Source organism: Daucus carota, chromosome 8 (genome assembly GCF_001625215.2).
Source record: "Daucus carota subsp. sativus chromosome 8, DH1 v3.0, whole genome shotgun sequence".
NCBI lineage: Eukaryota > Viridiplantae > Streptophyta > Magnoliopsida > Apiales > Apiaceae > Daucus > Daucus carota.
Window position 1 is genome coordinate 21,696,452 of NC_030388.2, and position 71,348 is coordinate 21,767,799.

The window sequence follows — 71,348 nt, forward strand, 5'->3', positions numbered from 1 at the left end:
TGAAATAAGTGAATCTCAAATATTTAATAAATAATAAAATATAATGATAGTGAACAATTTTAACAAATGTGAAGCATAAACAAATGAAAATTTAATATTTTAAATTTTAAAAATCACACAAAAAAATTCATCTGACCACGTTTAACATACTTAATTTAACCCGATAATTTTCACTAGGTAAACATCACACTTCATTTTACGGGAAGTCGCCCTTGTCTCTTTAAAATACTCTTTCTAATATGGGTATCTTTAAGCTTTTGGAGCCTTGTAATTTTAGAACTTCTTGAATACGATTTTGCAACGTACAAAAAATCATATATAATGTTCTCGGAGGGTATGCATGAAATGGCCATTCAACAACACTAATAAGCTCATCAATAGTTTTTGGACACTCCAGATAACGAAGTGATCGAATAGCATTGAAAAAACACAAAGTCTAATATAACTAGATGAGGAGGGTTTGATGGATGACATATTGAACAATATCAAATCAATATATTGATTTATCATCCTTTTCAAAAATTTCATAACTATGTCCCAAATTTGTAGTTGATCTTATCATTTTGATAGTAAACAAGAACATATGAATATTCACTGTAAGGTGACTTTTATTTACCACAAACAATCAAAGATTCACTAACTATAACTTGCAAGACCTTTTAATCCTTAAAGTTTGGAGGGTGTACCGATCAACCTTTCAACTCTTAAAATATTTTTTACGTGCTAGGTAACCCTCAAGATAAATAGATGTGAATTGTCCAAGTTTACACTTTCGTTATGTAACATTTTTAGACTCCATCCCGGTATGAGAGTTAATCTGAACATAACGGATATTTAAAGGATTGAATCGGTCGAATTAAAACATTTTGACTGCATCGATACACTATCAAATATTGAGAGTTAAAACTACATTAAGGCTATTATTATTATACACATGACCATTGAAATTGGAGAAGCTCAGTATTGATGGCATATCGCTTCTGTATTTTGTTGTCATTTTATACTGCTTTAATTTTTGTCAAATCAACTAAAAGATACGACACATTAAAATCAGAATAAGTAGATTTGTGACCACCTCATGCACGAGTGATATCGCCATTTCACAAAGAGGGTACAATTTATTAAAAAAATTGTATAAATAAAATTTAATCAGTTATTAAATTACTCCATTCCTTTCGGATATTATACACAGGAACAACTCATTCACGTGAAAGTGTCTTATGACAAAAATGAAAAAAAAATTAATCAATTGTTAAATTACACTATTAATTTTCTCTTGTAAATTTTCATCGACCGAAGAACAAAATTCAACGAGTTAATAACTCGTTGAAACATTTTATCAAACACATATATATTCATGATGATACGAATAATATGTCATAATACATGATTCATAAACAAATAATATTGAAAGAAGTGAGCAGGTAGAGCTAGCGAGAAGTAACAAACATTATTTAGCGAAGAGGAGAAGATTGGGATGAATGTGTCAGGAGGAATATTGGGATGACGTGGTACATAGTAATTCATATTTTTTTTAATTAATGGGGTGACAATTTCCACCCTCTAGGCTGCTGGAATCGCCTCTGCCCTCCTGCATCAGCTTAATATGAGCCTATCCAACACGCACACGTTCAACAACACTCTGAGCATGTGTTCACATAGACGAAATGAAATGAGAAAAAAATGGAATGAAAAATTATATATAAGTTTTATGGAAAAAAAGAAAGTATAAGATAATAATGATTACAAATGAATGCCTTTAAATTTTTTGTGATAAAGATTGTAAGCAAACATGATGTAGAAATAGAATTAGCATTACTTCCAAAACACATAGGTTATAATTCCAGTTAAAGTAGTACGATATTCCACCTCCATTCCATCTAAATGATTGAATGAACACAACCTTAATATTCACAAGAAGAACTTGTAAGTTTGAACCATGTGGTATTTATATCTGAATCGAGGAGCAACTAGTTCTGCTGCAGATACTCAAGAATGTAATTCTTTTATAGTATAAAATCTTATGTAATGAAGACATAGATGTCATTTTGATAGCTGATCAAAGGCGATTATATACTAGTAAGTTGTACTCTATGACTGTTGTTTGCTTCCTAAGTGAGTATTGATTGTCCCACTGTGATCAATCTGCAGAATACAGATACACCTTTTCTTGACAGCAAGTGTGTGTTGAATTTATAGCACTTCTAAGGAGGCGTTTGGTTCATGTTTAATGAGCCCGGTTAACAAGAATCGAAATCTCAAATCTGTTGGTGTTTGGATTAACAATTTTGTGAAATGGAATAGAAACCCCACTTAGAGGGTAAATCTTTCCCTATACTCCCATTCGGATACCCATTCTCATACCCTTCATTCACATTCCCGATTCTCATTCCCATTCCCACTCACAATCCAAATGCCCCCTTAGTGCCGATCAAATGTGGTTGTTTCATGTGACTTCACAACTGAGAAATATATGCCAGTAGGATGAGTTGGTACGATATCAAATGGCAGGGACTGGGGAGGATAATGATTCTTATAGATATGAGACTTCACAAATCCGTTTATGCATTACTATATTAGCCATTAGAATTTTTCGTGAACATCTATTCAGCCATTAGCTATTTGGGTCTGTATGCATGGACTGTTTTAAGCTTTTTTCGTGAACCTGCGATTTGTATATTAATTTGTTTTTTGATCTTTTGTGATTGTATCTTCTGGTCTTGCTTTTGAACTCTACTTTGTTGGTTTTTGTGAAGCAGGATTATTGGTCATCTGGGTTGTCTTCAGACAATTCGCAATTTATAAATATATATACTTGGGCTTACAGAATTACCTGCCACTTGTGTCACTGCTTTCTGCAACTAGATTATAGTCTTTGAGATACAGCCTAAATTTTGTTAGGTAATTAACTGTGTTAGCAGGTGGCTGGTGAATCTAGTGGAGAAAATTTCTAAGGTTGTTAAAATAGTGGTTGGAATATAGGTCTGCATTCACGAGGATATTGGCTTGTCACAAGATTTCCATTACCTTAAATGTGACAATTTTTGGTTGGTTGCATGACCTTGCTGGTATATTTGTACCTATCGGGATGGTCTTTTCCTTAGTATTTGCGGTGAAATGAATCAATCTGCAGCAGCTTGGGATCGAGGAACAGCAGTTGCAGTTTCAAAGGATAAGAATGGGACTGACCAGGTGTTACTTCAAACCAATAGAGGCGCATCAGCACAGGTAATATCTCTTAAACTTCTAAAGCAGGGCACAGAGAGCGTAAAATGTATGCCTTGAGGACTCTCTAGTCTAAATTAAAATTTTCGTATCTGAAACTTTACTGGACTGTTGTCTGTCAACCAGAATACTCAATTAAGTAGTATAACTGAATGTCATGCTACATTTTTAAATTTTAATCTCAAATGTTGGAACAAGCTGTAAGAAACTGTACTTCTGATTCTTGCAATAATCAATAACTGAGATGATTTAAAATGGCTGTGATTCATTTATTCAGGTTAGTTTACATGGAGGACAGGTTCTTTCCTGGAAGAATGAACGGGGAGAAGAATTATTATTCACTAGTAGCAAGGTGCATTCCCCTTAGATTCTTGACCTCGCTTTTGACAATTTCTTCGATACTACTTCTAGTAATTGCGCTTGAATTGCTTTGTCCGTAATACTCTAAATTCAAGCAATGTCGAAGGAAATCTTCACAGAAAACACAATAGTATCATTTCAAGTATATCAAGAATATGAGATGTTAGACTAATTTTCAAAATAAGTATATGAGGGGTTCTAAGAGTTAGATAAAACATTTTTGATCCTGGGGATTTGATATGGACATCATGAGTTACCAAGTCAAGCTCTGAAATCAATCAAGATTTGTATCCACATCTCATGTTTGCCACTATTTTGACATGTCCAAGAAAGTTATTTTGAAGTCCGTTTTCATTTTATTAGCTTTCTGATTGATTAGGCAATCTTCAAGCCACCAACTGCTGTAAGAGGAGGAATACCAATTTGTTTCCCTCAGGTACCTTAATGCAGTACTGAAGTAAAAGGACTGTTTGTTTGACATGGTTTTCTGATAAGTTTATTTTCTTGATTTCCTGAAGTTTGGTAACCGTGGCGCCCTTGAGCAAAATGGGTTTGCAAGGAACAAAATTTGGGTCTTTGATGAAAGCCCTCCTCCACTGCAGCCCAGCGACTCAAATGGAAAGGCATACGTCGACTTGCTATTTAAACCATCTGAAGAAGATCTGAAGGCCTGGCCTCACAGGTATGATCATGCGTAGAGGTTTTTAAACTTTTATTTGAACAAATATTTTGTAACATCACTATCTACATTATCTAGTTTTGAATTCCGTCTGAGAGTGTCTCTGGCTTATGATGGGGGTCTCTCCTTGATATCGCGCATCAGAAATATCAATAGCAAGCCATTCAGTTTCTCATTCTCATATCGCACATACTTCTCCGTATCTGATATCAGGTATTATTTGATCAGTTCCACTGTCACTAAACCAGTGCCAGGTTATTAATTCTGCCATGTTGCAAGAAATGTGGTCGTCAACTCACAAGTTATCCTCATGTTTAGGATTTAGCCTTTTCGATTGCAGTATCTTACATATCAAAATTATATTGGCAGTGAAGTGAGAGTAGAGGGCGTGGAGACTCTGGACTATCTTGACAATCTATGTAATAAAGAGCGCTTCACAGAGCAAGGAGATGCTCTAACATTTGAATCAGAGGTGTGCCAACAGTTGATAAGCAATTAACTAGTAATTCACGGGCTAGATAGGCAATTTGACAGACTATATAGTACACCTTTTAAATCAATTTTATAGCTAATGCATGCAATTCTAATATCAGTCCTGGAAACTTGGCTGAGACCTTAAAATATGGTATGCTTGTAAGTGTAGGTGGATCGTGTTTATCTTAGTTCTGGAAGTGTTATAGCCGTTTTTGATCATGAGAAGAAACGAACATTTGTGATCAGAAAAGAGGGACTACCAGATGTTGGTAAGTATTCATTCAGATGCTACTAAAGACTTGGTAAAATTGCATGCACACACTGGCAGAACAACTACAACCTTCTTAACTGTGATCACAATCATACAGTGGTCTGGAACCCGTGGGAGAAAAAGGCGAAAGCCATAGTAGATCTAGGAGACGAAGAGTACAAGCAAATGCTCTGCGTCGATGGGGCAGCAGTTGAGAAGCCGATAGCTCTGAGGCCAGGCGAGGAGTGGACAGGCCGGTTGGAGCTGTCTGTCATGCCTTCAATATAATAACTCCAGTGACAGCAGTTGAGAGGCCAATGGCTCTGAGGCCAGGCGAGGAGTGGACAGGCCGGTTGGAGCTGTCTGTCATGCCTTCAATATAGTAACTCCAGCGACTTCAGTCGCAATATATAACCTCATGGTCTCTATCAATAATCAATGACCATGATTATAGAAGTTTAAGGTACAGGAATAAGGAGAGGCACAGTGCAGTGCAGTCAGTGTTTCTTATTGCAGTCAATTGCAGAACTCCATCTCAAAAAAAGTGTAGAGAAGGTAAAGCCAAAAATTTATCAGAGCCAGGCCGCTGCGCCACTCTTATTCATTGATTATATTTGCCTTTTTTATTGGATTTTCTAGCATATGCCCCTAACAACCACTTTTAAGTTAAAAGGTGGATTTCTATTGGCTCCAATTTCATTAACAATGATGACCCTGCTTGCACAAAAATCTCCACCAATCAATATATTTCACCTGAATAAAAATTCATCAGAGGTTCTGTTATATCAAGTCATTTAAATAAACAGTGTAATTTTAGGAAAGCATATCATGAGAGGGGTAAAAAGAATTCCACTTAAACTTATTGTCGCATATGCTGCAATGTGAAACTTTTTTTTCTTTTTTTTTTTTGACAGATGCTGCAGTGAAACTAATAACAATTATTCACTAACATTATATCTTATGATTAGATGCTATAATAATTAAAGCACACATACTTTGTATTGGATTCTTTTGGCTAGTAAAGCATTGGCTTACATTGAGTTCTCTATGGAGTTGATTACCCTCATTCATTATATCCAAATATAGGTCACAAGTGTCTACACCTATTTGCTTTTAGACATTTCTTAAGTCTCAATATTTATTTAGACAAATAAATAGTTCTGCACATATTATAATTTTAAAGGACATAAAAAACTAATTAGTTATAAACTACAAATATTTACTTTTTTTCCTTTAGCCAATACAAAAACTGAAATTATTTACTTTGGATTTACTTCTGCAGCTGATAAAACTTGTCCATCACTATTTTGTCAATAATCAAGTACCTGGTAATGTAGGGCAGGGTAATTTATATACTCCCAAATTTTGATAATTGACTACAAGTTAAAGAGGAAAGGGAAAAGTCATAAGAAGTCAACATATTGCTGTTAAAAGTGAAAGTGTAAAACTGCAGAAATATGCAGACAACTCAAATCACAAAGATCATCATCAAACTCACTATGTTTTCATGGTAGTATCAATTATCAAAGGCAAATCTAAAACAACAAAAATAGTAGGAATTGCAAGCAGTGGTGGTGGGACTACTAAGCCACTGCATATTCATAAACTGATGAAGTATCAAGTGAAAAGTGTTCCTGCCCTTTTATCATATTAGGGTGGTGGGACTAACAAAGCACTGCAAATATTAGTGTTGAAGTTCTAGAACTATTCATCACATGTGTTACTTGTATTGTCAAGGTGATAGTTAAGGGGTAATGTTCGGGACATCAAAATTTGTCTTCAAATTCTTTTCTCAAATGACGTAACAATAGCAGACACAGGACGGAATTTGGTTGAGTGGTTTATGTGCAAGATTTGGGGAAAAAAATTGAGAATAAAATTTGGGATACTTAACATTTTCCTACTTAAGAACATGTATATGCCTCCTTTCAATAATTTTAGTAATCTGAAATTAATTCGAACAATCAGATCTAAAATTACCTTATTCTAAAAATCTTTCTAAAAGTTTTTTGGAAAAGGAAATTATTTTGACACACATAAATATAAATATTGTAAATTGGAGATGAACAGTATTGATTATTTAGCAGTATTTACATGCATAATTATAATTTACACATATGTATTGTTTTGGGTTTTAAGAATCTTCGATTCGGTTGATTAATCTCGATACCTGTCTAATTTAAATTTAAAATTTAATTAATTATAATAAGTTTTCTTAAATAAAAAGTTATACAATATATAAAATTAATATTTTAAATGTCATTATAATATTATAATATATTTAATTTTTAACCTAATTAATCATACTATTGATTGTTACGCTTATAGTTGCCTCACTTAAATGGCAATAAAGAATAACACCACAAAGACCATAAATGCAGAGGCCCCTACCACAGCACCACCCTACTTACCCCCATTTATCACAACATTTTTAAGAAACAAAAACCTAAGCCTGTCATTTTTCCACTCTTCTAACAAACATCTTCACTCCATTTCTTTCAACTTCCCAAGAAACACTTTGTAAGAACTGAGGCATATGTTATTTATTGTCTACCCCAATACTCTTTCTTCATTTTCTCTCTGGGAATGTTAAAAACTTCACCTTTCTTGGTTTTGAAACTCACCCACAAAAAGTAAAAGAGCAAACAACAAAAAGAAAAGCTTGGATCTTTAGTTTATTCCAAGTCTTCTTGCTCTCTCTTTTGACTAAAGTACCTACTGGGCTGCTGTATTTTCAATAAAAATCTCAACTTTACTTTTTCTAGACAAGTTTCTTGAAATTTGGCTCCATTCTCATTAGCCCTTTTACATATACTATGTGTAGTGTGTATTTATAGAAGCTGAGCTACCATCTTGAAAAAGCAGAGATCTATGGGGATTTGTAGTGTTTAAGTTGATAACTAAATCTTGATTCAAGATTTTCAAAAGATGGGAGCTTTTTACATTTATGGTTATATATTCTTGGTGGGTTTTTTGAGCTTTCAAGGAAATGCTGCTAGCTTTCTTGATGCTGACAAGCTAGCATTGCTTGATTTTGTAAGCAATTTCCCTCATTCCAGGTCTTTAAACTGGAATGTATCCACTCCAGTTTGTAACAACTGGACTGGTGTCACTTGTAGTCAAGATGGGTCAAGAGTTACAGCAATAAGATTGCCTGGAGTTGGATTTACTGGGCCCATTCCGGAGAATACTCTAAGCAGGCTGTCAGCATTGCAGATCTTGAGTCTTAGATCCAATGGTATATCTGGGCCTTTCCCTTATGATTTATTGAATTTGAAGAATTTGAGTTATCTTTATCTTCAATTTAATAGCTTTTCGGGTCCTTTGCCAGTTAATTTCTCGAATTGGAAGAATCTTACTAGTGTTAATTTGTCAAACAATGCCTTTAATGGGAGTATTCCTGTGTCTATTTCGAATTTGACACATCTTTCTGCTTTGAATCTTGCCAACAATTCACTTTCTGGTGAGATACCTGAGTTAGAGTTGAGTAATTTGCAAATTTTGGACTTGTCAAATAATAAGCTCACTGGCAATGTACCTAAATCACTTCAAAGGTTTCCGAAATCAAGGTTTGTTGGTAATGATCTTTCGTTGTCATATACTCATGTAAGTGGAATTCCGGATGTAAATCCACCTTTGAAACCAGTTCCGAAACCTAAGGGTGACGGGAAACTAAGTGAAAGAGCGTTGCTTGGAATTATAATTGCTGGTAGCCTTCTTGGGGTCATTGCATTTGCCTTCCTTTTGATTGTTTGTTGCTTAAAAAGAAAAAGAAGTACTGATTTGTCGGGGAAACTGGAGAAAGGGGGACTGTCACCAGAGAAAGCAATTTCAAGAAGTCAAGATGCAAACAATAAGTTGGTTTTCTTTGAAGGGTGTAGCTACATATTTGATTTGGAAGATTTGTTGAGAGCTTCTGCAGAGGTACTTGGAAAGGGAACATTTGGTATGGCTTATAAGGCGATATTAGAGGATGGAACTTCAGTAGTGGTGAAGAGGTTGAAGGAAGTTGGTGCCGGGAAACGGGAATTCGAACAGCAAATGGAAATGGTAGGGAGTATCAAACATGAAAATGTGATTGAGCTGAGGGCATACTACTACTCCAAGGATGAGAAACTTATTGTGTGCGATTACTACAGTCAGGGAAGTGTTGCTGCAATGTTGCATGGTATGTTTTTTCTTCCACGTTTATGCTTATGTTATTGTTAACTATTAGATCTGCTGCTGTTCAGTCACGATGTACATCTTGTGTCCATCATTCTTGTTGAATTTGATTATTGAAAACCATGAGTAGTTAATTGTGAAATGTGAATTGGAAATAGACCAAATGCACTGGAATTTTGCAAGCAAATGTATTAGAACTTGGAATGATCTTTCTATTAAGCCATTAAAGCCATCATCTCTTCAGAATTACTTTTCAAAGAATTAACTTTTGTGTCGGTCCAGATGTGCACCAAAATTTCAAGTGCGCTGCTCCAGATCCTTATCCTTTTTTATTTACTTAGTTGTTGACAGGAGTGAGTTGGCATGGAATCTTATTCTCTCTACCCCTTTGGAAGTACCTAACTTCTTGTTGCTTCCAATTTATCCTCTTCTCCTTGTTTTGTATGTCCAGCAAGATTAATATAGGAGTCTCATGGTACCTTCTGCTCCAGTTATCCGATCATTGACAAACATAATTGACCATCAAATGTGAGATACAATAAGAAAACTAAAAATATAAATGATGCAGACATGCTATATAATCATTATTTATGTAGGGTATTCATGTTCTAGTGATTGAGACACCAAGTCTTTGAATGTACCCAAGTTTGCAGATTCAGTCAGTCACAATTGTTTATTATTGTGTGGACCAATTTATGTTGGCCTCTCTTTTTCCTATATTTGAAATTGGTTTTAGGAGGCTGATCCACTGATCATAATTGACCTGTTTACAGTACTCATCTTTTCCTAATTACACTTCTTGTCCCAAGCTCTACAGAAACCTGTTGACTCTAGCTATCGTTCTCAGCTATACCTAACTGTATAACTAAAGCATGCGGCCACTGATACACTGTTATCTAACCTCTTAAAATCATATTATTTTCTACAGCCATCTTATGCTTGTTTGTAGATATTGCTTGTCAAAGTAATTATATTTTATTTAGTTTGATCATTTTGATTTTTGTGGCGTGTGCAATTTTTTTTAATATATTAAGATGCATTAGGTATCAGCTAAAATATTATATGTTTTCTTATATAAAAATTCTACTTGTGATCTGTAATAGTGAATAATAATATTTCATAAAGCGATGCCTATTTGGATGGTCTTCTTGTTTTTAGCTATATTTATTTAGCTTTAGGTTAACTGGGTGTATTGTTGAAGTTCATCTTTTTGGGAAATGCTTTTCAAAAAAAAACCCACTGAATTTTTATGATCAAAAGATGAAAAAGTCAGTTTGATTATTTACTGCTGGGGCAGAAATAGAATAATCCATAACATCTATTCAAGCTATTAACTTACTAGAACATTGATCCTCTTAAATTTTTCAGGTAAAAGAGGAGAGGAGAGGACTCCTTTAAGTTGGGAATCCCGACTAAGGATAGCCATAGGGGCAGCACGAGGTATAGCAAAAGTCCACGAGGAAAACGGGGGAAAGCTTGTCCATGGAAACATAAAATCATCAAACATCTTTCTAAATCCTCAACAATATGGTTGTGTATCAGATCTTGGTTTGTCAACAATCATGAGTCAATTACCTCCACTCATCGCTCGTGCTGCTGGCTACCGGGCCCCTGAGGTCTCAGATACACGCAAAGCCACGCAACCATCAGATGTCTATAGCTTTGGTGTTGTATTACTGGAGCTCCTCACTGCTAAATCCCCTGTCCATACTACGGGAGGGGATGAGCTTGTACATCTGGTCCGATGGGTGCATTCGGTGGTAAGAGAAGAGTGGACTGCTGAAGTGTTTGATCTAGAGCTAATGAAGTACCCAGGTATAGAAGAAGAGATGGTGGAGCTTTTACAAATAGCGATGGCATGTGTGGTTAGAATGCCAGACCAGCGCCCAAAAATGGCGGATGTAGTAAAAATGATTGAAAATGTAAGGCGGCCGATTGATTTTGACAACCGCCCATCTTCCGAAGCTAAATCAGAAACTTCAACTCCCCTACCGCCATCACTTCCACAGTCCGAACTGCAAGTCCCAGAATGATCAACTGTTCTATCACTTTTCTTTTTGTCTAGCATGTTTGTGTTGCCTTAACATTAAAATACACCTCTAAATTGTAACTGCCTCTATTCACAAACTTTGTGAACTCAAAACTTCTTGCATGTATTCTGCAACCTGAGCCACATCAAGGCCGAGTCAGGTTATGTTATTTTCAGTATTTGTGTAAGTTATCATTTATTAATGATTAATTTGTAGTCAAATGTACTCTGTAGTTTCTGGTCATCAAAGTTCAATTTATTCTATTGAATTTCTTCAAGGCTTCAATAATTATTTTGCAGCACATGTGCTCATATGCTCTAGAGGATTAAAAGACAGATATGAAGCACATTGGTGAATTATTAACCTCTGAGCCATACATGTACAAGTCTATCTGTTTGAATATAAATAATTGAGTAGTATCTAAATGCAGCATAGAAAACATTTTGTAAATCAACACCTAGCACCTTTGGAAGATACTAAGCATTCTCTTTATTATTAAAATATAATGATGTTAAAAGTCGAGGATGTGCACACAATGTGGTCATGTGTGATGCAGTGGAAAGTAGAGACACCATTTGCTCACAATATGAGTAATCTTCATAATCAATCATGGGACAGGTGGATAAGGGGGTGAGGGGCGGTCTGGACGGTTTGAAAGGTCTAAACCAAATCAAACCGAAATAATCGGTTTTTCAAAATCTCAATCCAAAACCAAACCATTATGTTTAAAATTCAAACCAAACCGATCCGTTTAAAACGGTTCGGGTTCGGTTTGGTTTCGGTTTAAACCGTTTTTTAAATGTAAAACAAAGTTAGCGACAAAATTAAATTTTAACTTGAAAAATAAGAAATGAAAAATTCAATTTATATTTTCTTTTTAATCATATTGAAAGAGGATACAATAATATATTAGCTTGATAAATAAAAGAGACGGAATAAAATAAAAAAAAATGTGATTTCGTATACTTTTATAAATATATAAATAAAAAGAATGGAAACATAATGCATACATCAAAATTAATATCATAAAATAGAATAAATAACTTTTTTAAAGAAAATCTTTACTAGGATACCTTTTATATGTTTAAGATTTTACATTTTTTTGTATATTATAATTTTATTTTTAGTAATACATTATTAGTACATGTATATTAATGTTTAAATTTACACGTTCGGTTCGGTTCGGATTTATCGGTCGGTTTGGAGGTAAAAACCGAAACCAAACCGAAATAATTCGGTTTTTAAAATTTGAAACCATAACCAAACCAAACCAAACCGTTAAATTTGGTTTGGAAGGATTGGATCGGCCGGTTTCGGTCGGTTTGGAGAATTTTTGCTCACCCCTAGGTGGATGTATTGACACATTAATGCACATCTTGATGAAAATTATTTCTCATTTGTGTCAATCTGCTTAAATTTTAAATTATATTTATATAATTTGGAAATATATTAATATTATCTTAAAATAAATTAAAATTATTGTTGTATTGTTAAACATCGTTTTTATATAGTATAGTATATATAGAATATTCAAATTGTTGTTAAACGTTAAATGTTCTAAATCGTAATTGTAAAAGTTTTGATGTTGACAGCGTACTAACTAGAATTTTGTTGGTAAATGTTTCAGGTATGGATAATTTTGATGATTTTTGTGATATGTTACCGGGTCCGAATAGGAGGAACATTACTTGTGATAATCGTTATCATGTTAGCCCTTGGATGAGGACCAAGTGAGTACAGGACAGCCTTGAGGGATATAAAGTTGTAAGTATTCGCTCTTTTCTACACTTGTATTTCAATTTTCAATTCACATCATGTCATTATACTTTGTGCTAAATATATATACTGTTTCGTGTTTGATTTGTTGTTGTAGATCGTAGATGGTAGCTGGCCTTAATATGATAAAGCAGCTGGATGGTGCCGAGTTTACTTGGCGTCATCATGTAGTGACTAAGGGGCGTTTGAGTTAGTTTAAAATAAGTGACTTCTAGCTTAAATCAAAAAAATGGAGCACAAGTGAGAAGTAAATAATTTAATAAAATGTTTGGAAAGAAGCAGAAGCTGTGAGACAAAAGTTAGCATTTTCAGCTTCTTAAAGTGCTTCTATTTTTTTACACAAACGGGTCAAAAAGAAGCAGAACCCAGAAGCTTCTTCATCCCAAACACGCCCTAAATTTATCTTAATTTCATGAACTACTCCCTCCGTACCAAAATACATGTCACATTTGACTTTTAACTAGTGAAATTGACTATAGTTTGATGGCAATTTATATGTGTTAGGGGTCGTTTGGTTCATGGGTATGTGGAATCAGGTACGGGGTTTGTTCATTCCAAACCCATACCTGGTGTTTGGTTGGAGAAAATAAAATCTAAACACATACCTTAAACCCCCAAGCATGAGTTTTTGATACCTAGGTGGGGAGGTGGGTATGAGATGGGGGTATGGGACTGCATTCATTTTTGATTTTTTTTTGTCACTATTTATGTAATCGAATATTAATGTTTTATACAAAATTAAATCAATGATGCAAAAATATATAACAATAATAATTTTATTAATATTTTCAATTAATATAAATTAATAACTTATTTTTTGCAAAAATTGTATCTATTGATTCCACCACTCAACCAAACACATGATATCAAATATGATATCTCAAACCCATACCAGCTTAACCCGATTCCTCATTCCAACCTGATACCACTCTTCAAACCAAACGATCCCTTATATAATTAAAAAAATATATCTAGTTTATTTTAAGATAGAACTTTTTATGTTTAAAAATAATAAATAAATAATTTTTATGTATAGTTAAAGATGAGTCAATTTGAATAGTTAAAAATCAATTGATATGTGTATCTTGGGACGAAGAAAGTAGTTTTTATGTGGCAGTAGTTGAAGCAGTTGTAGTACTTGAGGGGTCGTTTGGTTTGAATGATTTCGTTTATGCAATGTAGTTGATTCGGTTGATAAATTTAGTTTATAACGTTTGGTTTATACAACACATGATATATGATATACAATATAATTAATTATGTTTCCAAACATCTCAAAAGAGTACTTGAAATAAAATTTGAAAATTTTAAGTTATTGATTTTTAATTTTAATTAACTTAAACCCCGTGCAATGTACGGACGGTTATAATATTTATTATTTTATCGTATATATTTCAGATTTAACTAATTTTATTGAAAGTAATATTATGATAGAATAATGTGATTAAATAAAACTTTTATTTAACAGCTGAATAAATTCTTAATAGTTAAATGCATCAAATAGCTAATTTAAAATTAAGTCACATATATATTTTAATAAGAATGTTAAAATATATTATATTATTATATGTTATAATTTAAGAAGACACATAAACCGAGATATAAACAACCCAATCAACATTTTAATATTTGGTTATCAATAATATAGAACAAATCCTTAAAAATAGAACCATAGATGTATAAAACATGTTATAAGCTAAAGGGAAGCGTACGAATCCATAATACCATTTTCAAAATAAGTTACAATTTTCAAAAAAAAAATAATCAAAAATAAAAAAATATGTTACAATATCTTATAAATCAAAGAGGTCCATAGATATCAAACTCGACTGACCAATTAATTTTTCATATTTCTATTTTAATAGTACAATAATATATTGTATAGTCTAAATTTGTAATATTACTTTTAAATTTAGATCAGTAATATATTTTGATTGACAAATATCACCATTTATTTAATAATTATGTTATATTTTTATATATATGTCGCCCATATTAATTGTAGAAGATCGGTTTTTTCAGTCAGTAAATCTTAAAAAAGATAATATGTTTTAGTTAAAAAGGTAATATATATTGCTTGATGTTATTTTAGAAAATTGAGTTTTTTTAGTTAGAAAATATAAAAAAGATAATATATCCTACTCCCTCCGTGCCATATTTTTTTTCCTGTTTCTCTCTGACACGTTTGCCAACATACACTTTTAATTGTTAATATCTTTAATTTTATATAAGTATGAAATATAAAAAATTCACCGTATTAAAGTACTCATGAATACGAATCCAACAAGATCACTCACCACTATATTTAGTCTTACAAATTATACATAAATTAGCAATTCATCTCTTGTTATGAACAGTCCCGACATCTCAAACAAGAAAAGAAAAAAGAAACGGAGGGAGTAGTATAAAAGAATAATTAGTTATATAGATTGGCCTGTATTTCAGTTTAAAGTTAAAAAGAATAATTAGTTATGTAGATAGGCATGTATTCGGCCCAATTATCGACCTACCAAACTTCTTTCGATTTTAATAGTATAGTGAATTTTAGAAAAAATAACGTATTGTAGTTAAAAAGGTAATAACTATATTGTTCGATGTTATTTAATTTAGAAGATAGAGTTTTCTTAGTTAGAAATTTTTTAAAAGAAACATATCTTAGTTAAAACGAATAATTAGTTACATAAATAGGCCTTATTTCAGCCCAAAATTTTAAAAAAATAATTATTTGCATAGATAAGCCGTATTTCGACCCATATATCGACCGATCAAATTTTGAATGTTTCGGTTTTAATAGTATAATATAGATTTCGGCCGAAAGTTAAAAAGAACAATTAGTTATATAGATAAGCTCATACTTCGGCTCAAATATCGACCGACCAAACTTTTAATTTTTCGGTTTTAATAGTATAGTATAGTATAGATAGATATGTATTTTACTTGTAAAATTTTAAATAATAACAAGGAAGCCAACTAATTGTCATTTATTTTAATTTTGACTAGCTTACTGTCAATATTTTAACACTAAAAATGTTTAAAATTATTTTTATTTGTTAGAAACTAGTATTGCCTTTTGGATTGTATTGTTGAGATCATTACTCATTTTTTAAATTCTTTGTTCTAAAATCGAGTTTTTTTTCGAGTAATCCGAGTTTTACCCAAGTTTAACTTGAGTAAAAAACTGATTTATGGCCGAGTATACCAAATCGGATCGGAACTAGGGCCAGGTCCGAGTACTCCCCCGACAAGTCTGAGTTTTAAACATCGATTCTGATAAATTAGAATTTCTACTATGATAGGAGATAAAAAAGAGAGAGAAAGTGAAAAATGGAAGAAAATGAGAGAGGAGATCATGTGGAAGAAATAGGGACCTATTTTTGTATCTCTTAGATAAAAAGTTTTGTTTTTTTTCACCTAAAAATTTTAGGTAAGAAGGGAAAAGTTGGAGCGAAGAATTTTTACTTGAACCCCTGTTCTTGTCTTGTCCAGATAAGCTCGTTATATATTGGTAAGGGAGATGGTCCCTTGAGTTGAGTTGCTCTTACGCTCTCACGTCTCTTTTGGTTTTACTACCCATCACAGGTATCTTACATTACAGTAGACACAGAGAGATAAGTAGAGAGAGAGATATTAAACATGTTTGTGATAAGGGGATCAGGGAAAAGTTATATTTAAAGCTGAATTTGTGGCGGTGAAGTATGGAACTTTCTTTACAAGTACAACGTCCTGTTTGGTGTAGAAATGTGTATCGTGATGCACCTCATTTCAAGCTCAATCCTTTTCCTGGTTTTTCAAGAACATTAACACAAGTAATGTTGCTGCTTGTTTTGTCTGTAAATTGTATCTTGTTATAATTAGGCAAATGGGTTTTACTTTTATTATTTAATTTAAACTAATGTTTTATGGCCTTTTAGGATCTCATTTGTTCTTTCACTCTTCTGATTAATTGTTGTACTTCATCCGCACTTTCTTTGTAATTGTTTTACTGTTTATCTATACAATGTCTAGCTTATTCAGTTGATAAGTAGTAGAACCATGGCTAAGAACTGTTAAGTTAATGTATTAAGAGGAGGGTTTAGCAATTACCTTGTATATAATGTTTATGTGATAATCAACATATATTTGCAAAGATGGCCTTAAAAGCCGGTGTAAGAACCTCAATTGCGTGCCGCATGCCAAGAAAATGCACACATTTGTTTTGAGGAGTTGGGGTTCTTTTCGTATAATAAAACCAAGCCAATCACGTGCTTCTTTCATTTCTTTAACAATCTTGTATACTGCTGACATCAAGCCAAAAATATCAATACTGAGCAGCATAATTAGGCTCTTCAAGACCCACTAGAAAAAATGATGTACATGCAGCTAATTGCATGGTAAATACCCTCCCAAAGCGATCTTTCACTTATTCTTCATGAGAGGTAATAAATGGGAGTAAGTTTCAAAAATCGCAAAGTTGATCCAAAACCTGGCGAAATGGCCACGCCCGGTCATAATTCCATAATGCCCTCCCAGATATTCGTTGTGTTGAGATTGTTGATGCCTTTTAGGGTCGCAAGGGCTGGTTGGTGCTAGTGACGGTGACGGTAGTGGGGGTGACTAAGGATTTATGATGAATGTTGGCCGGACTGGAGAATGGTTGGATGTGGTAAGAAAAAAATTGATAGCATGATTAGTCACTGAGAAAATCAGTGGCATGCTGTCAACGTTTCCCTTATCATAGCCAACCATTCCCATGTTAAAGCCAAAGGTAAAGTTCTGTTTTGTTCATAAGTTCTTAATAGTGAATCATTTAGGTTTACGGGATTCATTGCAACCTATGCAGTATTGTTTCAGGAATACATTTACTTTTGTGTGTGTGCGTGCACGTGCTCATTGTCATATTTAACATTCATCAAGTTTGTATATCCTTCTCTCGCACCTAGAATTGCTCTGAATCCATTTACTTGGTTCACATGGATTGCTCAAATAAAACACTTGTTTTTCTTCACAAAAAAGATAGAGATTTTCCAATTTGGGGTGTCTTAATTTTGGGGACATGTCATAGGTGTCTATTGCGGTTTGACTTTGCTACATTACAGTCTGAAACTAAGTGGTTGAAATATGAAATTTTGAAGTAAGATTTTACATATAGTTTGATTCTCCTTTTGATAGTCAACTTTCTACATTACAGTCTGAAACTAAGTGGACTGTGGATGCAATATTAATTTTAAGAGTACGGTGTAATATATAGTTTGATTCTTCTTTTGACAGTCAAGGTTCCACTGGATGCATATATGATGGACTTTGTATTTAGCGAGAGGGAAGATGGAGGGGTTTTTGACAATAAATTGGGTATGGATTACCACATCCCTGTCTTTGGAGGGATAGCAAAGGAACCACCTATGCATATTGTACATATTGCTGTTGAAATGGCTCCCATTGCTAAGGTAAAATTTGTTTCTTTGATGAATATGGTGCTAACATATTTATTGATTTTCTTGTAAAAGACCCCCACTGTGGTTCTGTATAGTTCAGTTGTTTTTGTTTGAACAGTATTCCATAAACATTTTTTGCATGACCTAGACAGGTCGGGCTTTAGTCGTTCGGTGTAAAACTTTAAAGTAAATAAAATCCCTACCCTAAGCTAACTGCCTTACTACCACATTTACAGAAGGGTTCACAAGTTTATCAAGTAAAGGAAGATACTAACAAAATGGATGGGTATGATTTTTCTGTTGTGTAATAAATTGATGATCGGATGTTCTTTACTTATTTATTTCATTTTCCCTTCTTTTTTCTGTTCCTTTTCACTTGCAGGTGGGAGGTTTCGGACTTTCGGTGATGTAGCTACCAGTCTTTCCAGAGCTGTTCAGAATCTGAACCACACTGTTGACATAATTTTTCCCAAGTATGACTGCTTGAACCTTAAGCAATGTAAGCTCAGATCAGCGGTTTGTCTTAAATTTACTTTATTTCCAATGGTAAATATCTGATATGCTTTACTATATATAAAATCTACTACTAGGGACCAACTGTAACATCAGTGGTTTAATTTTAGTTTCTAACAAGAATAAACAAGTCAATAATTTGAATGTATTTAAGCGAATGGTCTTTTGAATGAACGTATACAGTTTCATGGTATATGTTGAAAAAAAAGGTATATAATCCTTTTTTAAGTCAAAGCTATTACTCCAGTATTTTCTACCTGTTATTTTTGTCTTATAACTTGTCTGTGAATTATTTTTTCAGCAATAAGATTTCAGTTCTTTTTTATTCCATTCCATATTCAGTGTTTAATGTTATCTAATTCACATTAAATTGTTTTTATCTAATAAAAACTGATAAATCTAGGATTTAGGTCCAGTGCTCTTAAGATATATCCTGTCCCATAACCAGAGATGGGGAGATGGTAATGGATTATGGAAGTCCTCTTATTTCATCATCGCAACTTGTTAATATTAACAAAAAAACAAGAAGAAGAATAAACAACATTTTTCCTGTAATTTTCCTTGCAAATAGATAATGTGCACTAATGTAGTGTAATTTTTTAACCAACCCACATGCAAAAGATAAACAAAGTTATTATTTTCTTCCTGCTTAATATTATATTTGTATGTTTATTCACTATGTAAGTATCACGTACCTAAATGTTATGTAAAAATTATAATTTGGTCCCTTTAGTAAGTTCCCTATTATATTTTCTTTAAATGTAATTTGGATTTTTTTACTTTTCAGGAAGTGTAATTTTAACGCCAACCAAAATTTTGGCTTCGTCTTAAAAAGGACGCTACGTGCAATATTTGGCTCTTGGCTATTATTTTTCTTGGACGTAAAGTTTAATAGTGCTTTCTATTAAGTTACTATTGTGGTATTGAGATAGGTGGAGGAATTTCATTTTCACAAAAGCTACTTTTGGGGTGGGACGGAAATAAAAGTTTGGTTTGGCAAGGTAGAAGGCTTATCTGTCTACTTCTTGGAGCCTCAAAACGGGTAATATTTTCTTGAAATCTCCTTATGCTCGTTTTACACATCCCTTATCATGTGATTCATACGTATGACCTTGGCAGCGTATAATTTTGGCAGTCACTTCTTCCGATAGATGATATCTAGAAAACTTCTAGTTAGGTAGTTAATATACTATCTGTAAAGTTTCTTACATTTATCTTGCCTTGCAGTCTCTTTTGGACAGGGTGCATTTATGGCTGTAAGAATGATGGGGATAGATTTGGTTTTTTCTGCCATGCTGCTCTTGAGTATCTTCTTCAGAGCGGGTCTAATCCTGTAGGTGTTGGATTTCAGTTATTGAGTAATTTTTTTAACTACACTCTTACATTATTTTATCGGGAGCACAGGTTGAGAAAGTAGAACTGTTGGTGTCTGTTAGCAATTTAGCTGTGAACCCTGTACATTTCAAACATGGGATGAGAGGACTACAGCCTACAGGCTACTGCTTGTTCTATCTCCTGCTTTCTATGTTTTAACCTCAAAAAACATATGTTCGCTATAAAACCTATTTATTACATTTTAAATTTTAGATTTTGACTGTAAAATAACATGGATTCCTAATATGCTATTACTTAACGTACAATGGATTCAGTATCATAATTAGAAATAATTGATTGGCAATTTGCCATGACTTATGTATATATCCTCTATGACTTGGCAGGATATTATTCACTGCCATGATTGGTCTAGTGCTCCAGTTGCATGGTTGTTTAAGGATCATTACATGCACTATGGTGTTAGTAAAGCTCGTGTCGTCTTCACAATTCATAACCTTGAATTTGGTGCACATTTAATTGGCAAAGCGATGGCATATGTAGACAAGGCAACAACGGTTCGTGCTTAGCCCTCAAACACTTAATATTGTTATTTCTGGATTAATATTTCTCTGCAACCTAAGAAAACACTGCTCACAACTATAAATGATTGGGCAAATTGAACTTATCACCCAGATTTTCAAATGATAATTATAGCTGTCTAGCATACAAAATAATCCAGTTTATGCTTGCAGGTATCTCCCACTTACTCACAAGAGGTTTCGGGAAATCCTGCAATTTCTCCACATCTTAACAAATTCCACGACATATTAAATGGAATAGACCCAGATATATGGGACCCTTATAATGACAAAGTCCTTCCTGTAAGTTGGTCATACTTTGTTCCTGAAGTTATCTTCACTTGTTGAAAACTGTTAATATCATTTTAAGTCTAGACACACATACACATGAAATAAATTTTAAGAATCAAAATATCTTAATAATTGAATTCCTTTTAATTTTCCACCTCTTTCCTAATAATTGGCACTTCTATCTCAGGTATGTCACACTTCAGAAAATGTATTTGAAGGTAAAAGGGCAGCCAAGGAAGCCTTGCAACAAAAACTTGGTCTCAAAAGAGTCGATCTTCCTCTGGTAGGAATTATAACTCGTTTAACTCATCAGAAAGGAATCCACCTTATTAAACATGCCATCTGCCGCACACTGGATCGTGGCAGACAGGTTATTCATCTCTCCTTGGATTAGATTTTCATTCACTTTTCTCAGTTGGCAAATTATGTTCTACAATCACTTTATACTCAGTTTCGTTCACGCAGTGCGATGCACATGTCTATGCAGCATGGTAAATTGTGAATGACTAGGGACCCTTTACCTATCTTTGTTATTTTAGATAGAAAGCTATTGACTTTTACATAACAAAGTCACTTTGTTAAATGTATATGATTCTAATTAGTGGATCATCCCAACACCTTGATGTTGTTCTTTCAACCATGTAATGGTAGAAGAGAAAAAAATAGAAAGAAAAGAAACTAAGGAAGTTAATGCATTTGCTTGTGTGTTGTTTTCCAAATTATTAAGTGAACAAAGAAGGGTAGTTTTGAAATTATGAGATGTTCTGTGAGAGCTTTTCCATATATCATTTCTACAGTCGGAATCTCAAGTATATACTCTCCCCTACTCTTTACCAAGTAATTCTACTGAGAACTGGGAGCGTAGTTGATGATATTATTTATGATTTTTCTTTACTTCTTTACTCTCTACTAAAATTTAAGACTACAATGTATGATTTTAGGAGAATTGGTCATCTAATATGTATGAAATGAATGCATATGCAATTAAGGTGTTCATGGAGGCATCTAAGTATATAGCTAATCGAAAACATTTGTGAAAGACTAGGCACTTGTCCTTTTGCAATATATGTATGCTCTATGCTGAAGATATGTTATTACAGGTTGTGTTATTACTAGGTTCAGCTCCAGATCCTCGCATTCAAAATGATTTTGTTAATATGGCAAGTCATTTGCACTCTTCCCATAATGACCGTGCACGACTCTGTCTGACATATGATGAGCCTCTTTCTCACTTGGTATTATTTGTGGAACTTATAGTAGCGTCCTGGGTGGTGCAGACTTTATTCTGGTCCCTTCAATATTTGAACCGTGTGGACTAACTCAACTTACTGCCATGAGATATGGGTCAATACCTATTGTTCATAAAACTGGAGGTACATGGATATTGCATACATTTATTTTTCTGAACACCTTAGCTACTTGTGTTTGGTGTATATAGATCCTACATCTTTCAAATTGTTTTGTAAGTATTGACCTCCCGGATATATTTAGCACTAGGCGGTGAAAACATATACTAAACTTCCTTTCATATCCAACTGTGGCTATGGCTTACTTTCTATCATAAGTGGTTTCAGATTTAGAACAGTGCTAGATTGTGTATACTAAACTTCCTTTCATATCCAACTGTGGCTATGGCTTACTTTCTATCATAAGTGGTTTCAGATTTAGAACAGTGCTAGATTGTGTATGTACATGCCCATAGAGAAATATCTTCTATTTTTGCCCACTACCAAGCTATTAGTGCACCACCTGCTCACCATTAACAAAGGCAATTTTAGGTGGTTGATATTAAGAAGAAAAGTTTGCTTTTTCATGATATTTGTTATATTATTTATCATCTCCCAACATGAAATGCCTTGAGCGATTAAGAAATCCACTGAGGGCATCAAAGTTTGATGGAAGTATGTCTGGATTTAAATTTCTGCTTTGTGTCGGGAAGGTTTTAGATTTTTAATATTTGCAAAATCACTGTGCTGCAAGTGTACATTACAGATAAATTGCCAAAAAGGAAGCTTCTATAGCTCTTTTGTATCTTTTAAGTGGTTACAAACAATTGTATCTAAGAGCAACATATGAGTTACCTGCATTCTTTCACAGTTTTCATTCACTGTTAACTTGGTAGATTCTATTATGAGATTAAGTGGTTTAACTGTAGTGCTGTTCTTGTGTTGTTCCTTTGTCGATCGTATCCTTTACTTCCCTTGTTTAGTGATGCTGCTAGTTATTGTTAGGTTTTAGTTCATGTAGCTTCAGCTTATGTTTCTTGTCTCTGCAGTTGTACTGCTCCCCTACTATATTAGGGATTGCCTTGCTTTTAAAAAAAGTAAAGATCCTATTATGAAGACATTATTCTAGTTAGATTGTAGTATGTATTTACAGTCACTTTAACCTTTTTTTCTTGTAGGGCTCTATGATACTGTATTTGATGTTGACCATGATAAAGAGAGAGCACAAGCACGAGGTCTTGAACCTAATGGATTCAATTTTGAGGGAGCTGACGCTGCTGGTGTTGACTATGCTGTCAATAGGTTAGTTATGGTAGCTTGATTAATAAAGTTGTTTTTTATCTTAAACTCAAGAGTCAAGTCTCTCACTTTGTTATGCACATACTTGTTCCATATAATGCGGAATGCCGCGCACCATTGTTTATCTGCACAAAATGATCATCCATGCTTTACTTTTCAGAGCAATTTCTGCTTGGTATGATGGTCGGGATTGGTTCAACTCATTATGCAAGCTTGTGATGGAGCAAGACTGGTCTTGGAACAGACCAGGTCTTGACTACCTGGAGCTTTACAATGCAGCTCGAAAGTTGTAGGAACCAGTCAGGAACAGCTGGGTCACTGAGGCGCAAGTAAATCTTCTCTCGCAATTGTACAGTTTAGTGATAATTCCTCATCTGCTGTCATCCTTTCCATCTAAACGCAAATACAGCTGCATATAGTTTATTTAATTACAATTAGGTACAGAGAAAGAAAGAGAGACACTGCTGGTAGTAGTGTAAGTTTGAAATTTTTTCTTCACACATTTTTGTTTAGCGAAGTTTGAAATTTAGTATCCATATGTGATACACAGTAGAGTGCTAATACTGTCAACTTGTAAGTTGTAAATCCTTTAGTAAAAAACAATTGAAATGGAGAAAGCCAAAAAAAATCATCTAGCTGGATGTCTTCGCATATTCTTTGTCATTCTTTTTTAGTGGTAACCAGCTGGTTACTATATAGATAGAAGCCAATAGGGCAGTGGTTTATGTATCTTCTGATAGTTGAGCAAATGGTTGCAAGTGCATCAAGGGTTTGCCTTGTGAGGAAGCATGAGCATATTGTCGCCTAAATTTATCCACTGTATCACCATCAGTCAGCCTTGGCAAGCTCCGGTATATATGAGGCACCACCTTTTCTCTGGTGACCAACTACAACTCATATTCTAATCCTATTCTATAGTTTCATACATCGGAAACCTTATAAAATAGGATTAGAATTGCATATATTGGAAACTTTTTTAGAGGTTTAAGAACTAGTATATTACTGTTCTTCTTTTGTGACTAATAGTACGTGAGTACTGAGTAGTACTCCCTCAGTCCCTCTGAATTGTATACATTACTTTTGGCACGTTTTTTAAGGCTTCTTTTAAGTATAGTTCCATAACTTTTTAATTTTTTTTTCCGAATAAAAGTTTAATGCTTAAATTTGTATTCAAAAAAAATTTAAAAAAAGTTATGAAACTACACTTTATACGAGCCTCGAAATGCGTGTAAATAGCAGTGTTCTAAAAAGTGCATTAAGCGGCCGATTAAGCGGGCGCTCAAGCGGAATGGGAGACTAAACGCTTCGATTTTGCACTGAACGGGTGATTAAGCGTTTTTGAATATTAAGCAGCCTATTAAGCGGATTAAGCGGTCAAAACAATGTTGACTTTCTAATTTTTTAAATTTAAATATTTATTAGAATATTATTAAAATTATAATGTTCCAAATGTGAAGGAGTATGACGTGTATTCAATGTACTTCGTTTTTGTTCTTTATTTAAAGTATGATGTAATTTATGATATAAAGTATGATGTAATTTACAATTATTATGTTCTTTTGGGTTTTTGAAATGTGATTTTATTAATGCTTGTTGGGATTTTAGCCATGTCACATGATTTCCGTAATGATTGTTGAGATTTAGTATGTGTAAGATATGTTTTTGACAAAACTTGTCGGAATTTTGGATTCTCTCCCTTTTTTTTATAACTTTGTCTATTTTTGTTGCTTTTTTTTGCTTTTTGATAATGCTTCTTGGGATTTTCTGGATGTTGTTGGGTATGAATTTGGTAATGCTTGTTGAGATTTTGTTTATGTAATAGATATTATTTTGTTAATGATTGTTAGGGTTTTGAATTTTGTATATGATCTGATTTTAATGGTAGAGATAGTTATAATTAGAATAGAATTGACCTACCAATTATTTACTATTTTTAGATGCTAGCTCAAATTGGTGTAATTAGGGTATGCTTGTTAGAATAATTTGTAATTCAGAATAATCTTTTATGTCCAAATTCACTTTATTTCAAACATAAGCTTAAAGTTAATATCAATATATAAGTTGATTTATTTAAAGTAGTAAAAGGCGTTGTTTTCCAGTCAGTTATTTTCACGTTGTAGCTTGAGTAACAATAATTAATGTTACTTAGAGCAAGTCCAACAATGTCTTACGAAGTGCCTTAAATATATAATAAAAAATAGTGTCCTAGTGATTTAGGATATTTTTTTGATACATGAACTTCAACAATATGCCCTATAATTGTACCTTACTATTAAACTAATAATTTATTTGAATTGGTATTGGAGGGAAGTGAAAAAGTAAGAGGAGAGAGATTCGTTGAAATGGTGGGAAGTTAATATTTTATTGTGAAAATTGGTTTAGGACATGCTTAGTAGTGCCTCAAAAATGAGGCACTTGTTGGATGTCCTAGTGGTTTAAGGCACCACTAGGACATTTGTGGAGCAAACATCCAGTCCAAATGCCTTAAATTTTAACTTAGGACACATATTTAGGACATTGTTGGACTTGCTCTTACTTCACGTGGCTTCTAGTATTACTCGTCATTATATTCTATCTTTTAATGATTATATTCTGTACATTTCCATTGGAGCCAGAAATAACTCTTGAGTAACAAGTATTCTTAAGCCAAACAGGATAACAGGAAGCCTAATAAGGTGAAGGAGTATGATGTCTATTCAATGTACTTCGTTTGTATTGCTTTTGTATCGTGTTTCTTCCCGGTATCCTATTTTTCATACATAAACTTATTAACTTGGGAATGTTATAAATTGCAGAACCACTATCTGCAACAGATTTTTTCATCTTCTCCTAACGACGGTTCTAAAGTGCGAGTTGCATATCAAGTAAGTTTCTCTCTTTTTCATTATTTATCTGCATCTTGTTATGCTTATGCTTATGTTTGTCTTGTTGCTTAGCATAGGGGGTGCCAGGTGCATATAGTGAGGCTGCTGCACTTAAAGCATATCCGAAGTGCGAGACTGTCCCATGTGACCAGTTTGAAGCTGCATTCAAGGTCAATTGTTTTAAAGATAAAATCTTGACTTTTCGAGAAAGTATGCTTCCTACTATCTTTTAAAAAGATTTTGTATTGCAGGCAGTTGAACTCTGGTTAGTGGACAAAGCAGTGCTTCCTATTGAGAATTCTGTAGGTGGGAGCATTCATCGTAATTATGACTTGCTCCTTCGGCACAGGCTACACATAGTCGGGGAAGTGAAATTAGTTGTTAACCGTTGTCTGTTAGGCTTGCCCGGAGTCAGGAAGGAGGATTTAAAGCGTGTTTTAAGCCACCCTCAGGTTGAGCAATTTCCCTTGGCATGTTATTGTATTGTTTTTATATTTGCAGATTGCTAGTAAAGTAAAGAGAATAATTGAATAAAATAATAATAAATTTTTCAAAAGCAAAATCATGAAGGTTAAAAACCAGCAAATTGCTTTCATGCATATTGACTGCTTGTGTGTAACCGTTGGCATGAGCAACCTGTAATTATAAAGAGTAAAAAGTATTTATCAGGGATCATGTCAACTTTGGGTTAAGTAAAGATATGAATGTAATTGTCTACATGATATCTGTATGGTTTATGTAACCTTTTTGACTATTAATCTATGAATTATCTGGAGCGGACAATGTATATGGTTTAGAATTATATGCGTTGCTTTCCTGCTATTACGGTATCGGCTATGCTGATGTTTATGAAGATCTCTTGACATTACTTTCAGGTGTTGGATCAATGCGAGATGACATTGAACAAGTTGGGTGTTGTCAGAGTCAATTATGATGATACCGCTGGTGCTGCTCAGGTAATGACAAGATCTAAATTGACAAGTCTATTGATTTAGCGTAACTGTCCAATCTAATAACAATGGGCCCTGTAATTGGAGAGATAGGCCAAATTTCTCCTTGATCTACTCTCTAGATTATTTCATGATAAATAGAAGTTCCCCTAAAAGCCTGAAGGCTAATGCTTCTCTGGAACGAAAATCTAGCTAGATTATTTAAAGACTATACTACCTGTAAATAGAACAGAGACCATATTCCTCTCTGCTACCCAGCTTCCGCCTATAATATGTATCTGTAAATGTTTATGGAATGTGTCTTAATTTTTTATATGAAGTATTAACTTTGGGACAGGTTGTAGCCGCTGATAGAATAAGAGATACCGGAGCTGTTGCAAGTTCCCGAGCTGCAGAAAATATATGGGCTTGATATTCTTGCTGAAGGAATGCAGGTAATATTATGGCATTTCCGGTGAGAGTTAAGTTTCCATTTTTTATAATCCGAGTTCTCGTAGGAGGCTTATGTTGAGTCAGTATGATTCGAGTGATGTTGATGTGGATCACCCGACGTTAAGTTAGAGTAATAAATCTTAGTTCTTAAATCAAATTAAGTTGACATAATTGTTTTTAAAAGCAACAATGATTGCCTAAGAATAGCTTGTGGATAAATTTGACAGATTGGTCTTAGATGATGAAGGTGCCTAAAATTTTGTTCATTTTGGGGGAGGCTGATGCCTTCTGCCAGACTACTGACTAGGTGATTTGAATGACATATTACCCTTTCTTCTGTTGCACTGTTACGAAGAAAATTTATGTTTTTCCCGAAGTTCTTCCCCCCTGGCAATCGAAATTACGGAAATAGTACCATATTCCAAGATTTTCAAGTAGTGTAAACTTTTCTTTTGTCTTTCTGATCGACAGAGTAGTGCTTACAGGAGGTAAAAATAATGAAAATTTGCTGTTATAAAACTCTGTGGCTTCCCGGATATTGTTTAAGAAGTGGTTGGATGCAGATACTTTCATTTTTGACAGAAGCATGTGTTATTTTAAATTCGAAACCATTCTGCATTTGCGTGGTTCTGATGCAACAGACGAGTGTTATTATTTTTTATATTTTTTATTACTTGGCAAGTTTCACCATTGTGTTTGACATTGATTCATGCAACTTTCTCGTCAAGTTTTCGCTGAATTCGACCACAAGATGATATGGAAGCATGCTATATAGTATACTGTATATACAACATTACAACCCAAAAAATTTCACCATTCGCACTGTGTTATCATAGCTGTTCAGTTGGTGCTTGTTTGTGGTCTATGTATCAAGATAACGGGTCCTACCTCTGGTCAACCTTACTAAGTCTGAGCCTTTTTTGTTTTGCAAGTATCAGTAAACTACTAAGCTTACTGTTTCCTCTGTATTCATTTTCTTTCCTTGTGATTTTATATATTTATTCAGTTTTAATTTGTATTTGACATGCAGGATCAGTCCGATGACAGTAGGGGACCAGTACGAGTTGTGGATGACAGTAACAAAGGGAGTGTCAAGTGAGTGTTCTACATTGTATAGGATAGATTTCTACAGTTGTTTAGAGAGCAAAAATTGATCATTGTTACACATTTATTTAAATATTGTAAAGAGAAGAAACCAGTTATGTTTGATTATTGGAATTGATGAAGGTGATAAAATTATTTGATAAAGTTTATTGCTACACACATTTATTGAGCGAAAATATCACATACCATTAATCCAAAGTTCCTTATCTGCCAAAAATTCCTTTTCTGCTTAATTATGTGCACTCTCATGTCTGCTTTATTCCGAAAATCAAAGTTTTCACTGATATAAATGCGTGTAGCAGAATAGCAGATACCATAGGTTTTCAGTAAACTTATGTTCTCCTGCAAACTGAGGCTCTTCCTGTGTTAGACAAAACTGCACAACCTTAAGTATGTTTATTGGGGTTCTGCTTGAGCTGGTTTTCGCAATATACATGTATAAACATGTCTGAGAAAAGGGAAACAATATAGTATGTACAAGGATTTTAGTTAAAATTTATAATTTGTTTAACATATAACGATATATCATATTTGTGAAATCATTCTCAATTACTTGCAGGAAAATTTAAGATCTTCTATTCTATTTTCAGGTATTTTGACTACCTCTTTTATACGACTTTGAAGCTTCTATGGCGGAGCCTCGTGCTCAATATGCTCCGGGACATCTGCAGGTCTGTCCTTATTCATAGCATGATTTAATAATTTGCTGTCCATTTATAGTTTCCTGATTGCAGAAGTATTAGCTGTTGTTAAAAGTTTCTAGTCGTCAGCATGTTGCAGTATAGATTTCTTTTTTATTAATTCATATTACAAAAAAGAATGTCATTTTTGACAATTTTTTGCGTGTTAAGGACAATATTGTTCTGTTTCCTGTTGCATGGGAGAACACCACTTCACAATTTGTGGCGTGTCAAATAAATTAATTATAATATTATAACATAGGATAATGTATATTGTATCATGTATGGGTAATCTAGGCATTAATGACACCGTGCACATTAAGTGAAACAACCGATTCCATTGAACTTCAGAAATCAGTAGTGCCATTAGTTTTGGATAAGGTCCTGTACTATCACATGAACAAAAAAAGGCCTACTTGTATATCTTTCTTCACTATGGAGATATGTCCTATATGCTGGGGAGCCTCCTGTAATTATTTATATTATGCCGTTCTAGTTTGCAAAATTCTTGGTAATTCTTTCTATTTCATGACAGATCTTTCATGGTATCTCTGCACGTTTTTTTTTTTTTTTTCATTTATAATTTTCCACTATCTATCTTGTATCTTCTATAGAATGCATGCTCATTTGTGATGGAAGGACCATGACTTGTCTAAATAAATATGTGCATATGCTTGCAGGAGTTTGCGAAGTTTATCTGTGTGTCCTTGGTTGCTATCCGTGGATACAATTCTATAAATGAGTACACACCAATTCTTTTCCAAACTGCAAGAAAAATGTTGTTTGTGTTGTACATGTGATCTCTGCTTCGTACAACAAGTTACGGAAGGATCATCTCTTGGAAATGGTGAAACCTCCGCAATGTAGGCATATCTACTTGCCAGATTATCTTGTTTTGGGGCCAAATTCTTTTCGCCTTCATTCTAATGGAGGCGTATCTGTACTTCAAGCTAGTATAAACGAAGAACCAACAACTCTCAAGTCTAGTAACTGTTTAGATCCATATTACAATTACCAAAAATAATTATGTAATCTTAAAGTTGTTTTTTCATCTTTGTTATTCTCATTAAGACTCGGAAATATATAGCCGACATTAAATGAGCTATATAGACTGATGAATACAAATACAAAGGCATGAAAGGTAAGGAAGGTAGATTCTTTAATTTTTATCTTGGGGCAAAAAATTGGTCTGGAACTACCAATTTGAGAAAAATGTCTTGTTCAGAACCTAGAAATTCAGTTTTAGCGAGTAGAGAATAATACACATTTTAATTTGAAATCCTATAAAACTGCTGAATCATACAAAATTTAGTAGTAAGATTTAATTGACAAAGAACATTCTCTCATTTAAATAAACTGGTAAAAGTTATAACTAATTTTGCAAAGATTATCATAAGTATAAGATATGTCTGGCTAAACTTGACATCTTGCAAGCCAGGTTATGCAGCAGCTTATCAATCATACAATTGGAAGAAATGATACACACACACACACACATCTAAGCTTGAATTCACAAAATTTAACTAACATTAAATTACCATGTCATTGTAATAGGAGAAGATTATATATATATATATATATATATATATATATATATATATATATATATATATATATATATATATATATATATATATATATATATATATATATATATATGACTAAAACGAGGGATCGTTTTATTAATACAAAATCAGAAATACATCTAAAACTCATCATCTACTTAAGCAGTCACAGGAGCAATGCTTAACTAACATTAGTACACTATGGCAGGCGCAACAATTTTCTAAGGCTTAGACTATATGAAAAAGGTAGGTACCTGATACACTCTTTATCACCAAATCTGATATATTTGCGAGTTTTTGTAGTTGGATTATAACATATGGCATGACGAGGAAAACACAGTATCACAATCTCTCCATTATTTTCCAGACATTTCACAGGCTCTATTATCCTGTCTGAAACAATTCCAAGATTATGCAAAACAAACTTCTTAGTCCATGAATTTTCGTCACCATACTCACTCATCACCCACAACTCAATGATATAGAACTTCATACAAATGCAAAGACAACCATTTAGTAGTCCAAGGTTGGAACTCATAAAAGACTTGATACGAGGGGGAGTCTGAATTTGCTCGAATACCTCTTCTTCTGCGTTGAAGGAATATATTATATGTTTCCCAGGGTCGATCCAATGGTATAATCCATTTACATAAGTAGGAAGCTGGCGTTGTGCTGGGTAAAAAAAAGGGATTCTTCCCAGGCTCCTCCACGAAGAATTTTTTGTCCCGATTGTTTGTATATCAACTTCTACTTGTTCCTTATTTAATCCCCAAGGATGAAAATACAACAACTTGAACTCTTTAGTTTTTGGAACATAGAGTAAAGCACAAGCCCCCCAGCGATGCCTACTCGCAGGATCATCCACAAGAAGAATGTGCTGACCTGTTACGGGGTTGAATATGTGACCCGATATGACTGATATAAAATCCTTGCCACATCTATATGCAGCTATACAACCTGTAACACTACAAGTGCTAAAAACTGTGAGCAAATACGACGAAGGATCAGGTAAATCATATAAGAATTTCAAGGAAAATCGTGTTTTGTTAAAAATTAGAAAATCCGCAGGAGAATTGGCCGTGCATTCAGCTTCATCAAGTTGTGCCAAGAATAAATTGTTGGGTTTCAACAACGAAGATCTATCCTCGATCAATAGTTGAATAAGAGAGGAATATTTAGAATCGTAATGTTGTATAAAATAGGGCTGAGAAATTAAAGTGGCCCAGCTTTTGCAGACACATCTGCACCTCATTATGCATTGCAACGGAAGTAATATAAAGATTTTGATGAGTATGGATTCATGCACATCTGCGATATTCCTGCCCTCTTTTGATATTTTTATTCGCATCATCATTCACGCTAGAATTGTTCTTTCACGTGTCTACAATTTATAATAAGCGTTGAGTTACGTAGTTGCATGGAGAAAGAAAGGGATGCAATCACGAGTTGTAGTTTAATTAGGTTTCTATTCTTACTTTCTTAGGTTTGAGGAAAAATAATGAAAAAAATTCTTATCAAAATTAAAATAATGAACTGGCCCCTTTTTAAAAACATGTGGTACTGAGTTTATCAAAATTATTTACACGACTAAATTTACACTAATAAATATTTTTTAAAAAGGTCCAAGTAATTTTTATTACATGATTTAATCTATACTATACTATAAAAAGCCAACATGGGTATAATTTGTAGTCCTTGTTTTTATTCACATATTTTGGTTTGGTCGTTTGTTTTTGGTCGTTTGTTTACGTTACTTCGTTACCAGCCGTAATAAACCTATTAGAGCATCTCCAACCATAGAGTACCCTTAGCTAAAATGCAAGTTGTCATACCATAATTAATAATTATAGCCAACATAGTCAAAGAAGTACACTCCAACCACGTCCATCTGTTATCTATAATTATAGCCAACCTCCTATGGATGGCTAAATTTGTCGAACCTCTACAGGTCTGTAAGAAATCTGTAGGAAAATTGCCCATCATTAATTACCATATTAAACTGATATATTCTATTTATAACAATCTAAATATTAATAACATACTATTTTTAAATTATAGCCAACCAATATAGCCAATACCATCGAAGCACAATGTCTTACAAATTCAGCAAATTTTACATATTGTCTTACAGGTCCAATTTAGCCAACGGTTATAGTCAACGCCGTTAGAGATGCTCTTAGTAATAAACAACGGCTAGAGTACTCCTTTTAGACTTCTATCTCCTGCTGGACATTGGTTTTACAGACCCACTGCCCTCTGTCTTCCTCTCCTGTTTCTGTACCACCGCCCCCTGTCTTCCTCTTCGTCTCGGCAAACTCCGTAGCTGGACACTACTTATCATTCCATCTCTCAAGGACTTCATCTCCGCTGAAGGTTTGTTCTTCATACATATATATGAATATGAGTTGTCTCTCTTCTGAATATATATGGATATGATCTGTCTCTCTTCTGTTGTTTATTTATCTTAAATTCAGTAATTTAGTTGCTTATAAGAATTGATTAATTTGATCTTTGTTTTTAGCTGCCTCTGTTGTGCTCTTTCTTTCGTTCCTGGTTGTGCTCTTTCTTTGCACGTAAAGTGTTTGATCTGAGATTTGTTTAAAATATTAACTCAATGTGATTAAATGAATAATCACAGAATTAAAATCATTAGAATACCTCCAGTCCTATTTAGTGAAGTGAAGCAGAAATCATGCATTAGTTGTTGAGCGATTTGTAATGTGCAACGCAGTTGCATTCGGAGTTGTTTTTGACAAACAAGTTCTCCATAACTCAGCAGCTTTATGCCTAAAAACATAACAAGAAACAAGAACTATATGAATCTCTATATCGTAGGCGAATTCAGCATATAGAATTAGTGTTCTACACGTGTGTGCTTTGCAGGTGCTACCTAAATCAAGCACTACCACTTTCGTTTTGCAATGCACCTTAATATTTTATAAATGCTAGGCTGAATAACTTTGAGAATAGTTTGATAGAAAACATTAAGCCATAGCCCATTCTGCAGGGATCATGTCCTGCACACCACAAGTTGGAGTTAGATACTAGTGCATTAATTGCTTGATCATTAAATTTATCAACTTAAGCAAGTTGGCATTTTTATTTTCAGGTAATTTCAAGTAAACCGGGTAACTTAGTCTAGGAAAAAAAGGTAATTCCTGTATGCTTACCCATAGAAGAGTAATATCAGTGTCATCACTTTGATCATACTGTTTTTGAAGAGTAAGCAAAGCATCAACAAAATATCTTTAGCACCACCAGTTTTGTTGCGTGCAAGAGTCTGTTCTGCCATAATCTGCTTCGTGAGGCGTGCCCGATGAGTTTACTAGCTTATATGCAGTACGATGCACAAAGAATTTTTAATATTATTGTTATTGGCAAGAGTCATTTTAGTAGAGTTATCCAGTTTAATATGTGGAATACTTTTATACTGTCGAGTTTCAAATGACTTTGGTATGTTGGTTTATTCAGTAATTTCTGGCAGATCCTTTGATTTGCTGTTATTATATGCTATGGTTGTTTCATTTCAATCAGAACTATGTTTCATTTCTTTTATTGGTATATAAGTCATCACCAATTTAGTGACTTCTACTATAGCTTTAAGATTCAAAGGCTGATGCAAGAGAAGTTTCACTAGCCGAAGCCCTTAAGATGCATCTGACCAAGAGCAAAGAAGCTAGAACAGTAAGAGACTGGGAATCAGTAGAAGAGGAGAGCCATTTGGCAATCTCATCTGGTGCAGATTCTTCTCCTCAGGTAACTAAATCGTATATTCACACTAATTTTTTGTTGCTTCTAGGTCTATTGATGTCCAAGACTTTGCCTATGCATCTGTTCACAAATATACTATTTGAATAATTATGTCATTCTATTTTCGATAGCCAAGATGCCATATATAAATACTTGCATGTTTTTGTTACCCCAATTTTAACAGTTGTTCTGTTCACAAATAATTTGAATAGATACCCTTTACAGTTATCATCTATGCATATACAGAAATCTGGATCTCTTATATTTGTTCATGACAAAAAAATTTCATTTTTTAGATATATGCTTTAAAAGCAGAGGCTTCGCTGAATCTCGGGAAACACCAAGAAGCCTATACCATAATTCAAAAAGGGCCAAACTATGACACAAATTTATGCATCCAGTTTTTGGGGGCTACTGGTTGTTCTGATCTATTAACAACCAAAGCACAAGTTTACATGGCAGCTAGCAGGTTAGTGAAAAACTCTATACAAATGATCATAATTTTTATTGTCGTCGAGTCTTAAACTTAAATTTGTGTTATATTACTATATTTTCGTGCTAACATGTAATATCATCTGTTTTAGATTTGAGGAGGCAGTGGCGGCTGCTCAATGTGCAGCGAAACTTGATCCAACCGAGGAGGCAAAAGCTACAGCAGAGAGGGCTCTGGCCTTGGCATCACCTCGATTAGAAGGCAACCAGCTATTTAAATCATTAAGATTCTCAGATGCCTTGAAAGTGTACACTGAAGGACTACAACATCAGGCACTTAATTCTGTATTATTATGCAATCGTCATCAGCGCACTTGTCAGCAAATTGTTTGAGATCAGAGTGCAAAGAGCAGGTGAGCCTGGAAGCAGAGGACTCCACTACAAAGGCTTTGGAAAGGCATTGAGAAGAAGGCTTGAGCTGCAATCCTGGTCGTCCCAGTTTGGTGAGCTGCATAAAAGTTGCAGCCTCTTAGCATATATGCAGTACCATCAACTTGTGGAAAGAGGCTACACACCACTAAGAGGTAGACCTCTTTCTGTGATTTTGATCTAGAAATAAAATTACCTTTTCTTTTTATAATTAAAGATGCTAATAGCCACCAAGTCTTTGACAAGAATTGAACCTATGTTAAGTAGTTATTCTTATTATTCTGTATTAAAAATTCCTATTTTTTTTCGTATTCTGTATTGCACTATGCCTTTATTACAATTCCTGATTCTCTAGCTGTCTTGGAGCACTGCTCCACAAAACATATTGTTAAAGTAGTTAATAGTTTTCTCAACTGACTTTTACATTTTAAGCATATCATGGAACCATGAACTAGGTTGCATTAGTAAATCCAATATGATTAAATACCATTATATTAATTTAATAATAAAACACTAAAAAATAATATTAAGCTTACAAATAATAAAATAAAAATAATATGGTCGCCCGTGCTTCGCACATGGGTATAATTTGTAGTCCTACTTTTTCTTCACATTTTTTGGTTTCGTTACTTTTTCACGGTTTCTGATTTTGCCCCAATACTATAATACTTACAAACCGACTCCTATTAGGACTCTCTCTCCCAACAAAAATTCACTTTGTAGACAAAATCAAATACTGCACAGCCCTCTAATTACAGCACCATAGCCACCATAGCCCGTTGTCTATCTCTTCTTCTGGGCGCGAGCTCATGTGCTGCTTTTCATTCCATCTCTCAAGATCACTACTTAATTCATCTCCCCTGGAGGTATGTTGTGCATACATATATATGAATATGAGTTCTCTATGTTCTAAATAACTAGCTTCCTTTGTCGTCCATTGTTTATTTATCTTAAGTTCAGTAATTTAGTTGCTTATAAGGATTGATAATTTCATCTTTGTTGTGTTGATGTGCGAACTGGAGACATGTGTCAAATAGCAGAAAGATTATATTCAAACCTTCTGTGCCGATTGCCAGTAATTTAATTGTGGCTTAATCATATAAGACCATATGGATAACATAATGTTCGTCTTAAGGATCCAATTCTAATATAAGTTAAAATCCCAATCTGAGTTGATTTTATATTTGTGATAGTTAAGGTGTCTTGTTTTGTGCATAAGTGTGTATCAGTAACACTTTGACAACATAATGTAAAAAACACACAGGAGATAGAGTTTCTGCAGCAAGGTAATGTAATGTAATCAAGATTCCCACTGTTTAAATAATAAGACTTGCATTTGTCAATTTTGAAGTTAAATCTTCTGCCTGATAGTCTGATACACTTCAAGAACCAAGATTATCATAATTTTTTGCTAGATGATATATGGCCTTTAGTCCTATTGTTTGTGTATGCAAATAATTAGTTATCTCCTAAGCTCTCACTTAGTAAAACTTTGAAAGCTATATACAAATTGTAGACTGGTTTATGTTCCTTTGTTCTCCATGTACATATATTTTAAAACTTTGGAAGGTATATATATTCAGTTGGGTTGCTCTTAAAATATTTTTCTGGCATATTCCCTCATAGTCTCATGTGTTGATCACAGGATAAAATATCTGAAAATTTTGAATATAAATATATCAAAATCAGTCAAGAATGCAATAAAATGTGGAGTCTATAGGTTCAACATTTCACATTTTGTTTGATAGAAACCACTTTCATTCGTTATTCGTTGCATATAAACTATATGTTGCTCTACACTACTCTATATCGGTCGGTTAAATATAACTATGATTCATAGGTATAGTATAGCACAACTGCGAACTATTCTTTAAAACATAAAGCATAGCTAATGACGAACTATTGAACTAATCTGACATTGCTCTTCTTCCCCGAGAATAAATGGCCCAGTGAGATAGCTAATGGCCAGCTTTCCCGATCATTTGTGTTTAATCATTATTAGTTCACTTATATTAAGGCTTATCGGATAATATTATAATCAAGTTTGGTAGCTAGGGTAGTTTAAGAACCAAGATTGAGTCAGATAAAGCATTGGTTCATGTACAGGCCTTGATGAGCATGCTCTGTGTTAATTATCATATTCTTTTTTTGTAAAGGTAATAATTTGATATGCAGTGGAATTACATATTGCAAGATCTCGGCTTATATGATCTCTTTATGGCTACTATATGGTCTAAATTAAGTTTATATCTATACTGCATCCATAGTAGTGGATTTCTGGTTATAATAAGCTAATTAACATAGGTATAATTTGTAGTCCTATTTTTTGTTCATGTTTTTTGGTTGGTCCTTTTTTATACTCTCGTCTCATTGCTGCCAAAACTTAAGAATCGTCTCCTATTACAATTCTACCTCCTAAGTCCTACCCCACTCTCTCTCAATCTCTCTCTCTCTCTCTCTCGGATTCATATTCAAGAGAGGAACAGAGACACTCTCAACCACTCCCTCTGTGTACGATTCACCAATTGAAAAAATGGCTACGATTAACAATCAAGATAACAACAACAGGCAAATCAATAACGTTGCTTCCTCCAAACAGCCACTTCAATCTGCCAAATCGATCGATACCCAATCTGTTCTCAAAAGGCTGCAGGCGGAGCTGATGTCGCTAATGATGGGAGGTGATCCTGGAATTTATGCATTTCCTGAAGAGGACAACATATTTTGCTGGAAAGGAACAATTACAGAGAGCAAAGATACGATGTTTGAAGGAACAGAGTATAAGCTATCCCTTTCCTTTCCGACGGATTATCCTTTCAAGCCTCCAAAGGTTAAGTTTGAGACAGGGTGTTTCCATCCTAATGTGGATATCTATGGAACTATATGCCTAGACATTCTTCAGGTAGTTTTTGGTTATGCTTTGATATGTTTTTTTTTTTTAATTTTTTATTAATGATTCTGTCGTTGTATTCTGACATGGTTGGTGATATATGTTTGAACAATTTGCAGGATAAATAGTCATCAGCTTATGATTTGAGGATTATACTGCTTTCTATACAGAGCCTTCTTGGAGGTACTTTTTCCTCAAGTTCAATTTACAATAGTTTGATCATCACTACATCAGAAACTTTGGCATACTTTATTTCTTTAAGCATTTACAAATCACTAAATGTGTTTTCTTTTGTCATTTGACTTAGAACCAAACACGAGTTCCCCTTTGAACACCTAGGCAGCAGCACTGTGGGAAAATCAAGAAGGTATAGTTGGTGTTTCTTCTTTATTGTTGTCAGTTCTGCTTTGTGTGCTGTTCTCCTAGGAATAATATTAAATTTGTAGATTGTCTAATGCTCAAGCTGTTTTTTGCTCTTTTGCAGAATACAGGAAGATGGTGGAGAAATTGTACAAGCCTTCAGCTTAGCTTCTAACTTCTTTACATTTGGACAGCGTGAAAGGGGAGGATGAAGGAGATTATTATTATCATTCTTATAGTAATAGATCGCATATCATATTGCCTTTCCTCCTATGTTCTATTCCTTTAATTCTGTCTTGCAGAGAGGGATTTCAATGGCATACCTAGCCAAAATTGTTATTGTACAACTATTGCATAATTCTGCATTTAGTTCTGGCTAAGAGAGGGATTATTATTGTTTCAAAAAAAAAAGCCTCCTAAGTTCTTATAGAGGTTGCATTTCACTTGAATGGTCTTGGTTATTTTGCTTAAAAAAGGCTATCAGTGATCTTTTACACTCCTGGCTTCTACCCTGTCCATCCCCTTTTACTTGCCTACAAGACTAATCTGGTACATTTATTATGGAGCACAACTCAACTGTAGCCTGAATCTTTCATGAGAGTGTCGTACTTGTAATTATCTTTTAATTTCTAATTCTAATTCAGATAATATCTGAAAATAGGTAATAGATGCCTTGAAGATTTATAGCCTTTTCTTATAGGCTCTTATGTAAATTCGTTACATCTTTATGGAAAATATATATAGATCCTGATATGTAATTTTATTAGATGTTCAATTGATTATTTTTTATTGTGTGTATTATGTATATGCGGATCTGGAATTTTGTTAGTTGCTGAATTGTAAAAACTTGATGTTCAATTGATTCATCGTATTGATTTGTATTGATTTTAATGCGAGAATAAGGTGTTGGATAAAATGTTTCAGCCAATCTATCTCCAAGTGTTTGTAGTTGATTAATTTAGGACCTCTACTGAGACCAAAAGAGGGATCCTATTTTATTTATCTTAAGCACCCATTCTCTCAAAATTGAGGAGTGTATGATTTGAGAGCCCATCTATGGCGCAATATTAAACTTAATGTCCAAGTTATATTTTGAATATATTTGGGTTCTAAGGTTGAAACTTTAGGCTGCTGGGTATACAATGCTTCGGTTAAGAAATGTTAATAGTATGTTTGGTCATATTTGTCACAATTTAGAGATCAGGTCAGAAAGAAAGTGTACTAAATTTTAGTCTTATGTACTATGCAATGAAATATGAAAAATATGAGGTAATATTAATCAAAAATCACATTATCATATATTAATATTAAGAAAACATTCATATATGAAAAAAAAATTGATTGTTAAAATGATATTAAGTTTATAAATAATCAAATTAAAATTATATTAACAAAAAACACTAATAAAATGATATTAAATTTATAAATAATCAAATTAAAATTATATGATCGCCCGTGCTTCGCACGGGTTATAGGCTAGTATATAATCTAATAATTCATAGTGAGTGGTTCGAGTTTCGGAAGACGTGAATTCATTAGTGATAGCATTATTCATACATCATTATTTATCTATTTTAAAAAAAAAATTATAGAGGAGGTCAGGATTTTTGGGAGAGCTAATATTAGTATTTAATAACATTTTCAGAATTATTTATACTACCTTATAACCCATGCGATGCACGGGTCTAATTGATATTTTTATATATATTTATTTATATTATATATAATTTTAATCGTTACTAATGTATATAATTAATATCAAAATTATATAATTAAAACTATAATTTGAATGTTTATGATAATATATGATTGATGTGATTTGAAATAATAATCTAAATCCCTATATATACCTTTATAAATAATTATATAAATATGTGTTGTTGGTGTGATTTGTATTTTTTTAAATAATAATATAAATTTATGTTGTTGGTAGGATTCGAACTTGGAAATATATTTAATGTATTATATTAGTATTTTTGTATAACGGTTGTGATCATTTGATCAAAAAGATCCGCCGGTCGAGATTGAAATGATTAAAGGAACTAATAAAAATAGGGTTAACCAATTACAAATTATACTCATGTTTAATTATTATAATTTAGTATAGATTTTTAATGTAATTAATAATTGGTGAAAATAATTTGGAAAATATAATCTTCATAGACTAGGGTGTATTAAATTTGGATTTCGGATGATCGATAATAAATCTATGAATTTTGAATGATTGTTACGGATTTCAATTCCACACAAATTTCAGTGAAGTTGACTTAAAATCTCATATACTTTAACTTATTTAAGTAGAGATTCGGACAAATCTTCCAAAATCTCATGGAATTTAGTAAGAATTCATCATCCATATATACATAGCCTCCAGCTTGACCTATTTTTTTAAATCGAAGTGCCGGAAAAAAGTTAATTTCTCTCTATTTTACACTCCTCTACTTTCTCTTACTTCCATTTCTTGTCTAGCTATATCTTCCAAACTTATTACAATAATACTAATAATATGTAATGTGTATAAGAATTGTTAAGAGTTAAAATAAAAATTGATATCCTAAATGATTACAATAGTCCAACTCTTAACTATTGTTTTATAATTTTTTCTCTCTTTTTAATTTTTTTTATTGAATGAGTTTAAATTATTTCAAATTGTTAGTGTGTGTGCCTTAGAGACAACACTATTATGTTTTTTTTGAGACATTTTTTTTTGATTATTAATAATTATGATTCTATGGATTATTCTATTTAAATATATTATGTCTTTATTTAATGTGATAAAATATTAGATTAATAAATATCCTTGGAATATGATATGTAATTTTATATCTCTAAGTATGTGACTTAAAAAAGAGATTATGAGAATAGTATCGATATTCTTAAATGTACCTAGTCGAGTATTATTATTAAGGGATAATAATAATGCATTAAGACTAGTGTGTTTATTGATTGATGATCACATATGATTGATCATAGGTATAGTGATACTAAAGTCGAAACACAGGCACATGTATTAAATACATGATGCTGGAAGATCCAATGTGAGATTCTCCATGTCTGTTGTGTCATAAATAATTCTCACAGTGATATGATGCATTAGTTCTTAGACTTGAAATCATTATATTTCAATATGAGAATTAATATACTTTGGTTACATTAAAGGTTACATTTGACTTGGTGATGATAAAAGTGTATATTGGGTATATTATGAATCATATGAGAATTATGAATGATCTAGAAAAGATTTAATCTTCCAATTTTAGGAGTGATGTTATTGGCATTTTGTTTGAGTGATTTTAGTTCGTCTTACTTTTTCTTTTAATTTTTATTTTATTCTTACAGAAAGTAATGGTGTCATTTTATCTATATTTGAATTTTGTGTGTAACTGATTACCAGTTTATAACCCGTGCAAAGCACGGACGGTTTATGAAGCAATTTTTTTTGGCATATATATGTTTTTTTTGTGAAGATTAAATTATTGAGGAAAATTATGTTTGTTTTAATTAATAGATTATAATTAACTAATGAACGTGTTAAGTTAATATATCTTTTGTTTTTGGATAATTTTAATTTCTACTATACAATTCAGTAACTTTTTAATAGTTAAGTAGATAAAAATAATAGCCATGACTTGTTTCGATGAAATATTGTTTGGTAATGAATTTAATATATTTTGAATTATTATACAGAAGGAACATATAGATCAAACTATCTATCTAAAGTAATACTTGTGAAATAGAATAGCAACTTCATGTACAATCGATTTATTAAGGAATCCAATCTCTTATTAAGGAATCCAATCTCAATAAAAGATTAGGTGGAAATGAATAGATTGTGTGAGATAAGCTGACAGGCATCCAAATAGCACGGTTACTTTAAACTTAAGACATGTATAGTCATGTATTTCTTCCGAGTCTTCACTTCTAGCGATTGTCTTCACTTGGATATGGACACATACAAATAGGCGTTCCTTCTAGCGGGCCAAATGTTATCTCTAGATAAATTTCTTCCGCAATTGTGTTCAAAGCCACCATCATTCCAAATATCTTGCCTCTTGTCTCGGGCGAAGTAATTAGATTGATGGGAATAATGACTGCAGTTTTCTTTTTCTTGGGGAAAAAATATATATCGAGCATATTCTTAAATAGCACAGAGATAGTGTGACCCTTCATAGACAGACTTTTGATAATTTGATATGAATAAGCAAATATATCATGATTAACATGGTTCCTAAAAATAATACTTTTTGAGGCTCAATAAAATTCGGCATCTTTGTTACCAAGTCGTTGAGACATAGTCATGAAGTAGGTATACATACTTGCATCAGGTCTGTTCCGTTAATATCCCCAGTGATATAATTCTTGTATAGGAGTTAAATCTAATAATGCTTTTATAGTTCTATCATTCTGGCCTTTTATCCAGCAGATGAAGAAACTGAAGAAATCTTTGAAACTGTCTTTTCCCAATATAATAAGTATTGCTGCTATACCCTGTAATGGAATGTCAAGGATTGTAGCGCAAGTTGATTTTTGAATAACTCTCCATCCTTTGCAAACAGCTCGAAGATAAATGCAATCTTCATAATTAAGCTTGTTAATAACCAATATCAATAAGTCTGTTGCAAGATTGTGCCACTGTGAAAAACTTGAGTTATCTTTGCGTTTGATTCTATGCTCCTGCAATATAAATTGTAAGAGGTCAACATATATTTCTATGATCAAAGGTGTCATAGTCTTAAAAGAATTATATTATGAAGCACATCAAGTCTATATCAAATTGGCAATAGAGTCACTGGTTTCCAATTTGACTCAAATGAGACACTCATTAGAAAAATTTGTATCAGAAATATCACTCTATCGTTAGTTGAAATTTTAAAAGTATTATATATGGAGTTTCGCACATTTTTTATGAATGATATTACATCCAAACGAAAGATTCCGAGTCCTACTATTTTTGCTAATATTTTTAGATTTTTAAAATTTTATCAACTATTTATTTTTAATTTTTTGATTGTTTTATTTGATTTAAATAAAAATAAATAGGAGATAAATTTTTAAAAATCTAAAAATATTATCTAAAATACTAGAACTCATAATCTTTCATTTAGATGTAATACCATTGATAAAGAATGTGCGAAACTCAATATATAATACTTTCAAAATTTCGACTAACGATAGAGTGATATTTTTGATATAAATTTTTCTAATGGGTGTCTCATTTGAGTTAATTTGGAAATCAGCGACTCAATTGATATATTTGGACGAAACGAGTCACCAACTTGATATTTATCCCGTTTGTTTAACTCGTCTTGTTCTCCGCGACTTAATATTTTGTATGTTGCCATCAGTTTTATTTGGATATATATATATATATATATATATATATATATATATATATATATATATATATATATATATATATAGGGTCGAGTTCCAGGGAGACCTCACATCTTGAGAGACCCTAGAGACCCTCTAACAGCCGTTGATTACATCAGTATAACTTGTATACAAAAAAGGGCACGCTCGTCAGAACCTGTGGCAAAATACAGGGCTAAAAAAATATATACGAATTTTATACGGATTCTAAGAAGGGAAGATTTGAACTGATTATACACCAGCGTCAATCATGGGATACTGTAATATTGGAAGGTTTAATTTCAATTAACAACTACATTATTAGAACAAACGAAAGAAAATTGCAGGCGCGGAAGAATTCTCCATAGAACCCTAGAAGAGACGACGACTGAAACAGACATGGATGAAAAAAGGTTCGTTATATGAAAAGATATTCTACATACTGTTCCTTTTCCTAACGAATTGTTTATGAAACTATAACTAGAATCGCGTATGTTATTTTCCGTTTTTTCCAACGTACAGGCATGATCGATCGATTGTTAGACTTAACCCTTGCTTGCTTGTAGAAGCTTTGTCATCTCTGACTCAAGATCAGAAATCATGGATTTGCTCGACAGGTTTTGGTTCTATACTAAGTTTTGAATTGAAGGAGTATCCTCCTGAGATATCAAGGTTCCTATTAATTGCATTTGAACCAAATCCACCCTTGTTGAGATTGGATGTAAGCACTTTTCATGTAACCGAACAAGATGTAAGGGAGATTCTTGGTTTACCTATTGGTGAAGCAGATGTTGATTTTGTTCTCTATGTATGTTCATAACGATAATAAACATTAAATTCTCTTATGTGTTTGTACACGATTCTAAACTGTGTTCTTCTTGCGGATATATTGTTGCTTCTTGTTATAGATTGTATTCTATGATAAAATGCATTATTATGGAGTTCTAGGAGTTCTCGATATGTTTAGATTATTCTTGATTGAAGTGTCCTAGGTTTGTAATAAATTTTTTTTGTTTAAATTGTTGATGACTATATCTTGTTAGTATTTGGTGTTTTTTTGTTAATTTCTTTTATATTTTTGATTAAGGTTATTTGGGATTTAAGATTCTTGTTTTTACTTAGAGCTTCTTGTTTAATTCTTCTATATATTTTTATGATATAGGACACTTACCTGAATCTTATATGTGTTTACGAATACAAGATTAAATAAAGATTCTCTATAGTACATAAATTTCTAATTGTTTTTATCCAAGATATATCCGTTTATGATCATCATACATTGATTAATTAAAAAATTGATATGAAACACTAACACGAATCTAGTATGTGTTCCCAAGAGTATTATGTATACTCATTGAAACCAAGATCTATAAAGAATAAAATGAAGAGATAAACATTAGTAAAGTTCCGGTGAAGATTCTTTACATTGTCTTTGCCGCAACTGGAGATGTGGGAGTGAGGCTTGTGTCCATTCGTAATGGCAAAAGGGACCGAAATGTTTGATCCTCTGTCTCAGCATGTTTTGTTCAGATTTTTTGCTAGGTATGTTTTATTTAGATTATGCTCCTTATCTATTGTTCATATATTTGTGTTTCTCTATATTTTACTTTCGTTCTATTAGTGTTCCTATGTGTTTCTCTGTGTTGTAGTGATATAAATTTTCCCATAATTCGATTTTTGGCTTTGGTATCTAGTAGCATATTGATCTTAGAAATTATATCAATTTATATGAATTGCTTAAAGTCATGGTTATTATGTCTTCATAGATGCAAATCTGGTGGTGCTGAAATCCAACACATTGCAACAAAAGATGACATAGTGAAGCAACTCAAGTATAAAGCTAACAAGTTGCAGAATTTTAAAAATTGAGAAAATATCCTCGTCATCCACCACAATGTGAAAGCAAGAGAGAGGGGGTACTACGAGTAGCAAGTTTCAAATTTCTGCTGTTTTTTTTTGTGATAGTTACAATGTATTGTGCTGATAATATGGCGGCCAATAACATGTATATTCAAGGGAATTAAGAGTTGGTTGAACAAGTTACATTCTGCTTGTGAATTATGACCACTGTTAAGAAGGAAAAGTCTGATCTGTGTAAGAACGGTGTTTTCATCAGTTTTAAAGATAATGCAAGTGTTTTTGTGAATCAAAGTCTGTTATTTCTGAAAAAATTGGGTTGAGTGTTTGAATTTATGGCCTACAATTTCCAGTGCATTGTTTTTCTTTATAATCTCTGTTATTAGAATTCTCTAATTTATGAGTTAGCAGTTTATATTCACTATGATGTAATGTGACAATGGTATAGTGAATTTTAATTTTTTTATCGACTAAACTATAATTTTTGAATATTAATTTTTTTATCGACTAAATTATAATTTTTAAATATTAATTTTTTTAACAAGATCCTTTCTTTTAATGTGTTCATTACAAAAACAATAAATCTTCTCTTTGTTGATCAAGAAGGTAGGTGAATCTGACAATCTATAATTGGGAGATTCTTTAAGGTGTTCATGGAGCTAAATGAACACTTAAAACTTTAAAAGAATCTTAAATATTTTTAATACTAATTTTTTTATCGACTAAATTATAATTTTTGAATATTAATTTTTTAATTTTTTTTAACAAGATCCTTTTCTTTAAGGTGTTCATTAGAAACATAATAAATTTTCTCTTTGTTGATCAAGAAGGTAGGTGAATCTGACAAATCTATAATTGGGAGATTCTTTAAGGTGTTCAGGGAGAACACTTAAAACTTAAAAGAATCTTAAATATTTTTAATTTAAATTAATCTCTTATAAATTAATATTTTAATAAATATTCAAATTAATTATATATTAAAAATGTATTAAATTTTATATTGTTAATAGATCTCTTATTATAGTTTTAATAAAATCATTAAATTCTATATTTTTGTGTTAAATAATATATCAAAAATCTTGCTAAGCTCCATGAAATATTTGAGATTCTCTTAAGTTTTAAGGGTTCATTTAGCTCCATGAACACCTTAAGGAATAATATTTAATACCAAATACTTATTATTTTTAATAGCAAATATTTATTATTTTTCAAAACTCTTTTCACCTTTCCGAAAAGTCCAGACAAGTTTTCTCACATTTTTAATAATAACAAATTTATGAGAGATTAATTTGAATCTCTATTGAAATATTTATTTATTCACATTTTAGGTCAATATCTAATTTTTTTTTAAAAAATATAGCCTACTTTTAACTGATGGTAAAAGGACATTACTGATTTTATTATATATTTGAAAATGATTAAAAGTAGGAATTGAGATTGAATTAAACGAAAATTTGTAATTCTTAACCCTCCCTTATGAACACCTTAAGGAATCTCCTCATCATATCTCACCTTAAGGAAATCTCAGGAACATCTTAAAAAATATTGTGAAATTAAGTTAATTATTTAATATAAAAAAATATAAATTAGTCAGTAAAATATAATAATAAATACAAAAGATTTTGCAGATATTTCAAGTAGAACCTCATCGATTTCATTGCATTTTTTTTAAACATTAAAATTTATTTATTCTTATCACACTCATGAACACGTTATGGAATCTCCATATAAATTAAGATATTAAATCATTAATGATAACTTTTTCAATTCTCTACGTGAAATTCTTATCGTGTTTCCAATAAACACCTTAGAGAATCTTGTGGAAATAAGTTATAAGATTCCACTAAAAGTTTTATTAGGTGTTTGTTAGGCGGTCATATATAATATATTAATTTGTTATGTTTTCTTTTCAAATAAAAAACGAAAATTTTATTAATTAATGCATTATACTTTCTGTGTAATGACAATAAAAATAATAATTTAAATTAATGGAATTCTTAAAAGAGTCTTAAAAAAATGTTCATTACTAAAGAGTATTCAACTAATATTAGTAGAACACAATAAATATATTTTGGATACTCTTATGTGTTCTGGTGTGTGTTCTGTATTCCGTTTACAATTTATACATATAATTTTATAATAAATCATAAAAATGCCCATACGATTAAAACTTATACTATAACGATACATGATGAACACACATCGGAATGAGAATTGGTCGCGTTGTTCATTGTCGAAGACTCAATATAAGTGAAGATATGATGACTAATGAAATCATAAAAGAAAGTTGTTAGTGTTATCTTAACAATGAAATTAATAACATTTAATAATCTTTATGTGGATAGTGCTCATATGGAAACTGAAATGTGAGCGTGAAAGATGTAGAAATCTTTGACGCAATCTTTTAAGATAAGGAAATGTTGTGATTTTGTACTGATTGAATACAATTAATGCGCTACAAAAATTATACAATCATTTTGTCCGTATACTACCCTTACTGTGAATCTTAATAAAATATGCTGATTTTATTCGATTAATAATGACCACAAGATCAAAAATTATCCAATGGTAGATGTTAAGTCTCCTTGGTCTCTCCCTCAACCCCAGTCTCTTTTGAACCTCCCCCTATATATATATATATATATATATATATATATATATATATATATATATATATATATATATATATATATATATATATATATATATCAACACAAAAAAGTGAGTAAACCACTGTAAAGCTATATGTTGTCCTAGTACCTGTGCTTTATTCCGCCCTGATGTATCCTCTAATCTGATTCCATTCTCATCATCAGAAAGTATCACAGTGAGTTCCCTTAGCTTTTAGCATTGATAGTAGTGAGGGACTATATATCTGATCTCACCACGTAGAATTTGTTAGAAAATGGTAAATTTAAGACTCATTTTATATGGGTTCTTGATGCAATTACCTTAATCTAATTGTTGGAGGTTGTTCCTTATAATGAGGGCTTAAACTTTCATGTTTGGATCTAAGACATTTTCTTAGTGTAATCCATAAATAAATTGAGTTGAAGTTAGTAGCTTGAAAGTGGTAAAATATGTTATGTGGGTTAGTCCCACATTGATATTGGAAAGTGAGGTTGGTGGCTTTATATAGTACCTGTGCAAGTGTAGTGTTCAACTACTAAGGCATGTGGGTGTGCAAGGTTGTAGTGAGCGCCTCGCGCGCACACAAACGCGCGCCGCCGCCGCCGCCCCGCCACGACTCGGGTCGGGTCGGGTCGAAGGGCGATTTGGGCGAATGTCTCGGCGTCTCGCGTACGCGAAGCGACCTAGGCGAGGGATTTTACTGCTGTTTTAATTAAATAAATCCTGACTTATAATATTATATTAATATGAATGTACGTGCCCCTGAGTGGTGAATGTACGTGTGTACGTGCCCCTGAGTGGTGAATGTACTGAGATATATTCAATTAAAATAAAACGATTTAAGTCAGAATATTTATTGTAATTAATGCCATATATTCATTTACGTTTGTATTTTGTATTATGGGTTAAATATCAACTAGGTGATTGATTGCGGCCCGATGACTCAATTTGGTCACTGATTAGAAAAGTGACTCAAATTAGTCACTCATTTAAAAATTTGTATCAAAACTATCACTTTATCATAGTCAAAATTATGAAAATATTATATCTTGAATTTCACACATTTTTTATGAATGATATTACATCCAAATGAAAGATTTCGAGTTCTACTATTTTAGCTAATATTGTCAGATTTTTAAAATTTTATCAACTATTTTATTTTTATTTAAATCAAATAAAAAAATCAAAAAATTAAAAATAAATAGTTGATAAAAGTTTAAAAATCTAACAATATTAGCTAAAATAGTAGAATTGGGAACCTTTCATTTAGATGCAATATCATTCATAAAAAATGTGCGAAACTCAATATATAATATTTTCAAAATTTCGACTACTGATAGAGTGATTTTTTGATACAAATTTTTAAATGAGTGACTAATTTGAGTCACTTTTCCAATCAGTGACCAAATTGAGTCATCGGACCGCAATCAATCACCTAGTTGATATTTAACCCTTTGTATTATATACAGAATCAAAACGTTTTGTAAGATAGACTGATAACAAAAAGATAAAAACCCTAGCTGCTACTCTTCTCTATTTTCTCTCCGCAAAAATACATACAGAACATATTGCATAGGTTTTCTGGGCGAACTGAGGTCAGGTCGCTGTTGATCAATTGTGTGTCTGTGAACGAGTTGATCTGGGTTGTTTTATCCTGGAGGCGATATTGCTGCAACCCAATACAGCGTAAGTGGGGCAATTATCGTTTCAAGAACAGTCTAGGCTTTTCAAGGGCTAGGCGACTCAGCTGTTATTCTGATTTTGATCAGTATTTGATAAAGCTTCGCAAGCTAAGTGATTTCTGTCTTTTCTTGTCGATTTAAGGTACTGATTATATTTCTGTTTTGCCTTCGTGTATTGTATCGTTATTTGGTGCCTTGCTTGTTCTTGTTAATTCCTGATATATAACTGCCTCATTGTTGCGCTAATAGTTTAATATTTCCAACAATCTTGAAACGATAATTTGTGTTATATAGTTATTAGCAAGATGGTTAACGAAACTGGAACTCCTGCGACTGTTGTTGGTGCTTCTAGTTCTGGTTCTGGTGGTACTACTGCTATTGATTGGGCTACGTACCGTTTCCCTCAGCCTATTGATTTATCGGGCATGCCTGATAAATTCAGTGGGGGGGCTTCCTTTTCTCGTTGGCAGAAAAAGATGAAGCTCTGGTTAACGGTTAAGGGCTTATGGCTAGTGGTGCAGTATGATCCTCCTGTTGTGGATCAAGAGAAGGCTGATTCTGCAAAGGTTTATGCTTTGTGGGCTGAAAAGGATGGGGTGGCTAGGCCTGCTATTTTGGCAGCGCTAGCGAACACTCTATTTCGATGTATATTAATCGGATGCCTATACTGCTAAGCTTTTGTGGGAGAAGCTGGACCAAACCCACAATACTGATTCTCAAGGTCTTGAGAAGTATAGTGTGGCGAGGTTTCTTGATTTCAAGCTGGTGGATGGAAAATCCATGTCGGAACAGGTGCATGAATTTGAGATGTTGGTGCATGCTTTGAAGGAGTCCGGAATGGACCTGCTTGAAAAGTTTCAGGTTATGTCCGTGATTGAAAAACTCCCAAAGTCTTGGGAAGAGTTTGCTCTCTCCCTGAAAAGACAGAAAGGAGAGATCACTTGGACTAATCTGATGTTGGACATCTCTGTGCAGGAGCAGCACAAGTCCAAACAAGGACATGTGATGCCTGCTGAGCATGGGAGTAGTTCGAAGGTGAACATAGTAACTGTAGGACAGAAAAGAAAATCTGTCACTAAGAAGGGTAAACCTAAGAATGACAAGAACAAAGCTAAGAAACCAAAGGCAAACAAGCCATGTTGGTCTTGTGGACAGGTTGGTCATTGGAGCAAGGATTGTCCCATGAAGAAAGCTAAGAAAGCTGGTGTGGTAGCTCAGGCTAATACTGTGCCTGGAACCACGAGTGGGCCTGTGGCTAACATGGTTGTTGGTGAGGTTGTTGTCTCTGAAACCAATGACAGGTATGTTGCCTACAACCCTGAATTGTTTTCCGCTTATCTGTCTCATGAATGGTTGATTGATACAGGAGCTAATGTGCATATTTGTGCTAATATTACTCTCTTTGTATCTTATCAACAGTGTCATGGAGTGACAGTGAAGATGGGAAATGCAAGTGCTAGGAATTGGAAACATGGACCTAAAGTTTGCTTCTGGGCGTGTTCTGACCCTCACTAGAATGTATCATGTTCCTTCTATTCATAGAAATATTATAAGTGGAAGCTATTTAGTTAAAAATAGCTTTGAACTTTCTTTAAAATGCAATAAATTTGTGATTACTCAGACTGGTACATTTGTTGGCAAGGGTTGCTTGTCGGATGGTTTATTTTTGATAAATGTGGAACCCGTTTTGGGTGGTTTTATTAATGTTCCTTCTGTTAATTGTGTTGAATCATCTGATTTATGGCACTCACGACTTGGTCATTTAAATTTTGGTGTTTTAAAGAATATGATGAATTTAGAGTTGATTCCAAAGCATTCCATTGATAAGAAATCTAAGTGTCAAGCATGTGTGACTGCTAAACAAACAAAGAAACCTTTTCATAATGTTGTTAGGGATTCTGAATTGTTAGATTTAGTGCACACAGACATATGTGAATTCGGTGGTGTTTTGACTAAGGATCATTATAGATATTTCATTACCTTTATAGATGATTATAGTAGATATTGTTATGTTTATTTGCTTAAACATAAGGATGAAGCACTAGAAAAATTCATTATGTTTAAAAATGAAGCTGAAACACAAACGAGCAAAGTACTTAAACGTTTGAGATCTGATAGAGGTGGTGAATATACAAGTAACTTGTTTAATGAATTTTGCACAAGCAATGGTATAGTTCATGAGGTTACTCCACCATACACACCTGAGTCTAATGGGGTGGCAGAGCGAAAGAACAGAACTTTTAAAGATATGATTAACAGCATGTTGATTAATTCAGGGTTGCCTAAATTCATGTGGGGAAAGGCTCTGAATACGGCTTGCCATATTCTGAATAGGGTCCCTTTGAAACACATGGATAAGACACCATATGAATTATGGAGAAAACGTAAAACTAGTTTGAATTATCTTCGTGTGTGGGGGTGCCTTGCAAAGGTACTTGTACCTGAACACAAGAGAAAGAAACTAGGGCCTAAGACTGTTGATTGTATCTTTTTGGGCTATCTAGAGACCACAACCGCTATGAGATTTTTAGTTTTAAAATCTGACATAGATGGCATTGTGGCTAATACGATAGTTGAGTTTCGTGATGCAACGTTCTTTGAGGACGTGTTCCCTATGAAGACTGGTATACCTCAGGGTAATTCTGAGGATGATCCGACTCTCACATCGAGTTCTATTCCCCATCATGTGGAAAAGATGACAAATGTGGGGGCGAATCCTAGTAGTAGCTCTACTCCTAACGAAGTAGAGGAACCTAGAAGGAGTAAGCGTGCAAAGGTAGTCAAGGACTTTGGAAGTGGCTTTCTCACTTACAATGTCGAGGATGAACCTTTAACTTTCCGTCAAGCCATGGACTCTTCGGAGTCAAGGCATTGGAAAGGCGCTGTAAGGAGTGAGATGAACTCTATTGTTTCTAATGGAACATGGGAGTTAGTCGATCTCCCTCATGGGTGTTCTACTATAGGATGTAAGTGGATCTTCAAGAGGAAGTTGAACCCGGATGGCTCAATAGATAAGTACAAGGCGAGGCTAGTTGCTAAGGGTTTTAGGCAAAGAGAAGGTATAGACTATTTTGATACATACTCTCTAGTTGCTAGAATGACAACAATCCGAATGCTTATAGCATTGGCTTCTGTGCATGGTCTTATCATCCATCAAATGGATGTAAAGACAGCTTTTCTTTATGGTGACCTTGAAGAAGAGATTTACATGGATCAGCCTGAAGGATTTATTGCTTCTGGTAACGAGAGGAAAGTATGTAAACTAGTCAAGTCCATCTATGGCCTTAAACAAGCACCTATCGACTGGCATAAAAAGTTTGATGAAACTGTTTTAGCATTCGAGTTTTTAGTTAATGAAAGTTATAAGTGCGTCTACTATAAGGTTAGAGGAAATGAATGTGTGATTGTATACCTATATGTTGATGATATTTTATTGTTTGTAACCAATATTGCGATTATTAACGAGACAAAGAGTTTCTTGAAAAGGCACTTTGAGATGAAGGATATGGGTGAGGCTAGTATGATTCTTGGGATCAAGTTAACACAGTCAACTGATGGAATAACCTTGTCACGGTCTCATTATATAGAGAAATCTATACTTGAGAAGTATGGTTATTCAAATTGTAGATTCGCAAGTACACCCTATGATCCTAAAGTGGCCCTTGTCAAGAATAGTTCAGGTGTACCTGTGTCTCAGTTAAGGTATTCTCAAATTATTGGTAGTTTGCAATATCTTGCTAACGTGACTAGACCAGATATTTCTTATTCTGTGTCTAAGTTAGCTAGATATACAAGCTGTCCGAACAAGACTCATTGGGAGGCTCTGGATAGAGTTCTTTGATATCTCAAGGGAACTATTTCTCTTGGCTTGCATTACCGGATATTTACGGGGGTACTCGAGGGGTACAGTGATGCAAGTTGGATAGCTAAGAAATCCGGTTCCAATGGAGTGACTGGATATGTGTTTACCCTAGCGGGTGGAGCTGTGTCCTGGAAGTCTTCTAGACAGACTTTGATTACTCGGTCTACTTTTGAGGCTGAGTTGTGTGCATTGGATGCCATGGGGACGGAGGCTGAATGGTTACATGGGCTGATGTCAATGTTACCTGTAGTAAGCAAACCGCTTCCTGCCATTTCTGTTCATTGTGATAGCCGTACAACTATTGACAAGATCAGAAGTGTAAAATATAACGCTAAGACAAAGAGACACATCCAAGTTAGACTTAAGTCTATAAGGGGTCTTGTTTCTGATAGGGTTATAGCTATAGAGTTCATTGGAACTCAGGATAATATAGCTGACCCGTTGACTGAGGGGCTTGAGCATGTTGTAGTCCTTAAGTCGAGGTTGGGGATGGGACTGGTAACCCATCATGGTTCATCTACAGCGGGAACCCAATACACCTGAGAGGAGATCCCTCGAAGTGTATTCAATGTGGTAATAACAAGTTGTAAGGATGGATCGGTAGTACCTTTACTACATATAGCTAGATACTTATGTATCTGAGTCTATCCCCTGAAAACCTTAAAAGGTACTGTTACTGCATGTATAGCAAGAGTTTTTAAAACTCCGAATGGGGTCAAGTCATTTGACGAGATGTTAGCAGTACATCTTTGGAGATGCCCAGCTAAGCGAATGTAATTGTATGGTCGCAATTAGAGGAATGGGTTATTCCTTGAAACATTCGTCGAACAGGATCGAGACACGACCATTAACGTCTCAAAGCTGTAGATCTGTACCATAGCCTTTGACTTGTCGTCGTCTATGGAGTGTGGTTACACCAAACGGATAAAGATTCAAGGTGAAATATTCCATCTATATCTGGTAGCCATCGAAGTAGAGGACTTAGGAGGGTTCAAACCCGGAAGGGTACCTACTCTGAAAAACAAGTCATGATAAAATCTGATATGCATTTCTGTGTGGATTAGTGGGGGATTGTTAGAAAATGGTAAATTTAAGACTCATTTTATATGGGTTCTTGATGGAATTATTTTAATCTAATTGTTGGAGGTTGTTCCTTGTAATGAGGACTTAAACTTTCATGTTTGGATCTAAGACATTTTCTTAGTGTAATCCATAAATAAATTGAGTTGAAGTTAGTAGCTTGAAAGTGGTAAAATATGTTATGTGGGTTAGTCCCACATTGATATTGGAAAGTGAGGTTGGTGGCTTTATATAGTACATGTGCAAGTGTAGTGTTCAACTACTAAGGCATGTGGGTGTGCAAGGTTGTAGCGAGCGCCTCGCGCGCACACACACACACGCGCCGCCGCCGCCCTGCCACGCCTCGACTCGGGTCGGTTCGGGTCGCGTCGAAGGGCGATTTGGGCGAATGTCTCGGCGTCTCGCGTACGCGAAGCAACCTGGGCAAAGGATTTTACCGTTGTTTTATTTAAATAAATCTTGACTTATAATATTATTTTATTATGAATGTACGTGCCCCTGAGTGGTGAATGTACGTGCCCCTGAGTGGTGAATGTACTGACATATATTCAATTAAAATAAAACGATTTAAGTCAGAATATTTATTGTAATTAATGCCATATCTTCAGTTACGTTTGTATTTTGTATTATATACAGAATCAAAACGTTTTGTGAGATAGACTGATAACAAAAAGATAAAAACCCTAGATGCTACTCTTCTCTATTTTCTCTCTGCAAAAATACATACAGAATAGATTGCATAGGTTTTCTGGGCGAACTGAGGTCAGGTCGCTGTTGATCAATTGCGTGTCTGTGAACGAGTTGATCTGAGCTGTTTTATCCTGGAGGCGATATTGCTGCAACCCAACACAGCGTGAGTGGGGCAATTATCGTTTCAAGAACAGTCTAGGCTTTTCAAGGGCTAGGCGACTCAACTGTTATTCTGATTGTGATCAGTATTTGATAAAGCTTCGCAAGCTAAGTGATTTCTGTCTTTTCTTGTCGATTTAAGGTACTGATTATATTTCTGTTTTGCCTTCGTGTATTGTATCGTTATTTGGTGCCTTGCCTGTTCTTGTTAATTCCTGATATATAACTGCCTCATTGTTGCGCTAATAGTTTAATATTTCCAACAGAATTTTGTGTACAAATTACTTGTGTTAAGCAAGAAGTATAACATGAGTCTTAAACTTGTTTTGTTAGAAATATTTGTAATGCCAAGGAAAATGTATCTATGCTAAAAATTATATTTAGTATTTTTTTTATCTAGAATGCAATATATAGTATAGATATATAAACTGAACATGATTTATTATATTTCACCAACTTTTTATTTTAAAGAATAGATTATAAGACACAATTTAATTGAGCCTAAAAATTAATTAAGACAAATTCACTAAAATGGAGGTGCCAAAAGTTAAATAAACTTGTGATCTGTTGATATACCTTTTTGATATCGTTGTCGTTGCTCCTTATTTCATTGCTCTCTTTGCTCATTACTTTCAAGCTCAATTCCTACACCGAGATTTCTAACTAATTAAAACTTGTAATAATTACCCCATAGATGTATTATCATAACCGATTGATCAAAGCATTTAATTTAATAATAAGAATTACATCACAGCTTGTCAGGTACATATATAGAGTTATAAGATGAATATGCAAATATTGATCGGACCTTTATGGTAGGCTTCACGTCGTCTCTTATTACACTCTTCCTTGCTCTTATTACCAGCTGCAATTCATAAGCAAACATGTATTATAATTTACTTGGTTATTCAATAGTTTTAGATAAAACATAGGAATGCGTGTAAATATATCTACTAATAAAAAATTATATACAAACGCACCATTTTGATATCCTGTGTTTTGCTTGCTACCGCTACCTTGTGTTGTCTATGAAAATATTCGAATTTATCAAAAATAACTGATACTGAAAATGACGGCAACACACTATGGAATGGTTTAATAATTTAAATAACTACAACTAAGCTAGATAAATCTGAATTTTATCCATATGTATACATTATCATAGTAGTTTCATGTAAATTATAACCTGTTTTGTCAATCTCCATCTCCATGTTGTATTGTGCTGTTGAGAAATACGATCATTAAATTAATAATGGAACAACAAAAATGATAAAATAATACATAGGGAAGCTAACTTTAATAAATCATACATATTGGTTAAGCATGAAAACGTTCGAATTTATATCTGGACAACTGAAAGAAAATCCAAAAAGAGTGTCATTATTCTATAATTGATGCATCATCGACTTTTAACATTCACTAAAATTTTTAATATCTAGCCTTAGTAATATAAAGACTATAATATTTGATATTTACATATAATTTTGGCCACCCAAATATTATTGTGATCAATAACTTATTTCATTAAAAAAAATCGTTTTGTACTTATTATGACAAATGGGCTGTTTAGATATTAACATCTCCTTGAAATAATCTAGACTAAAAGAACCTACAGGTATCAAACATGTATCAGATTGACTAAAACAAATAGGGCAAGTTTTATTTGGTACAACTGTACATACATATAAATAATTACTGAAAATACAATAAAAATTGGATATTATCAGAAATTAGCTGATGTTCGCAAGTTTGGATGAGAAGCCTTTGAGTGCAATTAGATTTGGAGCCGGAGGAGGTTAGAAGTCACAGGAGGCAGGGGGTCAATAAGCTTTGTACTTTTTTATGATATAATTTGTGAATGTCTTTGGAGATGAGAAGCCTTTGAGTGCAACTAGATTTGGAGCCGGAGGAGGTTAGAAGTCACAGGAGGCAGGGGGTCAATAAGCTTTGTACTTTTTTATGATATAATTTGTGAATGTCTTCGGAGATGAGAAGCCTTTGAGTGCAACTAGATTTGGAGCCGGAGGAGGTTAGAAGTCACATGAGGCAGGGGGTCAATAAGCTTTGTACTTTTTTATGATATAATTTGTGAATGTCTTTGGAGATGAGAAGCCTTTGAGTGCAATTAGATTTGGAGTCGGAGGAGGTTAGAAGTCACAGGAGGCAGGGGGTCATTAAGCTTTGTACTTTTTATGATATAATTTGTGAATGTCTTTGGATATGAGAAACCTTTGAGTGCAATTAGATTTGGAGCCGGAGGAGGTTAGAAGTCACATGAGGCAGGGGGTCAATAAGCTTTGTACTTTTTTAAGATATAATTTGTGAATGTCTTTGGAGATGAGAAGCCTTTGAGTGTAATTAGATTTTGAGCCGGAGGAGGTTAGAAGTCACATGAGGCAGGGGGGATGAAGAAGCTTGGTACTTTTTTATGATATAATTTGTGAATGTCTTTGGAGAAAGCTGTAGTTTAATTTGCCATTAACAATTTACCATTTGGGAAGATGGAAACTGACTATATATAAGGACGAGAATGGGCAGATGAATTAGTATCTATACATAAAGTGTTTTATGTCTACATAAGAATTAAATTCCTCTACATTTATCATTGTTTTATTCTTACTAAACACAATCACAAGATAATTTTAAAGACAACATTTTTCATAATTTTTGAGTATTGGAGTAACTAATACCAGGGTCGATAGCCTCGAAAAATACTAAGAATGAGAGTGATAAAAATAAAGATTATAATTTGGATAGTATAGTCTAAATTATATTATTTTGGAATACATAAGAATGTAAGTAAATCTCATATTTAGGAATCTTAATTAATCTCTGGAGTAAAATATTCAAATAACAACACTTATATTGTTTACTATAGAGAATATCTTTTACTCTCTCTGCAGCGTTACCAACTCTTACAACTCTCACAGGAATCAATTAGAATCTCAAAAGTGATATGTAAGAATTGTGACAGCACACTATGTTTTATTGGGACAATTTGACAAACAAATGGTGTCATCGCAATTTATCTTTCAAAACACATGAAAAGTTAGATTAAAAGTTAAAACAATAATCTTATTACACACACACCTATTACTCTTAATCACTCATAACTCTTAATCAAACATACTTTAACACAATGAAATTGAAAAACTACGATTATATAACCAATTAAGAATTTGAGTTTAAAAAATAAGAAAGCACGTGAAAATTTAATATTAACAAACATAGAAACATATCCATTATTGGTTCTGCTAGTACTATAGTAAAGAGATTAAGTTAATTAATCCTCTAGTCTCAACATTATCAAATCATCACGTTGTATTATTACCTTAATTCTAGACTATGCAATAATCAAGCAACAGCTCCGAGAAAGTCGAGCAAGCAACATCTCCGAGAAAGTCGATCAAACAACAGCTCCGAGAAAGTCGAGAAATTCAAGAGATAAGGAACACCAATTGTGTTGTGCGACAGATGTTATGATAATCAGACCAAGTAATGAGCTTGCTTGAGAATCAGGTAGAACACACTGCTCGGTGCGTCGCCTCCAATATATTTGGTTCAGAGGCCGAAGGGTATGGAACTCCGGTATGCGTATATACTTTAAGGTCTGATTTTGGTTTTAGTTTAAAGTTTTTATATTTTGATCTTACAGTTATTTTATGTTTTGATTATTTTATATTTTGTTTGAAACCCACAAATTTTGTTTGAAACCCTATACTGTACTATTAAAGCCAAAACATTGAAAGTTTGGTCGGTCGATACTTGGGCCAAACACAGGTCTATCCATATAATTAATTATTTTTTATAATTTTGGGTTCAAATCTATACTATATTGTTAAAACCGAAATTTTGGGCCCAAATCTATACTTACTATACTATTAAAACCGAAACATTAAAAGTTCGGTCGGTCGATATTTGGGCCGAAATACGGCCTATCTATATAACTACTTATTCTTTTTAACTTTGGGCCGAAATACAGGCCTATCTATATAACTAATTATTCTTTTTAACTAAAATATGTTATCTTTTTATGTTTTCTAACTAAAAAAAACTCAATCTTCTAAAATAATATCGAAGAATATAGTTATTTCATTTTTAAATAAAACATGTTCTCTTTTTTAAGATTTACTATACTATTAAAGCCGAAATATTGAAAATTTGCTCAGTTGGTACTTAGGCAGAATATAGGCATATTTATATAACTATTTTTTTTTAAAACTCTGGGCTCAAATACGAGTGTACCCATATAACTAATTATTCTTTTTAATTAAAATATATTATCTTTTTTATATTTTCTAACTAAAAAAAATCAATCTTCTAAAACAACATCGAGTAATATTGTAATTACCTTTATAACTAAAACACGTTATCTTTTTTAAGATTTACTAACTGAAAAAACTGCTCTTCAACGATTAACACGGGCGAGATATATATAAAAATATAATATTATTAATATGTAATTTTTAATAAAAAAAATTGTGATATTTGTCGACCAAAATATATTAGCGTTATTTTTAAATACTCTACTGATCTAAATTTGAAAGTAATATTACAAATCTGTAATATACTATATATTATTTTACAATCAAAACAGAAACTTTGTAAAGTTCAGCTGGTCGGTCGAGTTTGATAAACGGTTCATATTCGATCGATGAACCTCCTTAATTTATAACATATTATATTATATTTTTTTATTGTTTATTAAACCAAAAAACTAAAAATTAGGTTAGTGTTATGGATCAGTATTTGAGTTTACGATTGTTTTTAACTTATAATATGTTTTATACTATACGAGTTGTGTTTAATGGTTATATTATTAATTATTAATAACTAAATATTAGAAGGTTGATTGAGTTGTTTATATCTGAGTTTATGGGTTTCCTTAAATCAATATACTTATATAAAGGAAAAGCATGGGGCGTTTAGGTGGCGTCTCTCATAGAGCTTTGTTTCAATACTTCTAATTTTTTGAAATTTTTGATTGAAAAAATATCAAAAATAAAAATTAACATTTTTAGTTTCGGATATATTGGAAGAAAGTTTCAGAACTACCTTTTTCAAAATATCAAAATCGCATCAGAATTTGAAACTATGATCATATTTTTGAAAAAGGTGTATATCAAAAACCAAAAGGATTTTTGATATTTTCTAATTTTCTGGAATTTTTGGATGAAAAAATATCAAAATTAAAAAAAAATACCTTTTTTAATTTCGGATATATTGAAAAAAAGTTTCAAAACTATCTTTTCCAAAATATCAAAATCAAATCAGAATTTGAAACTATCTCATATTTTTGGAAAAAGTGTATATCAAAAACCAAAAGAATTTTTTGTAAGCCGGTTTTTTTCTCAAATCAACCCTAAAATTTAACGCACACAATTTTATTTTTTTAAACTTATTTGTCTTCCCCATCTAATACAATAATGAGTTACACTATACTAGATGTTTTGAATGGCGAAGAGATGATTGGCTAATGAGAGTAGAAGTTTGTCGGGATGTAGGAGTCGACAAATCGAAACACCATAGAACAATATAGCTTGTATATGATATTGATGGATGAAAAGGTTAATAAATTAACTGTTATTGATACATGTTTGCTGATTATTTTTTATAATATTTGTTTTTTTTATTGGACATGTTTGGTATTGTTAATTTTTATGTTCATTTTGTATACATAAAAATATTATTCATGCAACACATCATTAGTGTTCGGATTAATTACAGATATAATCTTAGATATTTTCTTTTTCACTCTACAAATATTAATTTTAAATTATCAATATAATTTTTATAGGCCGCCGCAACGCGCGGTTTCTCAACTTTATAATATATAAGAAAATTTAATATATTTTAACATTCTTATTAAAATATATATTTGACTTCATTTTAAATTAGCTATTTGACGGATTTAACTATTAAGAATTTATTAAGTTGTTAAATAAATTTTTTATCTAATCACATTATTATATTATAATTTTACTTTCAATAAAATTAGTTAAATCCAGGATATATACGATAAAATAAAAAATATTATAACCGCTCGTGCATTGCACGGGTTTTAAGCTAATTATATTAATTATAAAAGTCCATAAAAAAATCCCGCATACTTCCGACCAAACCCTTAGTGTTTCGACTTTGGTATAGTATAGATAGTGTACAAAATTTATATAAATGTAATAATTAATATCAAATTCTTATGTCGAGCAATACATAATACAAGCCAAATAAGCCGTATAAATCTTAATCAAAAGCTTTCGAATTGTTTCGATAAGAAATTGTACCCACTTTTCTAAATATCGGTCTATTAATTAATTTATCGCTCAATTAATCAAGCGGGTTAAATTTTGTCTCAATTAATCGAAATCGGGTCAAAGAACAATATTATAAAAAAATTGGGAGAATTACTTTGTATACTATTTTTTCAATCTTATTTCCAAAAATACTACCTTCTCCAATCTTATTTTCTAAAATACTACTTTCTCTGAAATCTTTCAAATATCCTATTTTTTTCGAAATTATTTTTCAAAAATGCGTGCAAACATTACATGTAAGGTACTTGTTGGGACGGAGGGAATAATCAAATAAATTAAAGGGATGTTTGGTTCATGGTTAATGAACCTGATTAGTTATTTGTTGTTATGGAATGGGAATCCAAATTTTTTTAGGTGGTTCAATCATACCCTTCCCAACCGCTTGGCTTATCATACCATTCTCATTTTCATTAATCCTATTCCATACCTGATTGTCTTCCCAATTTCAATCCAAATACCCCTTAAATAAAATTCAAAAATTCTAGAAAAAATATTAAAGAGTGTATTGAATATATCAAATTATTTGTTATATATTTATTGATTAAACCATTTACCAAATCTCTTATTTCAGTTCACAAAAAAATACGGACCAATAACCTAAAATTTATTTCATAAATCCTACACCCTCTATTTCAAGTTAAATATTTAATTTGTGTAAATAATTTGTTTCAAATTAGTTATCTAATTCAATTTTTAATATAATTTTTTAAATAATTTTTAAGCAATATTCTCTAAATTATATTTCCAAAATCAATTGTATGGCATGCTTTTTTAATTTATCATTTTAAAAAATAAAATTATTCAACAAACTATATCTATTTAATATAATTAATATTGATATAAATAAATTTTTAAAAAATATTAATAATCTTAAGATAGAGGAAGTAACATTTAAATATCTAAATAGTACTCCATCAATCCTAATTTGTATACATTTGGTTCAGATACAGAGATAAAAAAAACTTGTAAAAAATAAGTAAAGTTATATGAAAAATAGATATAATGGTGAGAATTATTTATATTTAATAATATATTTGAGATAGTAGAGGAAAGCAGTGAGTGTGATAATGTTCATTTTATTATAGATCGGCAATTTCACAAGAAAATAGTTGGTGATATTTTATACTACAAAAGTTTATTATTTTTAGAATGTATACATATTAGTTGGTGATATTTTATACTACAAAAGTTTATTATTTTTAGAATGTATACATATACGGATGAATGAGACGGAGGTAGTACTATACGAGTCTGGATCTTCTGTCTCTTCTTTGTGTCTATGCGTGTCCCTTCTTTCTTATTGGTCAAATTTTTTACTTTTCGCGTGATCTCTTCTCTTCAAAATTTTATTAATTTTAATTGAGATATATTTTAAATATTTTTGCACTAAAAAGGGAAAGTCCGAAGCCCATGGATCAGTCTCTCTCGGAAACGTTAAACATCTGAGAAATTAACATAATGGGTCATCACTAACTGCAAATATTGAGTTCCGTTGATCTTTATTCTCAGATCCCAGTTATGTTTTGGTTGGATTTTTTTTTTGTTGGGGGGTGTTCTAAAGCTGCGTTTTTTAAGAGTTTTGAGGTCACGGCACCGGAAGATTCACCTGATGACCGATGATCGGAGCCCCAAACATTGTAAGCCACTAAAGTTTTGATTTTTTTGATTTCAAAAAAGAAAAAGTTTTGATTTTTTTTGTTGGTTTTATGTATGTTAATTTGAATTGTTAGATTGTTATGCTATTATTATATTTTCTTTTTGGATTTTATGGTTGTAGAGTATCATCTCATGGATTAGAATTGAATATATATGAATTGGGATTTTTTGGGACTTTTGAAATGCGAGGGTATTCAATTAGGATTTGAAATCCATATGCTAAGAATCCACATAAAATGAAAAAGAATCCATATGAAATGAAAAAGAATCCATGGATTTTAAAAATCCCATAGAATTCATATACATTTAAGAATCCAAAAAAATCCCAATCCAATACACCCCTCTAAATCAATGTCCAAATGGAAAATCGTTTAATGGGAATTCTTTCTGTAGATACTGTTAGTGAGAATTACATGATTCCGACAATTAGAGCAAGGACCACTGACTTAGCTGAACTTTACAACTGAATATATGGAAATGTCTTACTTTAGGAGATACTACCACTTTGTTCCTACTACCTCAACCTATTACAAAATGTCAACCTAGAATTTTCTAAATCCAGCTTACCAAGCTGTCTACTACCAGTGAGTACAATTTTCTAAACTACATGGCACTTTGATACTGTGATTTACTTCCACAACAGTAACACCATGTAATTCAATGGTTTTGTTGCAACAGTGAGAGCCTAAAATCTTCTTCAGACATCATTCCAACAGGTCCCAGAAAATCATCATTCAGCAGGCCTAATGTGTCTGGTCGAGCATATTGATTCATTCGCAGACAGGTTCTAAGGAAGTTGATAAATTCATTGGTGAATCTTCCGGCAAGCCCATGGATTGGCATTTGGGCTTCCGAGTTTTCCAGTAATTGTTCCCAAGTCTCTGGTAATATTCCTATTTCGTCGATATAATTTGCAACATGTAAGAATTGGTTCCTGTTCAAAACTGAAATCTTCCCATAAGCTAATTCCAAAACCACAACACCGATACTCCATACATCATGCCTGTTGGCATGATACTGGTTCCAGAAGTTAAGTTGAGCTTCGATATCTCCTTCTGCAGCTGCGGCCTCCAACAGTCCACGAGGTGGCTGAGCCGCCAGTGCCTCCTCCAATTCATGAGGTAGCTGAGCCTCCTCATTGTCAACAATATGGGAGCCCTTCCCCAGTCACTTATACGGTTTATAGGCAAGAAGTGATTTGCAGCAAAGCCAGCATGCCAGTCTACTTCAAATGCGCTGCATGTAGCAGCCACTTTGATGTGTTGAGGGCTACATACTAAATGACCAGCAGAGAGTTCTGTGTGGTTCAAACTGAAATGATGGAGGTCCCTTATAGCACTTACCATATTAGAAGCAGCCCTGCGAATTTGGGGAACTGTGAAACCTTGGCTAAACCTCTGGTCAAGGAGCATGGCCGTTCTCAAGGACATATTCTCTTGAAGTGCAAATGCTATGCAGATGTATTGCACATTGTTAGAGTTAATATAAAAGCGTTCATCGAAGAGCAAAAGGGTGGTGTCTATCCCTGGGTCTATGAAACAATCCAGCATCTCAGTAATGTCCTTATTGACATTTTCCCAGATACCCTCTTCCTCCCAAATGGGTTGGCCTCCGGCAACAGTACGGGAAAGAGTCTTTAACGCTCTGTTTGGGACCCTAATATTGTTGACAAAACATTCTGACTCGTACACTGGATATTGAAAATCTGGCCCCCAACAACCGATCCTGTTTATAACGCGGTAAGTAGAATTGCCAAATCATATTTCGCTCCCCAAGAAGAAATTATCCATTAGAGAGATGGAGATTCCTGCTTGTACACATAGAGGAAAACAAAAATGGGGGGGGATTGCGACAAGATCATACTTTTTGAGTTCAGTTGTATTTTTATCTTAAATTCAACTTTAAAGGAGACTTTTTGTTTAATCCAGGACTTGGGGAATGCCATAATCCGTGTGTGTTGATAAATAAACATAGACTAGTATAGATGCGTACCTAGAGTAATGTCGGTTTCTTGATTCCAGTATCTATGATCTTCTGATCTTTCTGAGAAAAGAAGAGGGCCTTGTCAGGATTATGTCTAGTGTGTATAAATATATACATACAGAAGTTTGAATTATACCTTCAGTGCAGATTGGTTCTTGGTTTAATGAGATGTCGGTTTCTTGATTCCAGCATCTATGATCTTCTGATCTTTCTGAGAAAAGAAGAGGGCCTTGTGATCTTGTGATTAACTTCTTGATGAAATCTTCAAAGAATTGTGGCTCTCTGGGATAAAAAAGAGAGAGAGCGTGTCATTACAATGTGGTATAACAAATTCTACATACAAGTATCTAGTTACATACCTTACTGTTTCTTAGTTTGAAAGTTTGAAGATGGAGGAGGTTTTCTTGATCAAAGAAACTGGGATAATTAGCAGAGGTGTGACGTGATACTGATGTGTGTGTAGGAGTATAGAGGGAAAGTTTCTTTTAAGTATTTATAATACTTTAAGTACTTAACCGAACATTAAAGATGTAGTACTCCAGCAGGCTAGTTTATTGATTCCTTTCCCTTGCAGTTTTAACTAACTTTTACTGATGTACCCCGTTCAGGGGTGGCAATATCAGACACGACTAATCCCTAACCCCGATTAATCCCTAACCCCGTTCAAGCATTCCCGCTCTACCCCGTATTACTCTCTTAATTAATTAAGCCGTATATTTTTAGGATGAAATGTGATTTATAGTGCTTAAAAAGTTAAAATTTCAAGATTTTGGATTATTTGTCTTTAGTCACATCATTTCTACCGTCCGAAGAGATGATATTTTTACATTATTTCTTTTTGGCAATACATTTTTACATATTTCAAGTTACGCTTGATTTGACAATTTATTAAAAATTAAATTAAATACTATGACCATTTTTAAATTTTATTTTTATTTTATTCTATTTAAAAATAATAAAATATAGATTTTGTTTTCAGAATATACATGCAACAAATTAATAAGACTTTCTTTTCCTTGATGCAAATTAAAGTTTACTCCTTTTATAATAACAATATACTAATATAGGAACTTAGGAAGTTTGAGCATGTATTTCAAATTCTTATTTTTTATTTTTTTATAAAAAAAATGAAAAAGTATTGAAATTATTTTCTTAAAGGAAATATTATAAAAACGTGATGGAATCGGTGGCTGTGCATTGTTTGGGCTCTTTTAAAAAATACATTTTTGTTTTGGTGGGAATCGAACCCGATTGTTACCATTGGACCCGATTTTTAGCATTAATCAATTAAACATCACTGACCCCACTTAATCATATGTGTTGTCAATCATACACACAGGCTCTGTTCTAAAAGTCGGCGATTAATCACCGATTAATCCCTGTTCTATAGGTCGTACTGATCAAATCACCGATTAATCCTGATCATCTGATTAATCCTTGATCAATTCAATTAATTTCCGATTAATCTTTGTTCTGTAACTTTACTGATTAAGTCCGATTCCCGCTTTTTACAACACTGCACACAGGTGTGTTGGTCTCCTTGAGATAACAAATATTTTATATTTTAATTATTGAGACTTACTAATAATTTTTAATCATTTTTTACATTTACTACTTTATATTATATTATTATATAGTATAAATTAGTAATGTAAGTAATTAATCAACTTATTTAATATCTTTTCTTAAATACCGATGACGTGAAATACATTTAATTAAATTGGTACATATGTGAGTTGACTTATAGATTTTCAATATTCTATATTGATCAATTCTGATAATCAATTATACTTGATTAGTTGATTGTGTTGTGTAGTATGGAAATGAAAATTATAAAAATATTTTGTTAGAAAGTATATGTATATTATAAGAGAATAAAATGTTAGAAATTTTACTCATCTTGCCAATTGACAGTAAAAATTCAAAGAAGTCAACAATTTTGAGAGATAAATTTTAAAATATGTGTATATGTGTACGTGATATTTTCGATAACAAAAAATTTGTAAAGAACTGAGTTTTAAATTTTAATATATATTTCATGGAAAATTAAAAGGAGATTTTAATATTTTAAAAAAAATTATAAACAAATGCAACAAAGTCCTTCAGGACAAAATTCCATATCGGGAAAACCTCTCACCAATTTCTTCCTAACTAAAGAATTCATGAAGTTTAAGTGGAAGAGCTTGTTATGCCATGACCAACTGTCATCTGGATAAGATACCGTAGAAGCACAGCACTTTTTTTTTTGATAAGCAGCATTAATATTAATATCTCGGAAAGTCTTACAGCAAGTGTACTAAGCCACCAAAAGGATGCACACATGCATCTGCCACCTAACCTTGCAGCAAAACAACTAAAGAACCTAAAGAACCTACATAGCCAACATGACTTCCATAATCTGAGCAAGAGGGTCCGAGACCTAACATAGAACTGAACAGTTAATAAAACGAAAAGCTAATAAAAGCGACAAAAGATATGAAAGGCTAGAAGTGGTCAGATGCTCGCGCTCCTACACAGCTTTCTAGCCCTTAACCCAGCAAGTGTAGCATGAGAGACATCGCGCTTTCGTTTGAGTGTTGGGGCAGGGGGAGGACCATCCTCAACTTCTCCCAGGCCAAAGTTAGGAGCCACTTCATCGATCGGAGCCTGCAGCACCATCCCCATATCACGATCCACATGATATTTCAGGTCGCCAAACCAGCCCGGGGTTTCAGCGAAAACAGAGAGATGCTGTAACCCATAGTCTGCTAGATACCGAGCAGTTGAGTTCATTTCAGTGGGAATCCATATGATCTTCCTATTTGTGGTGTTCACCTTGAAGTGGTTGGCATGCACTGTGTTGAATAGCCTGAAAGGTTCCAGTTGGTCATCACGCAAGAAAACATGCTCTTGAGTTGAGATAGTTTCAAAAGTGTTATGGTTGGACGTTTCTATAAGCGTCTTTTCCCATTTTTTGTGCACAGATTCCACACACGCCGCTTGAATGCCAGCCATGATCGCCTGCTCTTCATTCAGCCCAACCTGAGGCAGTCCACACATTTGCACCAGCATCATCACGGGCAATCACACCCACCCCTATTGAGTTTCCATTAGCGAGAGGCTCAGGAAGAACTTCACAATGGACATTAATTTTAAAGTAACCCTCATCAGGAAGCTCCCAAGTGACATCCATTGAAAACAAAGTGAAAGGAGAGTGAAAATAGAGAAAGAAAGAGGTGAGTGAGAGAAGATTAGAAGGAGAGATGAATATATAGTCAACTTGGGGCAGAGAAAAGGAAAGCAAATACACAGGTAATTGCTACAACCCCTGGACAAGGAGAAGAGACCGATGGACAATGCACTGGCTGGACTGCAGAAGTTAACGTTGGAAAAGCCAGCAAATCTGAGATTAGCCGCCAATTTTAGAGGAAATCTTTCATTGGTTCCCTACAATCAGAGACCCCCTCTAAAAAAGCTGGCATGAATAGTAACATTGAAAATGTCAATACTAATAGAGCTGTTCCATGCATTTGAAATAGTTTAACTAGCAGAACAACAAAGAAATGCCCGGGAAAGTGAGATGGCAAAAACCAGGGGTCAAGTGTCAATGTGACTTGAGGCCCAATAGCAATGAAAGTTAGGCCTGTTAAGCCCATCTTTGGCCAACTGGTCTGCAGAATGATTAAAAGTACTGGGGACAAATTGGATGCTAACTAGTCCTGCCAGCAGTTGGAGAATGTCAAAGTCCGGTTGTAGTAGTGGGAATGAATCGGATAATCCTCTGTATATAGCATTTATAGCTCCAGTAGAGTCAGAGCATACAACCACCCTTTTGTTAACTAATTTACTGGATTGAATGTAGTTAAGGACATGTAGAATGGCCATAACTTCTGCCTCCAGCACAGAGAAGGCTGGAACCTGGCCAGAGAAGCAGTAAAGAATTTGTTTGCTGCTATTTTTGATACAACCTCCCACCGCACAACATAACTTTCCCCAAGCATTAACATTTTTTGCACCATCAACCATGCAGATGTAATCATAATTTTGGTATTTAAAATCCCAGAACGACATTGAAATGGTGTAGTGATGTATATTAATTGCACCAATTGGGTTCACCTTCCACAGAGGATCATCCCCAAAGTTCATTAGATTCGAAGCAAGTCCCCATTTAGATGAACGAATGAAAATAATCTCTTTCATGGCTGCTCTCGAAGTTCTCTTAGATTGGAAAATAAGCTCATTTCGCGTCAGCCAAATTGTCCACAAAGTAGCTGCAATCACCATTCGCCAAATTGGAGAGACATGTTTCTTGTGAATTAGGCTAAATAATGAGTGTAGAGAAAATTTGGGCACTCTGGCTAGTTGTGGCTTGAGGCTCCACCACTGTCCAACATAATCCCAAGCCCATATGGCTGGAGTGCATTCCCAAAACACATGGTTTACAGATTCTACTTCAGAGGCACACCAAGGACAAAGTGCAGACAAATTCTTTAGCCGGACGCTGAGAAAAGACTTGGTTGGGAGAATGGCCCAAGCAAGTTTCCATAGGAAAGCGGTAATTCTTGGGGGTACTTTTATAGCCCAAATGCAGTTCCAATGCTTGGATGAAGTGGAGGACGAGTGATTAATCCCCAGTTGAAAGAAACCCTCTCTAGAGGAATATGAGCCCTGGTTGGGTATCCACTTGAGAACATCCTCCATGTCATCTAACAAGATTGCCTGCAGGTGAAAAGTGATATAAGAAATAGATTCCAGATCACTGCTAGAGAGTTGTTCTGCCCAAAGTTCCATCCCGGTTTCTCCTTGTAGCCAGATACCAACTACTGAGCGAACAATTGTTAAACGCATTGCTGATTTTTTATATAGGCAGGGAAAAAGGACTGAGAGTGGTTCATCTCGAAGCCAGCTGTCTTCCCAGAAAAGTACTCTCCTGCCGGATCTAACTCTCCATTTAAAATTCCTCCTTTGTACTAGTGGTCCAACTCTCGAAGTGTTAAAAACCGAGAGCATACTTTTTATGACTGGAGAGGTCTTAGACATTTCAACCTTGGAGAGGT

The 71,348-nt window shown here is 33.3% G+C and overlaps 7 protein-coding genes and 1 long non-coding RNA gene across 19 annotated transcripts; 7 read left to right on the top strand and 1 right to left on the bottom strand.

The window, feature by feature from the left end:
* The first annotated feature begins 2,842 nt into the window (after positions 1-2,842).
* On the top strand, positions 2,843-5,596 carry LOC108199640 (putative glucose-6-phosphate 1-epimerase). Of its 2 annotated transcripts, XM_017367553.2 has the most exons (8): positions 2,850-3,228; positions 3,503-3,577; positions 3,965-4,021; positions 4,104-4,267; positions 4,343-4,477; positions 4,634-4,736; positions 4,908-5,007; positions 5,107-5,596. In XM_017367553.2, the coding sequence occupies exons 1-8, from the start codon at positions 3,118-3,120 to the stop codon at positions 5,274-5,276; spliced, it is 915 nt and encodes a 304-aa protein (XP_017223042.1). In that variant the 5' UTR covers positions 2,850-3,117; the 3' UTR covers positions 5,277-5,596. The 2 variants fall into 2 exon arrangements, with proteins under 2 accessions (XP_063938573.1, XP_017223042.1); XM_064082503.1 differs by lacking the exon at positions 4,343-4,477 and having other exon boundaries at positions 2,843-3,228.
* A 1,912-nt stretch (positions 5,597-7,508) lies between these two features.
* On the top strand, positions 7,509-11,470 carry LOC108199639 (probable inactive receptor kinase At4g23740). The gene is made up of 2 exons (XM_017367552.2): positions 7,509-9,156; positions 10,521-11,470. The coding sequence occupies exons 1-2, from the start codon at positions 7,917-7,919 to the stop codon at positions 11,183-11,185; spliced, it is 1,905 nt and encodes a 634-aa protein (XP_017223041.1). The 5' UTR covers positions 7,509-7,916; the 3' UTR covers positions 11,186-11,470.
* A 6,737-nt stretch (positions 11,471-18,207) lies between these two features.
* LOC108198347 (soluble starch synthase 3, chloroplastic/amyloplastic) lies at positions 18,208-26,604 on the top strand. The gene is given in 14 exon segments (XM_064083445.1): positions 18,208-18,381; positions 18,752-18,760; positions 18,763-18,863; positions 19,811-19,924; positions 20,110-20,215; positions 20,601-20,771; positions 20,949-21,077; positions 21,253-21,435; positions 22,166-22,300; positions 22,303-22,438; positions 23,470-23,593; positions 23,751-23,919; positions 26,386-26,454; positions 26,532-26,604. Coding segments are annotated over 12 exon segments (1,494 nt in total). The 5' UTR covers positions 18,208-18,228; the 3' UTR covers positions 23,884-23,919; positions 26,386-26,454; positions 26,532-26,604.
* LOC108198349 (arogenate dehydratase 3-like) lies at positions 26,290-27,816 on the top strand. The gene is made up of 7 exons (XM_064083784.1): positions 26,290-26,298; positions 26,386-26,454; positions 26,532-26,624; positions 26,706-26,906; positions 26,956-26,967; positions 27,330-27,410; positions 27,742-27,816. The coding sequence occupies exons 1-7, from the start codon at positions 26,290-26,292 to the stop codon at positions 27,814-27,816; spliced, it is 540 nt and encodes a 179-aa protein (XP_063939854.1).
* A 5,554-nt stretch (positions 27,817-33,370) lies between these two features.
* Positions 33,371-39,840, top strand: LOC108197866 (inactive TPR repeat-containing thioredoxin TTL3). 4 transcript variants are annotated; one of them, XM_064082412.1, is made up of 9 exons: positions 33,371-33,558; positions 34,783-34,941; positions 35,232-35,404; positions 35,520-35,951; positions 36,487-36,662; positions 38,365-38,698; positions 38,806-38,869; positions 38,994-39,053; positions 39,171-39,840. In XM_064082412.1, exons 2-4 carry the CDS (start codon positions 34,837-34,839, stop codon positions 35,758-35,760), a joined length of 519 nt encoding a protein of 172 aa, XP_063938482.1. In that variant the 5' UTR covers positions 33,371-33,558; positions 34,783-34,836; the 3' UTR covers positions 35,761-35,951; positions 36,487-36,662; positions 38,365-38,698; positions 38,806-38,869; positions 38,994-39,053; positions 39,171-39,840. The 4 variants fall into 4 exon arrangements, with proteins under 4 accessions (XP_063938482.1, XP_063938480.1, XP_063938481.1 ...); XM_064082410.1 differs by having other exon boundaries at positions 36,487-38,698; XM_064082411.1 differs by lacking the exon at positions 36,487-36,662.
* On the top strand, positions 38,330-39,426 carry LOC135146807 (ubiquitin-conjugating enzyme E2 20-like). The gene is made up of 2 exons (XM_064083785.1): positions 38,330-38,698; positions 39,349-39,426. The coding sequence occupies exons 1-2, from the start codon at positions 38,330-38,332 to the stop codon at positions 39,424-39,426; spliced, it is 447 nt and encodes a 148-aa protein (XP_063939855.1).
* A 3,097-nt stretch (positions 39,841-42,937) lies between the features above and the next one.
* Positions 42,938-60,067, bottom strand: LOC108198351 (uncharacterized). Of its 8 annotated transcripts, none has more exons than XR_010286216.1 (7): positions 59,691-60,067; positions 57,546-57,581; positions 57,340-57,422; positions 57,168-57,224; positions 56,936-57,004; positions 49,016-49,130; positions 42,938-43,720 (listed from the first exon to the last, which is right to left on the bottom strand). XR_010286216.1 is itself a non-coding variant. In XM_017366106.2 (7 exons), exons 3-7 carry the CDS (start codon positions 57,568-57,570, stop codon positions 43,382-43,384), a joined length of 573 nt encoding a protein of 190 aa, XP_017221595.2. In that variant the 5' UTR covers positions 57,571-57,581; positions 57,670-57,712; positions 59,691-60,060; the 3' UTR covers positions 42,951-43,381. The 8 variants fall into 8 exon arrangements, 3 of the variants coding, with proteins under 3 accessions (XP_063938682.1, XP_017221595.2, XP_063938681.1); XR_010286220.1 differs by lacking the exon at positions 49,016-49,130 and adding an exon at positions 57,670-57,712 and having other exon boundaries at positions 42,947-43,720; positions 57,340-57,442; positions 59,691-60,066; XM_017366106.2 differs by lacking the exon at positions 49,016-49,130 and adding an exon at positions 57,670-57,712 and having other exon boundaries at positions 42,951-43,720; positions 59,691-60,060.
* A 3,787-nt stretch (positions 60,068-63,854) lies between these two features.
* LOC135148420 (uncharacterized) lies at positions 63,855-66,885 on the top strand. Its single transcript, XR_010286598.1, has 2 exons — positions 63,855-64,310; positions 65,008-66,885. It is a non-coding gene; the product is annotated as an uncharacterized LOC135148420 (long non-coding RNA).
* The last annotated feature ends 4,463 nt before the right edge of the window (positions 66,886-71,348 follow it).

Bases quoted from the DNA above. Each gene is read 5' to 3' on its own strand.
- LOC108199640 (XM_017367553.2), top strand. From the start codon at position 3,118: ATGAATCAATCTGCAGCAGCTTGGGATCGAGGAACAGCAGTTGCAGTT. The intron at 4,268-4,342 runs GTATGATCATGC...TACATTATCTAG, and splicing joins CTGAAGGCCTGGCCTCACAG to TTTTGAATTCCGTCTGAGAG. The intron at 5,008-5,106 runs GTAAGTATTCAT...ACAATCATACAG, and splicing joins AGAGGGACTACCAGATGTTG to TGGTCTGGAACCCGTGGGAG.
- LOC108199639 (XM_017367552.2), top strand. From the start codon at position 7,917: ATGGGAGCTTTTTACATTTATGGTTATATATTCTTGGTGGGTTTTTTG. The intron at 9,157-10,520 runs GTATGTTTTTTC...TAAATTTTTCAG, and splicing joins TGTTGCTGCAATGTTGCATG to GTAAAAGAGGAGAGGAGAGG.
- LOC108198349 (XM_064083784.1), top strand. The intron at 26,625-26,705 runs GTCAATTGTTTT...TTTGTATTGCAG, and splicing joins AGTTTGAAGCTGCATTCAAG to GCAGTTGAACTCTGGTTAGT. The intron at 27,411-27,741 runs GTAATGACAAGA...ACTTTGGGACAG, and splicing joins ATACCGCTGGTGCTGCTCAG to GTTGTAGCCGCTGATAGAAT.
- LOC108197866 (XM_064082410.1), top strand. From the start codon at position 34,837: ATGCATCTGACCAAGAGCAAAGAAGCTAGAACAGTAAGAGACTGGGAA. The intron at 34,942-35,231 runs GTAACTAAATCG...TTCATTTTTTAG, and splicing joins GTGCAGATTCTTCTCCTCAG to ATATATGCTTTAAAAGCAGA. The intron at 35,405-35,519 runs GTTAGTGAAAAA...CATCTGTTTTAG, and splicing joins GTTTACATGGCAGCTAGCAG to ATTTGAGGAGGCAGTGGCGG.
- LOC135146807 (XM_064083785.1), top strand. From the start codon at position 38,330: ATGGCTACGATTAACAATCAAGATAACAACAACAGGCAAATCAATAAC. The intron at 38,699-39,348 runs GTAGTTTTTGGT...TCTGTCTTGCAG, and splicing joins TATGCCTAGACATTCTTCAG to AGAGGGATTTCAATGGCATA.
- LOC108198351 (XM_017366106.2), bottom strand. From the start codon at position 57,570: ATGGAGATGGAGATTGACAAAACAG. The intron at 57,225-57,339 runs GTGCGTTTGTAT...TATGAATTGCAG, and splicing joins AAACACAGGATATCAAAATG to CTGGTAATAAGAGCAAGGAA. The intron at 57,005-57,167 runs GTCCGATCAATA...ATCTCGGTGTAG, and splicing joins ACGTGAAGCCTACCATAAAG to GAATTGAGCTTGAAAGTAAT.